Source organism: Cygnus olor, chromosome 13 (assembly GCF_009769625.2).
Source record: "Cygnus olor isolate bCygOlo1 chromosome 13, bCygOlo1.pri.v2, whole genome shotgun sequence".
NCBI lineage: Eukaryota > Metazoa > Chordata > Aves > Anseriformes > Anatidae > Cygnus > Cygnus olor.
The window spans coordinates 10542302-10609460 of record NC_049181.1 but is presented as its reverse complement, the minus strand read 5'-3'; the positions used below and the strand labels follow the sequence as shown (position 1 = coordinate 10609460).

The window sequence follows — 67159 nt, the reverse complement described above, 5'->3', positions numbered from 1 at the left end:
TACTCTTCTCCAGCTGTGCTGAATCAGAGCCATGCAGAACAGCTCTGGCTGCTGAGCTGAACAAGACATTCAAGGCTCTGCCACCTCCCTGTTGCCTTCAGGAGTTAAGAGGAATTTGGCTACTTGCTTTCTCTTCCCTTCACCCTAGTACCTTGTCAGGAAGTTCCTGACAAAGTCTGACGGTGCCAGAAAGAGATAAAGGAGGGAGTGTGACCAGGAAAGTTCAGTTCAATCTCAATTTCATTCTCATTCCCTTCGCCAAAGGGGTTGATGGTGTTCTGCACATCCAGAGGCATAGTCATGGTTATGTGTTTACACAGCCTTATCCTAGAGGGCTGGAGCTTGTAAGTCAGCTGTAATACAAGGTCTCACCTGAGTCAGCCCTCTGGCCTTCCCCTGGGATCCTGTAGGTGCTGAGGTTTCTCTTTGCAGACCATATATATGCAAGCCCGAAGGTTCCCAAAAGCAGAGCTCTGACACAGGCACAATGCCTTTGGAAAGGGTCAGGCACCAGCAGATGTGTCCTACAGCTGTGAGCAATGAAGGCTTGTTTTCCTCTCCAGCCTCAGTGGAAGCGCATTGCAGAAGCACCAGACTACTTCTGATGAGCATCTTTGATTACAGATGAGAGCTGCTGTGGGGTACAGCTGGCTTGCAGGACAAGAGGGAGCAAAGTTAAATGCAGCATATTTTGGGGCAGGGTTTAATCATTCTACTTCCACAAATCCTTTGACTTAAGGGCCCCTGCAGTTTAGCTCATGCCTGGGCATGGTGGCTGGAGTGCAGCAGATGTGGAAGCAAGGGGCGAGTTAACACAGAGAGCTGTAAAGGCTGTATTGATGGCAGCTACATCCACAGGTGATTTTTATTTTTGGCTGGCCAGATGATGGGCCCCTGGGCTCTGCCTTGTATCCACAGCCCCTCTGGGTCCGGCAACCAAGACTATTTCATCTGAACATGACCCCAAACTCCTCTAGCTCATCCCTTTGGCCAGTCTCTGGCGAAAGCCCTGATGCCCAGCACAGAAGACAAAAATGCAAAATGTTCCTGTTTGTGTACAAAGAGGTTGTACCATCGCCACCAAGGCCATGTCCAGAGGCCCATGGACCACAACTGAAGACTTCCAGGAGGATGATCTGCAGCCTGATGGTGTCCAGTGCGGCCAGCACCGCCCCGCGATCTGCCCCATCAATCCTTCAGTGCTCCCAGGGGAGCATGGACAAGAGGAAGGGTAGGGAAGAAGCTGGCCTGAGCACGCCACGTAGGTGTGGGAGGCAGTATCCGCCTTCTCACCTGCAGCTTTTGGGCACCTTGGTTGGCCTCGGGGAGCAGAAGCAGCAGGACATCTGATGTGTCCAAGGAGCTGGCGGGGACCGGGTACCTCGGAGCTCCCTCCCATGCTCCGGCCGGGTGCCAGGGGAGCGTGAGCGGGGACCGGCTTTGCTGACTCGGTCCCAGCTGTCGGGCCCGATGTGTCTCCAGTGGGGTCTGTCACGCTCCGCCACCGAGGCTTGTTTTTGCTGGCGGGCAGGAGCTCAGCAACGGACAGGCAACCAGAGAGAGGAAAGCGGGGAGAAGAGGGGGCAGATGAGATAAATAGGTACTGTGAGGATAATAAAGGAGGACAGCTGGCCTAGAAAGCTCAAAAGATAAATCGGCAAGAAAAAACTGAAGCTAATTCCGTAGTGCGAGGCTCCTGCTGAGCCCACAGGAGAGAGGCTCCCACTGTGCCTCCCTGCTGCCGAGCGGAACCGGCGGCCTGTGCCTGGCCATGGCTGGCAGCTGCTGAAGCCCTTCATGTCAGCATAGTTTGCAGCCAAGGAAAGCAGGTGGCTGCACGGCCTTCCCCACGAGCAGGGGACCTTCTCTGCAGGACGGAGGTGGCTGTTGGACAGGCAACACGCTCCCAGTGCAGACTCAGGGATCTGGGCTGTACCAAGCCTCTGCATGCCAGCAAACAAGGCCGAAGTGGGCTGCAGGGTCTTGTGGTTTCTGTACTCCAGTCCTTTCCTTACAGTGTCATTATCTGAGAGACTCAGCTCCTCCAAAGGAGGTAGGCAGGAGTCTTGGTACTACCTCAATGCAGCACTAAGCCCCACGAAGCCCTGGGGAGGCCAGAGATGAAGGCTTGCCACCCTCACCAGGGCTGGCGGGGCTGCATGAAGCACTGAAGCAGTTCACCATCAGTCACCCAAACAATTCGGGCTAAAGGATTTATTACCACTCAGGCCCCCTTATGCACCACGGCACCAGAGGCAGGCAACAGAGGCTATGGTGCCGAGGCAGCCATGTCAGTGTTCCCTAGGATCCCACAGGAGGGCCAGGGCCTGGGCAGGGAGGTAAGCCCACATCTCAGCTCAGTGATTTTCCTGTCCGGGTGAGGTCTGCTCATAAACACAGAGCACTGGCACTTTCACTGATGGCATCAGCAAGCTAGGTCATTTTGCAAGGTTCCAGACAAAGATGAGGGAAAGTTAGCGAGGAAACAACGGAGCGGGGAGCAGGCTGTGCTTCCCAGGTTGGTGGAAAAGGGGCAGGGGGGCTAACAAAGAAACTAGAGCCTTGCTTTAATTCCCTGCCAGCCACCACGTCCACAAGCCTTTCTCTCCCAGCACAGGAAAGGCTGCTCACACTTAATCCTCCCCACACGTATTCACACCCCTCCCCTCAGAGCCTGGAGCCTGACTTGGAGAAGTGAAAACAGCCACTGCAAAGTCAAAACTAAGTGGCAGCTTCCCATTTAACCAGCTCTAATTGCCAGCTGAGCAGACGGTTAATCTCCGTGCTGTGGTACGGGTGTTGCTGAGTCCCCGTAATTGCTTAAGAGCAGCCATTGAGGATGCCAGGAATCGGCCAATTATTCTGCCTAGTTTCTTTTCTTCTTTTTTTTTTTTTTTTGTTATTTTTTGTTATTTTTTCCCAGCGTTGTGAATTTGCAAAGAACTTTCTTTGCCCAAAAGCAGCCAGCGCAGGATCTCTCAGCAGTTCGGTAGGGATGAAGAGATTATATCTGGGCTGGCTATTCCTGTGTGGGCAGGAAATGGGGGCAGCAGTGGGGACCCCACTCTCACTCCCACCATGGGGAAGGGGGGGTCCACTGTGAAATCCTTCCATACTGTTACTCTGGAAGTGAAGGGGAGGGAAGGCAGCAGTCACAGAGGTGACTCCCTGAACAGAATTCATCCCAGCAAGCCACTGCTGGCCCTGAGTACAAATCACATCCAATTTCCAGTTCCTCAATGGCTCTATTGAGCAATAAATCAGCTCGGCGTCCAAGCTGGCTGAAGCACTCGAGTTTGCGCAGTTATCTTATTCAGCCCTGAGAAGCTAAAGCCTTCTTTCTTGCCAAGGCCAGCAGGCTGGGGAGAGTCAACCATCCAAATCCCTTCAGAGCTCACCAATAAAAAATAAAACAAAACAAAACAAGCCAAAAAAAAAAAAAAAAAAAGACAGAAAGCAAGTCCCTGAACTGCAGATCACCTGCACATCTCCATTTGTTCAGCTATTTTTCTCCACACCAGAAGAAATGCGTTTGCCAACCCCTTTCCCAGCAGCAGCAGCAGCAGCCAGTGTGACTTTCCTGTTTCTGCTGCGAGCAGAGTGGTACAGACACGTGGCACTCAGCTGCCCAGGGCACCCTTTGCCTGTCCCTGTACAGATGCAAAATTCAGAATCAAGTGATTTTCTCCAGATCCTACAAGGGTCTCAGAGTGAACTCCAGGCACGCATCCTAACCCAGCTGCAAGCCACAGCAACCACAGCAACTGCAGCTCCACCACCTTACATTGGTACGTGGCTCTCCATCTTGCAGCCCATCCCTCCTATTATTTCCACCCTTGAAGACACCAAGTGGAATCCATCACTGGCTTAGTGTAGGGAATCTCTTGGTGTCCTCTCTCAGCTGGGATGGGACTGGGGAGCTAACACTGACCCCCAGAACACAAATCCACCCCATCCGACTCAGGCAGGCTGGAAAGCTCCCTGAGAGCTGAAACAAGAGAGGATGTGGGATGTCAGCAAAGGAAAAAAACAGAGCAGAGCAGGAGAAAAGGTGACTTAAAATCCCCCAGTGCACCTTCAACTCAAGGAATGCCAGCTACAGTCCTAAAGCCGTTATCACAGCAAATCGAGGAAGGCACCTTCGGTAGCACGTCTGATCTCTATGCAACTTCAAAACATGCCCTACAGATGCTGCCAAACCTTCTAGGCAGAGATGGGGGGGGGTCCACCCTGCCAGGGCTGGGCTCTGCTCATACCCACCAGCCAGCCCCCCAGCAGGGGCTCTGGAGAGCACAGCTGCCCTGGGCATGGGTCTGAGTGACCAGGGCTCATGAGCAGCCACAAGCACATCTCCATCCTGCCTTGCATATGGATGCAGCAGAGACAGCATCAAATGATGGACCATGAGCACAACAGCAAGTGACAACCTTCCTACGGGAGGATTTTGTGCTTACCCAGCAAGGCCTCTGTTGTGTTGGAAAGTGACAGTCCTGGGGCTTCCCAGAAGCTCTCTGAGGACAGGAGAGAAACCAGGGGAACATGAGAGCAAAGGTCTGGAGGGCTCTCATCCCAAATAAAAGGCTTTCTTTACCCACAGCATGCCCCTAATCTCTGCATCCCCTCCTGGGCAGCCCTCTCCTCCCCCTGCATGTCCCTGGCACCCACCTTGCTCTGGGGCTGCTCACTTCAGCCTGCAGACATGATGCTGCAAGAGCCATAATCAGCCCTGAGACACCCCGTGCATCTAAGCCCAATGCAAGGAGGAGGGAAATCATACATTAAAGTAATGAAATAACAAAAAGGTGATTTTCCATCCAAAGTCAAATTGATCCTATCTGTTAAGACTCTCCCCTCATGGGGAAGAGCTGAGGGGAACCAGCCCAGGGCATGTGCTTGCCCTCCCTCCCCTCCAAACCACACAGCCTGGGGAGCAGTGACTTCTTTCTCCACCGCACACATTTACAAATCTCATGCTGACACAGGGACTAAGCACCCTTGCAGGTGAAGGTCCCAGCCCCACTAGTTACTCCGTGGTCTGTGCCATAGCCCCAGGAAATCTTCCACTTGACACCTCCCCTTGGCTTTAGAGAAACCAAGTCCTAACCTATGGGGTTGCTCAGGCTGGTGCTGGAGCAGGCTGTTCCCACAGGGTTGAAAGGATCACAGCGCTTTCATTTTGCACAAACACAAAGCTGAGCCCAGCACTAAGGCCTCCTCCTCCCCCTGCCTTGCCCAGCCCCGTGCCCACGCCACCTTGCTGCCACCCTCCTCCCTAGAGGCAGCTGCACTCCGACACCATCGCACCTGGGCAAATGGGGGGAGCCACACTGGGGCTGCAGCGGTGCTTCCACGAGCTGCCCCTGCCCTCCTGCTGCCTCTTCTTGCCAGTTGTCCAGCTGTGGATATCACATTTGGCTGTCCAGGGGGAGAACCACTAAGCCTTCTCACAGCTGCTCCTCGTGCAGAAACCTTTGCACAGGGCAGCGTTAAGGCAGGCGACCATATGCTCCAGCACGGGGGACAACGAGCCACTCGCTGCGATTAGCAGCGCTGTGATGAACCGTTGTCATGACTGATGGCACGAGGACTCTGGGGGAGTGGGGAAGGAGCAGATTTTCACAGCAGATAAGGCCTAATGAGCAGAGAAATAACCTCAGCGTGCTGTGGGAGATTTACAGAGCTCCGACAGACATGTCCAGCCTTGTGAGGAAGGAAACACTTCATTGCAAGCAATAGCTGGGGCAGAACAGCCGGGGCGCTGAGAAAGTGCTCTTTTCCCTCGGTTTGGGAGTGGGGGAAGAATCAAACCCTTACATGGAGGAATGAAAGTGAAGGAGGATGCTGCAGAGCAGGACAGGTGCGTTGGGAGCAGGATGGGGGCTCCAGATCTGGCCAGGCACTGCAGCCACCCTGCTGCAGGGAGAGCAAGAAAACCATGCAGATAAAACACATCCACACAGCACCCAGACTGCATTACAGAGTGGAAACCAAGGCACAGAGGGATACAAAGCCAAGCAGTGCCCTTGTGCTGGGGAAAAGGGAAACTTCAAACCTCAATATTGGCCTTTGCACCTTGCGAGCCCATTCTCAACAGGAATCTCCGTTGTCTAATACTGGCTCAAGAGCACGGCACAGCCGTCCCCACCGCCTCGGGGGAGCTTTGCCATGGGAACTGCTGCCGAGCCACCTTGGATTAGAAGTTACTACAGCTCCGCCAGGAAGCCTGCCCCGTGCTTTCTATTTTTAGCTGCAGGCAGACCTATTCATATCAGTCACTGCTGAAACACGGGTCTTTATGCACACATTTGGTGCAGTAATTCAGGGCCATGAAGTCAGTTCCTCGGCTTTGAACACAGCTCACCAAGATAAATAATAAACCTACCAGCCGAGTACTCCCCAGCCCAGGGGCGATGGAGGGGGGGGAGCAGGGCTGCACATCGCTGAAGGTGCTCCCGTCACACACATTTCTTCCACGGGATCACACCACTGCTTACGTGTGGAGTGAGGCACGGGTCTGAATGTGATTTACCAGCTCAGGGCCATAAACTGCAAGGGAAGCAGGAGAAATGGGATGAGAGACAGGAAGGGTCCTGAGGGAAGCATAAAGAGATTCACAAGGCTCCAAACTGGTGGTTGTTTTCCTGCTTTTTAATTATTTCATCTTAAAATGCTTTTAGAAGGGAAGTGCTTCATTTGTGCTTAACACAGGACAAGTGAAAAAGATGTCTCCTTTTACAGCTATTCACTGTAAAAATATGGAGAGCAAATCTCAGAGGTCCACAATAAGTCAAAGTTTCTTGAGTAAACCAAGGCAGGGAGAAGATGTACACGCTTGGTGCTGGAGCTCCCAGCCAGCCAGCCCTCGTTCTGATGATGCTTTATCATGCTCCCTCCTTTCACATGCACGATAGCACTTGCCAAATCTAGCCAGTAACATGATTTAAAAACTTAAGAAGCCTTCAGCAGTGAGACTGCACACCTCCTTCCCAGGAACACTGCCTCTGCCCACCATCACCCTGCCCTCTGCCAGTGGAGGGGCTGCAGAGCCCCCAAAAAACTGTGGCACCCACATTCCCCCACTGAGGGGGCACTCCCCAAAAACTGTCCCTATTTATTTCTCCCTGTGTAGCCTGCTGCTTCTGTACCTTCTTCACACCCTGGGGGGGACATCTCACCCTCTGAGCCCCTGGGCACATCGCCACGGGGAGGCAGTAACTGCAGCCCTGGCAGGAGCACCGCGTTAAGCAGCATGGCACCCCACGCCTCCCAGGGCAGAGCCCTCAAGTCAAGAAGCCTCTGAGTGAAAATCTACAGATATTCATAATTAGCATCCTTAATTCATAATTAACGTCCTGAAATTCTCAACAGGTCTAAAAGCCCCTGCAGAGCCAGGAGCCCCAGCGCCGGTGCAGAGCCATGCTCCTGCCTGGAGGAAATGCGAGAAGCCCTGTGAAGGGGCATGGGAAAACACTGACTCCGAATCCCCATATTTACGGTGCTGACTTCTCTGCAGCTGCCTTGCAGCTGGTGACAAGATGCTGGTTAGCAGCGTTTCTCCTTCTCTTCCCCAATTGTTTTCTGAGTGACAAACCAGAACATGTAAGTACTCCCATGAGCTCCTAACTATAACTCTGTACTTGGGGAGATTTAATCAAGAAATCTTCTGTCTGATTTGATTCAATTTTTGCAGAAAATATTACCTGGAGCTTGCTAGCTATTTTGGGGCTGAAACGGGCTTTCTTGTTACACTTTTACAAAGGAAACCTGAGCATGTTGCTCAGCCCAGAGAGAGCTCTTCACACTGCAGTGCCCTGGGAGGAGAAGAGCCTCAGCCAGAAACTGCCCATCACCCAGCCGACAGGTATTTGCCTGGTCCATCCCTGTGGATCCAACCCCACCACTTTCCACGTGAAGGAAATGCTGCCTAGAACAGCTCACCGGGACTCATCCTACCCGGCCACGCTGCCAGCTCGCTGCTGGCTGTAGCAGGCAAGAGCCCGAGGCACTTTGCTGCGGGGTCCTGCAGTCAGAGAGGCGGCAGGAGGGGGTCTCCTGCTTGCACAGCCAGCCCAGTCCCCACCGGGACCCTGGGTCACTCAGCATGGGAATTGCTGCCAGCAGCCCCAGCCCTGCTGACCCGAGGTGTGAGCAGAGCAGATGGGACAAACGGACAAACTCTCCTCCCGTCCGCGCGTTTTCCAGGAGGAGCACTGGCAAATAAATGGACAAAAAAGCCCCAAAGCAAAACAACAAGGAGTGTGAGCGTATTAAGTCTTTTTCCATCCCCGGTTTATGCTTCAGCTGCTACCTTGAGACCGGCACAGAAAACAACGTGCCGTTTGCTTCACACAGCTCCTGGGACCTGCGTGGCACACTTTCTGCTTGGGTACCTTCACTTCTGGAGGCCATTAGGCAGGGTAATTTCACCAGTTCCTGAGCAAATGCCTGGAGGGGTCTTTGCAAAGCCGGTTCAGCACAGCTGAAATATGGAGGAAATGTTCGTTTGAATCCTAAAGAGAAATGTAATGACTGCTTTGTAGTAAAGCGCATTAAAATCAGGCTCATTTTGGCTGATCGAGGCACGATCTCATCAGCACTCTCCAAGAAGAAATACTTCTGATCCAGCAAGTGAGCTTAACACCTTTACAGAAGAGTTTTCATCAACTGACAACACCCAATTTGGGAAGAATTAGCTCACAGCATCATTCAATCTCAGACTATAAAAACAAGTGCATTTAATCTTTTTTTTTTTTTCTTTTTGTTTTGTTTGTTTTCCGGAGAGGTACTTGCAGTTTGATGGGCCCGGCTCTGATGAGATGCCATCTGGCTGAACACCCCAGCAGAGGTTTGCCCTGCCAATTCACTTCGCTGGGGGCTGTGACCTGCTTGCCCACTGGCACGTTGGTGCAAACAACTGCTGGTGTAAGTGCTGCGTCCTGAGCAGGGCGGCCAGGAGTGAAATGAGACCTTGGTAACACTGCTCGGGGAGCTGGAATGAGCCCTTGGAAAGGCAGCAGCAAGGCCTTGGGGCACCTAAGCCCACCAACACACCACAGAGGGCAAAGACATAGAGCAACCTTTTGGGGGAACGAGAACCAGGGCAAAAAAATCATTGGTGCCACCAGATCATCAGTGCCACTATGAGGATCTAAGTGAGAAACTCAAGGGAATCACTGGGGGCTGAGGTGAGAAATAGCAGTGGGGTATTTGTACTGATGTCCCCAGAAGGATGGAGAGGCTACAGCCTGTCTCCTTCAGGTCATCTCCTTCATACCAAGCACTTGCAAAGGCTTCCCTCCTCTTGCCCCGTCTCATTTCAGACCACAGCACTGCTACCTGTGCTGAAAGAAAACATTGTAGGGAGGAGAGGGTAGCAGACAGTGTTAGAAGCTGGTTTTGCAACATGCAGACTTGTGAATACCCAACTGCATTTTGTTAGAGTCTGGTGGTCTTATTCATTAAAAGGACTTCCACCGAGACAAGCACGCAAAAGGTGTTTGTGGAGCGGGCCGATGTTATACAGCATGCGTCAGCAAAGGGAAGGAAGCGGCGAGCTGTCAGCCCTCCCCAGCGCTGCTGGATGCAGGCACAGCCTCAGCCTTGGCAGCTGCAAGCACTTGCCTGTGCTCATCTGTGGTTGTGTTCCTGTGTGGGATGGTAGAGATGTTAGGCTACCAAGGGATTATGTATTAGCAAGCATTTGCCCTGAAACATGCTTGTGCTCCTGCAGAAACATGTGCCGGCAGAGCAAGAAACAAACCCCAAGAAATGCAGCTCCCTCTGGCCGCGGGGTGGAGCACGGGGCTGGCTCCCGAGGGGCTCTCCCCGGTGCCGGGAGGCTGTCCCTGGGCAGAGCACCCCTGCGTGTGCCATCGGCACGGCAAGGAGCAGCTGGAGTGGGTGTACCTGTGGAGGAACCTGTTCAGATGGCAGGCACGGTGCCAGTATGTGACTTCGGGTGAAACTCAAAAACTCAGCTGGTCCCCTCCAGGAAGGAGGTTCCTTCACTGTCTGCCCCAGGCTGATCCTAAGCAAGCCCAATATTTGTCAGTGAGGAGCAAATGAGGAAAAAGGACTTGGCCCCTGGCTTCTGCCTCCTCTCCCAGGTACCAGTGCTGTGCCGCAGCCACCCACCATTTCGGTGACCCGACAGGAACGGGGTGCTGTTATAGGGATATATTCTGCTCCCACATGCTGCTCCAAACACAGCACTGCAGCTGATTTCCCCCCAGTGATTCCCGCCTGGTGTCCCCTGGTGTTTAGGGACATGGGCTGCTTCATCTACATGGGATTTCTTCATCCCCAGCACCGACAATCCTCTGATACTGCTTGGGTTTTGTTGTTGTTGCTGTTGTTTTCAAACTAATCAGAGCCTTGGTGTTGTTTCTCATATCAAAAGCTCCCAGTCAATCTGATTTTCAGAAAACATCGCGTGTCTGGGGAGAAACCTGTAAAATATGGAGCACGCTCTCCATTTGCATCCAAATGTTGAAAAACCTCGTTGCTCCTCTACGATACATCATATCAGTGCTACTCCTGCCATGAAATATTCATGGCCATTTATTATGATGTGCTTTATTATCCCTGTAAAACTCTCCAGTGATCAGCGTCTCTGTTTGCCCAGCCTCCAGCCTGGATCAGTGCTCCTGTCCCTCCCCCAGTGCCAGCAGGGGCTGAATTCATCCCCGTCCCCATCAGCGTTAAGGCCGGTCCTGCAGCGCGCCGGGGGCTCGGGGCATCCCAGGCTGCTTCCCTTCCTGTGGCATCAGGAGGGAGATCAGGACACGCTCTGCCTGCAGTAAGCTGAAGGAAAGGAATGAAATTAAAACCGAGATTGACATCCCGAGCCCAGTGTGACAGCACACGGAGCATGGAATTAAATGGCTTTGCAGCTCCTGCATGCATTGGGCCGGCAGTGGGGAGTGCAGCAGGTCTTGCTACCCCTACACCCACCATGTGATGCTAAAAAAATAAAAAATAAATGGAAAGCCTCCATCAGGACAGTTCTTGAATGTTTTATGGCAACTGCTAGACTCATTTTGTCATTATCTACTAGATGCTTTTCAAATGGGTGTCTCGCCGTTTCCTCCCACCTCCCTGCAGGGTCTGGTGCCGGGAGAGCGGCACTGAATTGCTCACACCCACCAAGCTGCCCCCCGCAATAAAGCAGAGGCAAAGGCTGAACCCAGAGGGAAGGTAGGAGAAAGACAGGGACAGTTTCTGGAGCAGACACAGTTTCTGATTCAGAGCAGTCCTTTATAGCAGGACACTTTATAAGAGTCCCATTCTGCAAACCTTTTATTCTTCCTGCAAGAGCTTGCTAGACCGGCCTTTTACGTGCAGAGGGGAGTAGAAAAGATCTACGAGGACGCTGAGAGCTCTGCTTTCATAGAGGCTGCAAAGCTGAATCTCAGTGGGGTGACCTTGATACAACCTCTCGCTTCAAGCACAGCAAACAGTTCTGCGTCGAACAAACTGCTGCAAGAGGACTCAGGCTCCTCGCTTGCCAACATCCTGGCACTGCTTTTCCCCAGAGCAGCGCCTTCCAAAAGCAAACTGCATCAGCCTCAGAAAAATAAATAAATCTACTTTCCACATCATTTCATCTTCTGATAACAGTAATGAACTCGGTCCAAGGCATTACTGGGAATTAATGACTGGCTGCCTCCTGACTCACCAGCTCTTCCCGTGCTCGCATAAATTCCGAGGAGCCGTTATGAACCACACATCAAAGAGGAAGCCGAAAATAAAGCAATTGTGCAAAGCCCTGGGATAGATATACAACATGCCAGTCCCACCTGGAAGCCTGGGAATTGAGATGGGCTCCGAGAGGCACGTGCTTGCTGGGCCCACATGGGGACGGGACCCCACCAGCAGCTGCTGGGCAGCTGGGGCTCCCATGCTACACATATCCAAGCTGCGTCACTTTTCCAAAATAAGTTGAAAGCAGCACACATCACCCTTAGAGAACTGCTCCTCTGGATAATTAAATTCACATTGCATGCTTTACCTCTAACCTTTCTTTGTGGCCAACTCTCCGGTTTCACCGTGCTCTTGTCTGAGAGATTAAAGAGCCTCCCAGAAGCTCCCCCTGGGTGTGGGTACTTCTGGACCATTATCACATCACCTCTAACCTGCTCTTAATAAAATAAAAGAGGATGCCTCATTACTGAAATTAAGCTTTGCAGCTTGTACCTGCTTGGCAATTAGAAAGCTGGGTACCTCCTGCACGCAGGGTCACTCCGACTTGTCCTTCCACCTCACACTGCTCTCTGCAGGGAGAAGAAGGGTTAACAAAATTGACAAATGCTTATTTAAATATCTAGATTTCTTGATCTCCCAGTTGCAAATGTAAATTTGGATGTCACTAGCTCCAGTAATTAGATTTAATGACTAAAGAGCATTCGGAGATTATGCAATTCATGAAGTTCTCCATCAGAAAGGACAGATTAGATCTGCTGCCCTTTTTGAAAAATATGAATTATTGCAATAATATGTGTGTTGAACATGTCTATCCTGGCTGCTTGTCTCAAGAAATTTAACAAAATTAATAAGTCATTTTGTTACCATTTTTTAAGTACAGTCCATGTGCAGGTTTTTATGTACCAGAGCATTCAGCTGGCTGGAGAGGCAGGCAGAGATATGGCTGATAATAGAGTAAGTTTTAATTTGGAAAAAAATATAGCTGTTACATTAAACCAAAAGGCTGAGCAGATCCAGTCCAGCCCACAGCCGCATTCGTTTACTGTTGGGGCTCACTTCTGCTGGAGTCACACATCCAAACTACTCAGGCTCCAAGGACAATCACTGTAAAATACAGCCCAGTGCAGGAAAGAGACTTGTCTCATGATAGATTATCCCCAGGCGGAACTAGCACGACGCTCCAGGTGCTTGAGAAGACAAGCCCTGAAAAACAATCCTGCACTAGAAATGTGTCCTTCTTCTCTGCCAGGCACCAGCCCTGCCCTTGGGACCCTCGGGGCAGAGTGGGACACCTGGGGGCTGGGGACAGCATTCATCCCACGTTGGGAGCCAGGCCACAGGTGCTGCAGAGGCATCTCTCGCTAGCCCAGTAGCTGTGTCCCTCCAGGTCTTTAATTAAGGCAGCTTGGGCTTCCCAAGCGGTGGGGTGTGAAAGCAGCACCTCATAAAAACGTCCCAGCCCCAATAACACTTCTAAATCAGCTTCTTGGGACGCAGCCGTAACAAGCCACATGGAGAAGCCACAGCAGCAAGGGGAAGGTTTTACTGGCTCTTAATTACGAGGTTTGGCACAAGTGTCTGCAGCTGGTGCTCTGGAAAACAGCGAGGAGGAGCGCTCCGGCACTGTGCCACCGCCTGCGGCAGCTCCCCATGCTCCTGCACCTTCCCCACTGCAGACCTGGAAGGAAGGGCAGAGGGCCCAGGTCCCCAAGAATTTGGGTGGGATGGACGCGCACCCGCCTTTGGGACAGACAGGCTCAGTTACACCACAGAGCACACGTCTCAGGCTCTGTGCACCAAACATATTTCGCACACAGCTACGTGTGTTGGCACGTCTAGGGCTGCATGCTACAGAGATGGGGACCGGAGGTGTCCCTGAGAAGCTGGATGAGACCCATCCCAGCACACTGCCATCCTGCTCTGCCTTTTTCCCTCCAGAATCTCACTCCTTCATCCCCAGGGTAACACATGGGCGCAGACACTGCAACACCAGCATCCCATTGTTAGCTCTCCAAAGACCCACGAGCCAGCAGCATCGGCCTTTTCTCTTTAGCAGACCTCTGATATTTTTCTGGTGGTGACCTGTGTATAATTAACTGAAACCTCCTGACAAGCCGGCTTCTCCCAGGTTCCTCGCTGAGACCCTCTGAGAAAGGCCCCGCAGGTCAGCAGACTAAAAGCTGCTGATGTGAACAAGTCCCCAGACGGCGAACCTCACGATTAAGAGCTCTTTAACCCAGCTGAATCCCTGCCTGCAGGATCAAAGGCTGCAGCTGGAAGGCTGGATACATTCAGAAAGACATGGTTAATTGTGAGAGCAATTAGCCTCTGCGAGAATTCACCAAGTACGTGACAGATTCTCTGTGCCTGTAAGTGTTTAAACCTCAGAGGAGATCTGTCCGAAAGGAAGCTGTGTTCAGCTGGGGTGGAAGGGCCTGATACAGAAATGGCCCACTTTGTGCAAGAAGCCAGAAGAGACGAACAGAATGGTCCTTTGAGCTGGAAAAATCTCTAAAATCTATGAAACTATTAATAGAGTGAGACATTTCCAGTGGGTTTGACAGCTAGATGACAAATCTGTGTTAAATTCCATAGGATCCAAAGAAACTCTACTCGGCCTCATTTTCTGATATCCTCCAAGGGGGTTCCCAAGAGGGGATTATAGTTTTCTATTTTTTAGCTTCAAAATGTTTTTTCTGAACTGGAAAACTTCTGCAGCTCCACTCCGCTTACCTCCCTCTGCTGCTCCATCCTCTCCTGTGTCCCGGAGAGTATGTGGGCGAACCCCCGGAGAGGCGGCAGCAGGGAGCTGTGGCAGCCCCTCCTACCCATGGCACAGTCCCCCCAGGATTTCGCCTTGGCCACTCTTTCATCAATCATTTTATTTTGTTCCTAAAGCCCCAGGAGCTCTGTTGTGCTGCCCACCAGCCATGGAGCCACCCACCATGTCAGCCCCCTGTGAGCACCTTCGGTTCCCCTTGCAGGCGGTGTTGCCCACCCCAGCCACCGACAGACCTGACCCCGTCTCTGCTTCTCCCCTCTTCTGCTCACCTCTGTGGTTTCTGCAAACCACCATCACTCCTCAAAGTCCAGATCAGTCAAATTTGGCTGGAGAAGGAGGTCTGAAGGACATCAACGTCCCACCTGTGTGATGAACATGGGTGGCTGGGCAGAGGGAGGAGAGACCCCACCTTGCACTTTCCCACCTCAGACCCATGGCACGACCACATTTGCAGACCCTGGAGAATCCCCCGGCTTGCACGTGTTCTGCTGCTCCCAGAATAGCTTGGTTTAGCATCCCTTTTAACTCTGCTGTGCAGCTTTATCCTCCCAAATTCAGCGGGGTGCTGCAGCTCTCGGTGTCTGCTGCTGGGGCCATGCTTCTCATGCTGCCTGCTCTCTCATCCGCCTCGAACAGTACAAGCAGTCGTGAGGCACAGTACATGATGCAAATGATTAAGAATTAATAACTGCTTCTTAGACCAATCATTTCAGCCAAGACTACTGAGAGTTTATTACTTTATATGTATGTTTTGAGCAAGGTGACAGATAATTGAAAATGTAGTATTACTCCCAGTTGTTCATCATCTTCAGTGAACTTACACACACACCCCCAAACATAAAAACCTCATTTCAGAATGCTGCATCCTCCCCTCACCTTCCTTTGCTGTGCTTGCTTAGCAGGGAAATTCTTCAGGGAAGTCTGACTTACAAGTTTGTGCTGTGCCAAGATAACAGCCAAAAAGCATCACAGGAACGAGACTGACAATGCCTTGTTTGCTGGCAAGGAGATTACACTCGTGTGCGATCGCACCTGCTCCTTCAGCAAGAGCTGGGAGGGGAAAGCAAAAACAAACCAAAACACCATCCCTGTATGAACAGGTATAGCCGTAAGTATAATAACACTAAAAATGAGAGTAAACCTGAAGCGTGGCAAGACTGGCAGGGCTGTCAGGGAAAAATGAACTATGGGTAAGTGAGGGAGGTGCCAGCCACTGCCTGGGCAAAGGAAACCACAGAGCAAACACTCGGAGGGACCCTTCAGAGGTAAGTGGGGTGCTGCGGGTCTGTCGGGGGTCACAGATCAAGAAACAGAGGTCTTGCCTGTGGGTATTTCTTCAGTGGGAAGCAGCAACTGAATATGGAAGAAATGAGTGAAAAGCTGGGAAGGTCCACCAATAATAACAACAACAACAATAATAACAATGTTCAGGATGTGAAAAGTAGAAGCAGACAGACTCTGAATCTCTGAATTCTGGTAGGACTTCCTGATGGGCATGAAAACAGTACCCTGTACTGTGGAAATCTGCTCCCTTATGAGGCTGCCAGTCCTCCGGAAAGCAAAGAGGTTAACAAAATAGAGGCAGGAGAGATTAAAAGGTTTTCTGCACTTTTGCATCATTTAAATGCGTGCAGGGGACTGCATTCTTCCAGCAGTCCCACTTGGCAGAAGGAAAATAAAAACCACTTGGAGGATTTAACCCAGCAGTCCCCAATTTAATGCGTATTTGTAATGTGAAGTTTGTATAAGGCTGTAGAAAGCCTGGGAAAAAAATACATAAACAGCAACCAATTTACTGGAAGAGGAGTAATTGGCAGAAGGATCCCAGGCTTGTTTCCCTTGGATGCCTTTTGAAGATTTCACTCTTCCTTCTCACAAAAGGGACTTCCCCTCGTGACCATCCTCCATGCTCAATTCAATGCGTCACATGGTGGGCAATGATGGCAAGGGGCTCTCTGCGGCACGGGGCAGGATTTCAAAAGCATGCTGGCAAGGAAGATGCAATCTGGTGCCTGAGGATCGGCAACATCTGAGAAATCTCCCAACAGCGTCAGGGCTCAGACGGGTCTGATCACTGCCTGGGAGAGCTCTCAGCACCTGCTGTTCTCTGTTCCCAGCCATCCTCATGATGCTCCAAAGCCTTTGGAGAAGAGGACCTCTGCTAGTCCTAGGGTTTTCCCCAGTGCCTTCTCTGTGCAGGTAGTCACCACCCAGAGGGGGCTGTCACTGCCCGTCTCCTCTTCCTCCCAGCGCTTGCGGATGGCAAAGCACGGAGCTGCCAGGCAGAAGCTTGCCTTGCCTACTAGTCAAGCCAGTGGTGCTGCCCTCTGGAAACCTTGCCTTCCTCCTGCAGGAGATGTGTTTTGTCAGAGTTTCTCTCCCTTATTTCATAGGATCAGTTCCTGCCCCAAGGAAGAGCAGAGAGGAGAGCTGAGCACCAAGACACGGTGGTCCAGAAGCAAGAAAATCACACACACACGCAGCTCTCATAGAGATTAGCATGCTCAGACTGCTAATAAGATGCTGGTTGTTCCTTGCTAACACATTGTCCCCTCTTGCCACTTGATTTCCTGGCCCTGACAGTCCCTGCAAGATGCCCAGGGCCCAGACGTGCTGTTCCCAGACCCTAAAAAGTGCAAACACCCTTCCTTTCCTCTCTTTCCCCCTTGTGCCTCCTTCTCGTGGCTCCTACACGGTACTGAGCAAAACCAGGAGTCTGCAGGAGGGGCCAGGCTGCAGCTGGTACAAATCAACGCAGCATCCCTGATTCAGAGTGACCGAGCATCTGATACAAATCCTCCCGCATCAACGACACGTTCCTGGGGACTACTGGCGCTGCAGAGGAGGAGGCTGCACAGAAGGACCCTACCGTCACATTCGATCTCTCATCCCTCTCCGTGCGACGCGTGCCCTGGAGCGCCAGCAGCAGCCAGCCTTGGCCACCGCTCCCAGCCACCTCAAGGACAGGGTCTGGTCGGGCAGAGGGAGAGGCAGATGTGGCACCCTGCCCTGGCAGAAGCACAGCACCCTGTCCCAAAGGCAGCAAGAGATCTGGGACCAAAGGAGCCTAGAGAAAACCACTGTGAAGACTGTGTCCCTCCATCCATTGCTGCGCTGTTTCCGTGTCCGTCTGCCTGTCTGCTCTCCCCCTGGGCCAGCCAGCGCTGAGCTTGCAGGGAAAATGTGTGAAATCTCATGTGTGCTGAGAGACACCTGTAATCCAGGGCTTTCCCCAGCAGATCGTCCTTGTCCTTCTCCTCCTGCAGAAAAAGGACGGGGATGGTGGAGGTCAGGCCTTTCAAGCCTGAGGACGGTAAATCCATGTAGCACTCACTCCGTTGTCCAGAGATTCATGGCTTTGTTCTCTGAAGGTCAGCTCCAATTGTTCTAGTCAATTAAGGATAATCTATGGCTTCTCCCTCTGCTCCCTCCCTGTCCGTATGCTCCTTGTCAGCAGGAGACCGTTGGTCAAAGGAAAGCCGGAGATGCTCAGAGAGCCGCAATGGGAGGAGCAGGAGGAGGCAGATAGCTCTTCGTCTCACGAGGGGCTCCCAGGGACCCCAGAAAGGCTGGGGGCTGACAGAGAGGAAAATCCCCAGTGATGTAAATGCCCAGGAACCATCTGCAGCCTGGGAACAGAAGAGGGCCCTTGTGGCTACACCACAAAGCAGTCCCTGCTGCAGCGGGTCGGTCTGCCCCTGTAGGGCAGGGACCAGGAACCGGGGCACATTTTCCATCCACGTTTTCCATGGCAGAAGGAGAAGGTGGAGGAGTTCCTCTCCTCCCGGCCCCTGGTTGTCCTTGTTTGCTTTGTTAGCCGGCTTTGTTTGTCTGTTTTGTTTCTGAGCAGCCCTCGGGGCTGTGTTTTGGAGAGAGGGTTTCATCAGGCAAAAGTAAGGTACAAAGATGAGTTAATGAGAACGATTATTCAGTGACAGCTGCTGCCGCTCACCTCCTAACAAGTGTAAGGCACAGCCTTGCAAAAACAAGTCTTTCTCTGATGATTGTGTGCAGGGGGATTAACTTAGGAAACTTTGCTTAAGACCTGCAGTGATCTTATTGGAAATCTAGTCAATGAGCAGACAACTACGGGGGAAAGAATACCTTGTTTGGAGTGCAGCTGCGGGGAGCAGAGGGAGCCTGAGGCTGGGCTAGAGGCAGGCCGGAGACGTGCGGTCCTTGCGCTGCCATCCCTGGTTTGCACACCTTCATCCCCAGCACATACAGCTGAAGGCGATGGCCCACCTGGGGCTCAGCAAGGCAGAGTCCATTTCCAGAAGCATTTTCTCCCTCAGCTGCTGTAGCTCACAGATCAAACCCTCTGTCTCACACCCAAACCTCCCATGCCACGAGCTCCCGCGACGAACACCGGCTGTTTCTCACCGCAGACACTCGCCTCGATGACTACAGTCAGCTCTGCTAATGATTATAGATGTGTTCATACCCGAGAACTACTCTTCATCAGCTTCTCCACACAAGCATGAAATTCCCAAGCCTGGCACATAACGCCTGCCATTTAGCGTCCCCATCAAGCCACAGGGGAAACAAATGGAGTGGAAAACTGGCCCAGGATCCGCGCTTTCCTTCCAAATAGGCACCCCCTGAATGCAGGACTCCTGTTTTCCTCCTGCCTTCCCCCTCCAGCCCCCTGCCCAAGGTGGGCGAGCGGCAGTGCCTGGCATGGGTGCCTCTACCTGTGCAGCCAAGGTGCTGTGCACAAAGCAGGATCTAGTCCCCGGGGTCTCTGCCCCGGCAGCCCTGGTGCCAGCCTCAGCTCCAGCCGGACCCAGTGTGGCAGCCCTGCTGCCCACCCAGACAGATGGCGAGCAAGCCCTGCCCCGTCTCCCAGGGCTGTTTGGCCACTACCGAGAGCTGCTCTGGCCAAGCCCAGTTTGGCTGGCAGGTGTCCGTGCCCCAAACAGAAACATTTTGGCAGGATGGGGAGGGAGAGGCCGTGAGCCGAGTGGATGAGACCGCGGTCTCCTTCCAGGCCAGGGAGGAAGGCTTCCCCCCACAGCTCCTGGGCCTTCCTCTCCTGGACACACCAACCCCAGTGCCCAGCAGCTCTTCCCTCCGCTGGCTCCCATCCCTGCTGCATTTCAGGCATCTGGCCCCACGCTCACCACCAGCGCTGGCCCTGCTCACTGGGCAGCATCCCCAAAATAGCAGCCAGAGCTCTCCGTGTTTTCCCCACCATTCCCTCTGTGAAGCCCTCCTGCTTGATTCATTCTTGTTCCACCTCCCCCGGCTGACCCCTCAGCTCCGGGGTCCGTTAGCAGTCAGTGCTAATCAGCTCCTGCCGCCGTCCCTTCCTCCTAACGCTCACACGGCAGCTGCTCCGTGTCAGCCCCATCACCAACGCTGATTTTACAAGGCTGGCTCTTAGGGGCCTGCAGGGGTCTTACGGCCACCTCTAAACACCAGTCTCTGCAAACCACCATCAGACTCCTCCCTTACACAAACCTGGAATACGTCCTTGGCCGTAAAACTCCCATACTCGTCCATACTGCTTTGCTTCCCAGAGAAAGGCAGGAGCAGGGTTATCATCCTCTCAGGGGATGAGAAAACCACTGTGGGCTCCTCCACAAACCCCAACCCAACCTTTATCAGCCCGCATGGAGGGCCAGAGGTCTGCAAAAATCAATGCTCTTAAAATGAAATAAGAAGCCTTGACAAACTTTTATTTGCCATCTCCGCTCACAGGCAATTAAAGGAGTAGAACAGAAGGTCTGATTTTATGTGTTTTTTTTTTTTCCTTTCTTTTTCCAGTTTGTAGCTCTTGTACCACAGAAATGCGTCTTGCATGATAACTATATACAGGAAGAACCCCCACAGCATAAGAAGCCCAATCAATACCACCGGGCAGCCGGAGCCAAAAACATGACAGAAACGAGCTGGGAACTGGAAGAAAGTAACAGATACCATTCAAACCCCCGGGGAGCGATGAAGGGCCAAAGCACGCCCTGCCTGGCTGAGCAGCCCCGGCAGGATGGGACTCATGAAATCGGTGCCTGGGAGAGGAGAACTCGTGGCCACCAGGCACCGTGTTGTGGGCAACCGTGTGGGCAACAGCAGGGGGGATGGCCCGGGCACTGCTCTTGCTCCTGCAGAGTTTGTGCTGTCATCGGAGAAATGAGAGGGAGGGAGCTGCCAGGTGACGGCGGGCGAGAGCAGAAACTGCACCTGGAAACGGGGGCAATCTCTGGGGACGGGGGTGGTGGGAGCCAGGGAGCAGGGGAGGCCCCCGCCGCCGCAGACAGAGCCCGGGCGCTGTGTGGGTGATGGCAGCGGCCCGCCCCAAAGAGGATATGGGAAGGATTTATGAGCACAGCTATAATGAAAGCCAGTTATCCGTGACCATCTTAAATCTTGTCAGGGGGAGGATGAGAGGGGCCATCTCTGGTGTGCAGACGGGAAGATTTAACGCTGTTGTTCCACAGCATGGGCACAGAACAAGCCCCCCGCACAGGCTGCTGCTCGCGCTCCCGGAGCTGCTCGGGGCCGAGCAGTGGGTGCTGAGCTCCTGCTGAGCTCCCCCAGCCCTCACTAACTGTGGCATTGCCAGCCCGCTGTGCTGCTGCTCGTCCCGGCCCCGGGAAGGAGGAAAGCTCCTGTCCCTTCCCTGCCCCACAACCAGCTCCGCGGGGCTGCAGAGGGCCAGATCCCAAGAAAGTCCTCTCCTCACCAGCACAAGGTGCACGAAGCAGCTGCCCCCTCGGCATCACACGCACATCGGGAGCAAAACCAGCACCGGGGTGCACACACCCCACACGGACCATCCCCGCTGCCCCAGCCCAGTCCTTGCAGCCTCACCAGCTCCAGCCAGGGGATGGTGTTTCAGCCGGGGACACCAGGGCACAAGGGGACAGGGGAAGAGCAGCACGGCCAGCGCAGCCCCCGTGTGCCCAGCGTCTGGCGCAGGAGCTGCCCGCATCCCCCTCTGCCTAGCAGCCGAGCCGTGCTCTCCCTGCAGGGAAGGAAATCAGGTAAGCCATGTCTACGAGCACATATGGAGGGGCTGGGACGCTGCCCAAGCTTCAGCTCAAAAAAAAAGTGCACATCTTATGGTACAAATATTTTGGTTTGCCTCCTCCTCTCCAGCCCACAAGCTCCAGCACAGAAACCACAACAGCAGCCCTCAGCGCAGCCGTCTTGGCACTCGCTTCCCTCCGATCCCCACAGCCACCACCGTTTGCCGTGACAAAAGCCTGTGCAGTCTCACCTGGATGTGTGATATCACCCCAGCCCTGTGCGTGACCCCCAGCTGCCTGCACAGACCCACACGCCTGCAGAGAGATGCTCCTGGCAGCGTGGGTGGATGGGGGGCACCTTCTGGCCCCAGGAAGGTGCTCCTTGCCCTAAGGACCATGGCAATTTTCAGAACTAGGGCCAAGGAGAAAGCAGGCTGCCTTGCAGCTCGTGGAGCTGTTTGGCTCCTTTCATTCCCCCCCCAGCAGAAAAGAGCCGGGCCCACTCCCTTTCCTGTTAAGAGGCTAAAAACTAACGCTTGCTCTGCAATGAACCAGCCGCGCTCTGCCATGGCAGGTGCAGCACCCACGCCGCGATGCGCGAGCAGTGCAGGGAGGACGGGGGCTGTCTTCGCGAACAATCAGAGCATCTGCGGCTGTGTCCTGCCATGGCTGAGTGTGACGAGGCACGGGATGCCACCTCCCAGCACTTGCTCCTCCGTGGCAGCCACAAAAATTTCTCTAAAGGCTCAGGGAGGTGGGATAGGAATTTGGTGGTTTGGGAATATATTAATTTGATTCCAATGGGAAGGAGAGGACTTCCCGCAGGGGTTTTCTCCACTGATTCCTCTTGGAAAAAGAGAAAGAGAAGGACCACGTCTAATGAAAAATATATATATTAAAAGCAATTTTTCACCAGCTTAATGGTTCTTTATTCTTGAGCCAGCTGAGGACCGAGGTGGGCTTTGTTGTGAATGCGCCCAGGTGGCGCCTCCCTCTATGTACACCCCAAAGCCACACACCCAGTGCAAAACCTGAGCTGGAGCCCTGCACTTACCTGGGCAAACATTTGTTTTGTGCTCTAATAGCAAGGCAGATGCGCTATTCCCCTGTGTAAACATCCACTCTCCAGACATAAGCACTTCCGAGCTGTGCAACGCTCCTCTGTTCAAACAGACACTTTCTAGGTGAAATCTGCTGCATTCTCCTGTGTCAACAGAGCCTGCTTGGGGCTGTCCCGGTCTCCTCTAGCCCACCTGTTTTCTTGGATGGGAACACTCCAAGGGCGGCTGTTCATCCATGCAAAGACATCCTCTGTACGGGCATCCTGTAGGGTGCCCTGCTCCTTGCACCCTCTCAGCATATGGGGCTGCAAAACAGTAGGGAGGTGAGCAGCGTGGATATAAAAGAAAAGAAAAAAAAAAAAAGGGTTAAAATACATACTGGGTAGATATTTTTTACATATGCAACAGATTGCAGAGGTGGCATCACACAAGGTCCCAGCTGCTGTTGTTTTGCCCTGGAAAACTTTTTGATCGTGGCTTTTGCCCCAGTCTAAGGTCTATGTCAGGACCTGGACCTGGGATGTGCAGCGGTGTGTGGGTGAGTCGTTCAGCCTACCCTGGATGCTCGTTTGGACTGCTCAGATGTTCTGCGGCTGCCTGCAAGGGGCTGGGGCAGGATTCGTGTTCCTGTTGAGATGTAAATGCACAGAATATTGAATGAGTCCCCATAAAGGTTCAGCACTGGGAAGGAGAAGGCTCCTACACTTGCTATAGCACCTAACCCACCCATGCCACAGGATGGGGCCACTGCTCTCTCTATATACGTAGGGAAACTGAGGCAGGAAAGGTGACATGAATTGCCCTAGGTCACTCTCACTGCGGTGGCTCAGCCAGAGGGCTGCCCGCTTTAAGGAGGGTAACAAGGAGCAGAGAAGGGCTGCTTGGGGGCCAGGGAATGGAGGGCACACGGTATGGAAGGACTACAGAACAGAGCTCGCTTAGCCTGGACGAAGCAAACAGGCAGTGACATGATTTTTTTTTCTCTATAAATACATCTGGAGGGTAAACATCAGGGAGGGGAAAAAGCTATTTAAGCTGAAGGACAACAGTGGCGCAAGAAAACATCCATATTAATGTTTAAAGGAGCAAAAGAGCAGGTTATGGAGAGAAGGGAGGGAGGGGGACACGGCCTGAAGTAGGAGCAGAGGAGATGCAGGCTGTGCCCGCCGCATCCTGCCTGAGGGGGATGCCACCGAGCTGGGGTCCACACGTTCCCCACGGGACAAGGTTACATGGCAAGGCAAAGTTAGACAGTCTTCGGCACCAGGTGGGCAGAAGGAGGGGGTGGCTGCTGTCCTGCTCCCCAGGAGAGTGTCTGATCCCTCCTGCCCTCATCCCCCCAGGTTTCCCAGATGCACTGGCAGGCTCTGCGGAGAGCCAGGAGACCCCGGGGTCGTGCAGGGACCCCACGGTTTCACCCACCAGCACGGCAGCCCCAGCAGATCCCTTGCGCCCCGCTGCCCGCTTGGCTTAGAGCACGGAGCCAGACATTGCTTCCTCACCCCACTCCCAGCAGCGAGCCGGGATTTCCATAACTGTCAAAAACAAGCCTTTGTTATTAGCCCTGTGAATTATTTAGCCTATCATAATTAATGCAGGACTGTTAGCGACCGTGGCAAAGCTCCTCGGCTCGCCTGCCTGCAAACACCGCTCCACTTCTGCTTACCATTTCAGCATTAAATATGCATCAGGACTGATAAACGGCTCCGGATCGCCGCGAGCCCGCTGGACAAAGTGCCCTGAGCACCGACACCTCCCTGGGAAAGGGCCACGCCGGGGGCATTTCCAGGCAGGGCAGGCTCACCCGCTCCATGCCCTCACCCCCAGACGGAGACACCCTCCAGCCCCACTGGGCTGCCCCGGGTGCATGAAGAGAGAGCTGGAGTTCAGTTCCCTTCAGTCGTTTCATGGGGTTTAAACAAATGCCCGGAGAGAAGGAGGGAGATGGGGAGTGTGTCACCTAATTAACGAGAGGAAATGAATAGCTGCTCTGGAGCTGCTGAGCTCTTTCGCTCCTCTGCCAGACCAGCCCTTAGGAAAAGAAATGAAGCAATGCCAGAGCGTGAGGCTGCCTCAGACTCGGATGTTTCCTTTAGGTAGAGAGCCATGCCCAAAAATACCTGGGGAGCAGGGTCCCATGCAGACAGGTATTATAGGATCCCTCCAGGACTCCCTGCCAAGCTCACCGGCCATTAGATTGGTGACAAATAACCAAATCCAGACAATTCCAGGCTTAGTGCAACAAATGAACCTGCCAGAGATGGCCGCCTGGGAGCCCTTACTGCCCACCCACCAAACTCCCCTCCCGCGAGCATCCCTCTGTCCTGCGGTGTCCTGCGGGACCCCCACGACCCGAGTGCGCCGTGCTGCTCATTCTCTGCCTTCCTTCTGTCCCTGCTGGCTGTTTTGCAGCCCAGCTCCACGAGATCCCTCCGAGCAGCTTTTCGGGGGGCAGTTAGGACCATGGCAGCATCCCAGCATGGAAAAGATCATTTCGGCAGGTGCGACGGGCTGGCGCTGAGACGGCGGTCTGAAAGGGGGGCTGCTGGAGCTGCTCCTGTCCTGCCACTCCAGGGGGTTAAAATAGGGAGAGAAAATAGGAAGCATTAGCCCTGTATTGTGTGGGCTAATCCCGGCCCGGCAGTGAAGTGCACTTAGAGTGACCCTTCTCAAAGCCTCGACTCTCTCGTTCGATATTTCTCTGATTTGAGGATCTTTCCGGCTGCAACATCTATTTCTCTGTCAACAGCCCTCGGTGCATCTCGCTTGCTATCTTTAGTCTCGGTTTATCGATCCCTCATTCCTATCTATCCATCTAATTCTTTTGTGCTTATTTCTGCCTGCCACTCCATTTACCGCAGTACACCTGTGCTGTTTTACAACGGGCAGCTCACGTCAGCTGCCGGGCAGGGGCTGGGAGCTGAGCAGCGCGCTGGATGCTCAGCTTTTCGTGGAGAAGAAACCCCCTCGGCAGACACCGCCGCATCCCCCTGACTGTGCCCGGGCAGGGGATAAGCACAGATCAGGCAGCAGCGGCGACGTCGGACCCTCTGCCCTGCTGTGGCACGCCTTATCGGAGGAGATTAGTCAGAGCCTTGATCCTAATGCCGTCTCCGAATCCGAAAGGCAAACCATACCCTTGCAGATAAGGGCATCCTTGACAGCAGCAGCAGCTCTCAGCGCTGCCTGGATCTGGGCGTAGCAGGGCACAGCAGGCAGCAGGGAAAGGTGGATGAAAGGGGAGAAGAAGGGCTGAGAGAAGGGGGAGGATGGAGGTGTGCCTGCTGAACTGCTCTCGTTTTATTTTCACCTTCCGTATCTGGAAAGGTGAACTGGGAAAAAGGGGGGCCAAGAGCAAAGCCCTGTCGCTTACCCCGGCTCGTTAAATCATTGCCATTAATGCAGGCTGTGGTCCGCAAGTGGAATGGGGGGAAGGAGAAGGGTTTCACGAAGATTCATGCCTCCAACAAAAACTGTTCCCACGTTTTAGCCCCAGCACCTCTGAGCACCGAGGAAGCAGCCCTGCCATGCAGAGCCCCGGCATGTGCCAACGTCCCCACAAACTGTGGTTTTGAGGGCTTCTTGAGCTGACCGAATTGTTTTACATTCTGCTGTGGTCCTACAGGGACCATGCCTGGTTTATGATCACCAAAGTCCAGGGCTTTAGGGGCAGGACAATTTAGGGACCCAAACACTCACCCACGCTCCAGAGAGAACAGCAGCAGAGAAATGGGGAGCAGGGCAGTAATTCAGCCTTAATTAGCCTCATCAAATATTTATCTGGTAATTTCCCTGAATTTACAGAGAAAATTAACATCAATACGATTCATTGACTCTTCGAAGATCCCACAGCACAAAGCCCATCCCCTCCAAAAAGGGAGACCAGGCCGAGCATGGAGAACTTGGGCAACGGGAGGTCCAAGGCATTGGGATTTGCTCCAGCAAAGCCTCCAGAGATGCTGGGCTCATCCAGCAAGTGGGGTTCCCCTCCCCTGCACCCCAGGTTTTTGGGGACGTGGAGCTGGGAGGGCATGGTGGCATGAGCAGAAACCAACACCCAATGTCCCTCTCTGGAGCAAGAGGAAAGCTCAGCGGGCCGATGCACAGCAGCACAGCAGCTTGCGTAGCTCACTGGAGCTCTTGAAGGTCCTGGCCAGAGCTGGGTTTGGAGGCTGTGGCTGAGAGAAAAGGGTTTGCAACCCAGCACTGCTGGGAGGGCTGGGAAATGCCACCCCTGGGTTTTACAGCTCGGGTTCAGAGCAATTTGAGATGATCACATTCCCAAATGCCACGTAGAACTTCCTCTCAAAAACTCAGGATCCCAGATCCACCCAAGGTTTTACCACGAAAAGGCTGAAAAAAAGATTGGGGAAGGGAAAAGGAATAAAAGCCAAGCGCTTTGTGCAAACGGGTCCCTAAGCCTGAGCTCTCACAGAAAGCACTTGCTTTGCCCTTCGTGTCTGACAGAAAGCAATCAAGCCAAGGCCAGCTCGCAGGGAACCTTTGCCATTGCTTTGCAGTAGAGAGATTTCCATAAACTGCTGGTTGGTTTGTTTTTTGGTGTGTTTTTTTTTTATTATTCGCCCATAAGACATTTTCCCTCAATTTGTCTTTCACAAAAGGTCACTTTTAAAGACAGCAGCCCACTGGCGCCCATCACTCAGAGGCTCTGACAAGCCAAAGGAACTGTCAGACCACATTTTGCCTCCCAGCTACATTCAAGGTTTTGCATTCAATGTTTTTTTATTATTATTCTCCTAATGGAGTTTCCCCTCCAAGGCCGCTGCACTATTGGAAACCCAAGAGCATCAGCACCAGGCAGGACTTCACACGGGAGAAGCCTTACAATTAAATTTATTCCCAGGGAGAAGCTACAGCAGCTGGCCGCAGTGGGAAATCTCAAAGCAGGCATTCTCCAGGTAGCAGGACACAGGTGCTCAGGAGAGCATCCAGACAGTGGTGAGGTTTGCAGGGACCACATGGGGCTGAATAGGAAGAAGATTTGTGGTGTCCCACATGTAGGCAGGGGAGAGATTTGGGAAACAGTTGGACTCTGGAAGCCTTTTCTGGAGAAGGGAAGGTCTCCGTGTCCCTGCTGGCTGGGGACAAGGTCTCCTTGTCCCTGTTATGTGTCACCTTATGTGCAGGGTCCTCCATCCTCAAGCACTGCGGACAAACTCCTCAAGAACTTGTTCTGCTCCTGCCAGCACCTTCTGGAGGACGGCACCAGAGCAGGGACCACAACTGATGCGGCCCAGACCCAACCATGCACGTGGCGCGTTAGCTGCAAGCACGTTATCATCATTAAGAGCAACCACGCTTCCCTGCCAGTGAGGGAGCTGCGAGGTGGGCACGAGCAGACACCACCCAGACTCATGAGCCCACTGAGGGCAGCTGCTGACAGCCCCCTGCGGAGGGAAGCGTGGGGCACTCGGGGCTCCCGGGGTCCCAGAGCCAGCGAGGAGAGGCTGCCGTGTCAGCTCGGGTTTGCTGCCTGCCCCCTGATTTCCCTTGGCCTCAGCAGGAGGAGGGCAGGCACAGCCCCCCGGCCCTGCCCCACCAGCCCTCGCCCCACAGCACAGCTCTGGGCAGGAGGGTGGCACGGGGACACTTGCCTGGGACAGCCATCAGCCAGCGAGCAGGGAGCAGGGGGAAGGGATATTGCTGCAAGGCAGGGTAAGAGGACAGCAATCACCAGAGCAGTGCTCCAGGTGGCTGAGCCACGTCCCTAATGCAGCCCAGATCAGAGGCAGCAGAGGGAGGCTTTAAAAATCTGCTAGGGATGAGCCTGCCCACAGAAAAGCGCCTCTGTCCCCATGCAGACAGCAGCAGTGTCACTGGTTCAGATCAGCTCCTGTGAGCATTACACCACGCTGAGCCCCTGGAGCAGCAGGGCCCTTTGGTCCCATACACAGCGATCAGCAGGATCCTTTTTTGGGGTGGAGGATTGGTCCCATACACAGCGATCAGCAGGATCCTTTTTTGGGGTGGAGAACATCCCCTGTGGCTGCTGGGGCTTCCCACCTGCAGACACCACGGCTCCAGTCGCAGCATTATCCCAGCTATGAGCAGGAATTGAAGGACGCTGCGGGGCCAGAAGCGGGCTCCCCCAGCTCCTCTGCCGTCCGCCAGCCCTTCCTGCCACCCCCCAGCCCCTGTCCCCAGACCTTGGCAGCCGCCTGCCCCCCCTGGGGCTAGCAGCAGCGCCTGCCTGCAGCCCGCCCCGGGGAACCGTTCACCACAACACGCTGGCTTTTAATTTGCTTACCCAAGCAATAAAGCGGAAATGAGGAATGGCAGCTAATTAAAAGTATCGATTCATGTGGCATTCAAAGCTACCCGAGAGGGCCAGGAGGGATGAGGAGCCCGCGAGCAGAAGAGGGGACAAGAGGGCTGCAGCGCCCCGCAGGCTGCCCCCTTGCTCCCTGTGACTGTTTGCCATGGGGAACACTCCTGTCCTCCAGCAGTCCTGCTCTGTGAGGCAATTCTCCAAAACACCAGGTCTTTTCTTCACCAGAGAAGCCCCCAGCATTGCCGTTACATCAGCTCCGTACCAACACTCACCAAGCCCAGCGTGCCCCGTGTATTTATAAGATTAGCTAATGAAAGGCAGGCAAAAATCCTGAAATGGGGGAAAGGCAGAGCTGGGCAGCGGCACGGCTCGCTCAAGGGTTACCGTGTGCAGTCCTCTCTGACCTTCACGTCTGCGAATTCAGCCAAAGGCACCGGTACAGTGACTGGGGAGAAGCTGCTGGGAGGACGAGGAGGTGCCTGGGGGCGGCAGGTCCGGCCAGGGCCCAGTCCAGCAGGTTCGTTAGGAGGGGAAGGTGCTCACAGCAACGTGGGGGCTGAGGCTGCCCGTGTGTGGAGAGCAGGGTGCCTGCTGGGTCCTCGCTTCTCAACAGATTTTGTGTCTTAATTACAAGACAAGCGGAGTGCCTTGACAGCTCTCTGCCAGTGACAGCTATGAATAGACTCGGAAACACCTGCAGTCACCCATGAGGTGAGAAACAGCCGCGCTCTTGCTCCTCGTTACCCATGCCAGCACCTCCCCACCCCTCCATCCTGTGCAGCTACCAACAGCTGGCCTCACACGGTGGGAAAAGAGCCAACAACCAGGACTGGAAGCTCCTGGCCCCTCTAATCCCACACACCGAGCGGATGCCTCCACGGCCAAGCTCACAGAGCAGGGTACCCAAGTGCAGCACCACCACCCGAGGACTCAGGAGGGTGATCCTGCAGGCAAGGACTTCTCCTTGGATATGCTCTAACAGCTCCTCTGAGAAGCGCTGGGGTTCCTCCAGAACTTCCTACCTGGGGAACCTTCTTTTCCCCAGCCAGCAGCCTGCGGTGGGCCGAGGGGAGGAGTGTGTCGGGGAGTCATCCCGGGGCTTTCCCTCCGCCCGGGTGCCTTCACCTCCTGCTCACCCTGAGCTGCTGTCATGGCAACACAGACTCCGATTCGGGGAGGAACGGGTACTTCTGCTTGTTTAACCGAGGAGGCGGCAGCACCCTGGTGTTTGAGCAGGGGAGAAAGCACGACAGAGCTGGGGCTCCTGCCACCCACACAAGGGCTGCGGTGGTCAGCCCCTTCATCCCTGCTCCTCTCAGCTAGGCAACATGACCAGGGGAATCACGATGCTGTGCCCACCTCACACTGAGACCCTGCGTGAAGGCACGGGTGATGGAGGGCTTGAACTCCACAGGACAAAACTGGAGCTGAGCACCCTCCAGTCTGTGTGGCACGCTGGGTGCTCAGCACCAGCCTTCCCCTCCAAAGGGCAGACCCATCCTCAGTGAATCAAGACTCACCAAAACATCTCAGGAAGTTTTGTCTCTTTTAAAAGCCTGCAGACACCCACCAGGGGCTGCAAACACTGCACCCATTGCCCAGCACCACCAGAGACCCTTGGGCTGAGCTCACAGCTTCAGGAGGCTCCGGTTCAGCTGAGCCCCTGGCAGACACAGCTCTTCATGAGCAGCTTGAGAAAGGCAAAAAGCAGGTGGACGGGAGGCAGGAGTCGTCACTGTTTTGTCCTGCCAAGATGGCTCCATTTCCCTCAGCTCTGAAATGTGTACTTACATTTCCCGGAGGCCCATGAGAGAGCTTTTTCTGGGTATCATCCAGTGATGATTGCTTTCCTAGAAATGGTGCTCAGAGAGGAGGAGGGAAGCCCAGTACCACACAGAGTATTTACGGTTGATTCACCCCAAAATCCCAGTCCTTTTCCTGCCTCTCTGGTAGAGGCAGGCTAGGGCTGAAGATACACCCTCCTTTGGGAGCAGGTTTGCAGAAAACTGCAGCAGAAGGCAGGGGGCTCCCCTGGCCCGATGGCACTGGAAGGGGCAGCTGCCTGGCGAGGCACCCCCACTTCCCCTCAAGTCTGCCTTCTCTGGAGGCAAAACTGCAAAATTTGCTCCATATTTGATGTCTTCCACCCACAGCACACAGCTGAGAAAGCTTCCATTGTAAAGGGGATTATTTTTTGCAATGAGAGAGATCTAGAAAAAAAAATGTGTTGATAATATAAAGCCAAAGCAGCTTAACGCACCGTGGTGCAGGGGCAAATCTCTGCAGGGAGCAGACCCTTGCACCCTCAGCTTGTCCCTCCAGGTGCCAGCCCGCAGGAGCAGCCTTTGGCAGCTTCTGTTCCCCATCTCCCGGAGAGCCTTACGCAGCAGAGGCTCGTACTGAAGCCACCTGTAAAATGGGCAGCCCCAGGGCTGCATCTGCTGTGCCCCCTGTCCACTGTGCTGGGAATTCAGGCAGCCCAGAAGCGCAGCTGTGCCACTGTGTGCTTCTCGCCAGCATCTGCCTGTCCTGCTCACTGGAAAAATCATGGAGCTGCTGCTAATTTCATTAGCAGGCCCATCAAGCGGTTCATCAATCTATGATTCCCTGGCTTGCCGCCACGAGGAAAACAAGCGGGATCTGCTCCGCATTTGCAAAGCCGTCCTCTGGGGTAATTGGTCTGAAGGCTTCGACTTTCCCGAGTGGATTATTATCTCGGGTTAAACCTGGGGAAGGAAGAGGTTTTTTGCCCCTTATTTATTTTTTTTTCTCTCCCCCCCACCCCCCCAAGAAGAAGCCGGGATATCCCCCGAGCTGCCAGCAGCTCCCCAAGCAGGGGGCAGGAGCTGGGCACCGAGGATGGGCAGGAGCTGGGCACCCAGCCGGGGCTGGCTGCACCCCCCCAGCAAACCCTCCTCCCCTGCAGCTGAGGAGCAAAACCCCGAGCTTTTGAGCCCGCAGCCGGTGGCAGGGCAATGCCTGGGAGCTGCTGCCGCCGGGCTCGGCCGGTTCCGCGGCTCACAGCTCCCTCTCCCGGCCCCGTGCCGGCATCCTCAGGCTGCAGCCCGCGGCCAGCCCGGCAGCGCCGGGACACGGCACTGGGAGCAGCCGGGGTCCCGGGGGTCGAGAGAGGAAAAAGGCAGAGCAGGAGCCGGTTCGTCTCCACCCCAACCCGCCTGGGTACCAACTAGACGGAAAAGCCTAACACTTCGGTGACGGGCAGCAGAGGAGTTTTGATCTCGCTCCGCCTTCTAACGTTGGTAATTTAACCTTCCCTCGCCCAGCGATCCCAAAAGCAAGGACGTTTCATTTTAAACAGAAAATCCTCATCCATAACGAAGAAAGGCGGTCTCATTTTGAGGGAAAAGAAAGGCCAAAGCAAACACTCTTGGTTTTCCACCATGAGCCTTTCTGGGCTGATATGCTCCCACACCACCCCCTCGTTTTAGCCAAACTATGGGCCGAGTTTGGCCCAGAGCACAAATTTCGCCCAGATTCCCTTCTCCATTGAACTTCCTCCTCCTTGTAAACCAGCCCACCCCACGGACCCGGTGGGCAGGAGCAGGAGGCCCCAGAGGTGTGCATGCAGTCACGGTGAGCTGCGTGGCAGAAGCAAGCAGGGAGGTTGCATCCCCTGGTCCCAGCACCTGCACGGCACCCCTTAGGCGTGGGCATGGGTAGCATTAGTGCTAAGGATGCTGTGCAAGGGGGCTTGCAGGGATTCGGTGGCCCTTCCTGCACTGCACTCTTGCCAACAAGTTGCTTGCATCACGGAGCCCGCGGGGCTTTGCCTGGCAGAGCTTTGACAGTGGCTGTGCTGGTGCCAGGTTTTTGCCCTTACAGGCATGTCCCCATGACTCTGCCGTTCACGTCTCCTACTTTCAGCAACTGGCCTGCAAGGCCCCAAAACTCCCACCGAGTTCAAGAAAACCTCCTGCCTAAGAAAATAAATGTGTTCTGCGCTCTTTCCGAGCTACTAATGGTAAAGCAAATACGGGCACAGTTGGGTCCCATCACTGCTTTGTTCCTAAAGAACGAGTCCGTTCAGCCAAACCCTTCCTGGCACATCTAGCCATCATTAGAGAGATGAGAGAGACAGTTACTGTCTTCCTTCTGCACACGGCATGACAGACATTGTCGTTCAGCGAGGAGAGGTCTCTACCTGCGTATTGTACTTGTCATCTGAGTCCTCCACAGTCCAAAAGGAAATCACTCCACCTCTGCAGCAGGAGGGCTCAGGAATGCTGTCCCCCAGGAAAGTGTGGTGCAGGGTACCCAGCTGCTCGTGCCGGGGCAATTTGACAGCTCAAGCACCGAATATAGCAGAAGGGAGAAGAGTGGTGGGCAGGAGAGCAGCTGCCTGCCCTTCCAGCTGGATATCCAGCCTCGGAGTAGGAGGTGGAGATGACCTATGGAGTCACAGTGACCCAGACAAGCTTCCTCATTTGCAGACATAAGAGGCACAGATTGGGCTTTCTTAGCTAAGTTTGGGTATCCTGCGGGTATGGAGTCACTTAGTGCGGACCGGGTGTCTGCAGGCACTCAGTGGAGACGCTGTATTTACATGAAGTAAGCTATAAAAGCCAGACTTAAAATGCCTTTGTAAATATTTGGCCTGTGATTTGGTCTCTCTCGGTTGGGTGCTTTGTTATCTGCAAGGAATGCAGCATCTAGACCGCCTCCCCTGCCCTGGTGCAGATACGGAGGTGGCACGTGGCAGGTTGTGTGCGCCGAGACTCTGCATCTCCCTGACACACAGGTACATCCGGGTACCCCTCCAGCAAGGGTCACGTCCCACCTCCTGCTAAGGCAAATGGTAAGAGGGAATTGAGTCGGGCAGAGACCATTTGCTAAGCGGGGAGGAATCGTTAGCAGTGGCATTAGCCATTCCCCTCTTTGTACTGATCCAAGCCCAAGGTCTCGCATTGAGGTGATGAGAACAGAGACAGGCCTGAGGAGGAGCGAGGACAGACACCTGATTTGGAGCCATCTTCTGAGCTGCCACTGAGGCAGTGGCAGCAGCAGTGCTAAGGACCTGAGGGAAGTCCAGGCAAGGCAGCCAGAGGCGCTGCCGTGTGAAATAACACATCTCACACAGGGCAAGACATCACCTAGCTGGCCTCTGCGCCCCCGCACTGCATCCCACCAGGTGTAGCTTCTTCCGTAGCCTAAGGCAGACTGTCTGAGCTATCTGAGAAGAAGTCCTCCAGATCCTGCTGCCTCAGCTGGGACTCTAGAACAGTGATGCGTTGCTTGAGCTTCATCTGGGCTTCATTGTACTCTGTCAGAAGGCGGCCGAAGCGGGTGTGAAGCGTGTCCAGGTTCAAGGCCAGCCTGTCCAGCTTCTCTTCCACGCTCTTCCCTTCCATGCTTGCCTCTGCAGCTGACTCGTCCAGCAACCCTTCCTTGGTCAGGATCTCCCGGCCCCGCTCCTCCAAGACCTTTTTGGCATCAGGATACTCTGTGACTGCTTCCATCAGGTCTTCCTTTGACAGGCAGAAAAGATCAGAGTAGCCCAAGCTACGGATGTTGGCCGTGCGCCTGTTGCCCATTTTGCTCCCTTTAATGTTGAGGATGCTGATCTCGCCAAAGCAGCCTCCCGCAGTGAGCAAAGCATATTGTGTTGTTCCATCATCCGCCACCACAGCCAGCTTCCCCTCCTTGATGATGTACATCTCTTTCCCAATATCTCCTTTACGGCAAATGTAATCCCCAGGGCTGAACACCTGAGGGCGAAGCTTCAGCACCAGCTCCACCAGTAGACCTGCCTCACAGTCCTGGAAAATCCTCACCTTCTTCAGTGTCTCCAGGTGAACGTTGATGGCAATCTCTGCCCTTAACTTATCAGGAAGATTCTTGAGGACTTCCCGTTCGTCTACAGCCTTCTTGTTTGTCCACAGGTAGTCAAACCACTTGATGACTTTAGTTTCCATGTCTTTGCTCACCTTGCGGAACTGCATGTAGTGTTTTATGGCATCAATTTTTGCCTGGAACTCTGCCCTGGTGGCGTTCATATTGGATATCATGGATCCCACATTCCCCACGATGGTGGCGAAGATGAGGACACCAATGAGGAAATCGAAGATCACAAAAAGGTATTCTTCATCACGCACAGGGGGCGGGGTTTCTCCAATGGTGGTCAAAGTCAACGTAGACCAGTAGAGACAGTAGACGTACTCCCGGGTGAGATACCCATATTCAGGGTCTGTGACATTGGGATAGACCCAGCTGTCCTCCCCAAAGCCTATGGCCTTGGAGATGGCATAATAAATGCAGGCATTCCAGTGGATGATGACCAGGATGTAAAGAACCAAGTTGCTGATGCGGAAGATGTTGGGGTAGCTGGTTCTGGTCTCCGTCCTGTCAAAGAACTCAAACATGCGGGAGAAGTGCAGCAGCCTGTTGAATCGCAGTTCAGGACGATGCAACCCAACAGCAAAGTAGGCCAGGTCTGTGGGCAGGATGGAGAGAACATCCAGCTTGAACTGTAAGGTGTGGATGTAGTTATCCCGTAACTTCTTCAGGTCCTTAACCAGGAGGCCCTGTTCCAAGAAGCCTAACAGAGAAGCAAATAATAGAATGATCTTGGCTTATGTTCAACTCTTCTACTGGCTTTGTAAGTGCTTCTGATAAATATTTCAGGATATGCCACGCATATTTGTGCATGTATACAGTTATCCAAACATTACCAGTTGCACCTGATCTACTCTGTTTACAAGCTTTTGCTATCACGCAAGCTCCTCATTTGGCAAAAGCCATGTAAAGCTATCACTTAAGGATTTACTCTGTTGCCATGAAGTAATAGGGACACAAAGGTTTCCTTCCTCCGGTCATGAATTACCGCTATTCTGGACAGAAAGCACAGCCACCTGCCCCATTCCAAGAACATTAAATTCTACCATTTTTCCATGTAGATAATTCATTAGCTGAACTTGTGCAAAATCAGAGATACAGACCTTCGACTATGCCCGAATACTAATAGTAATGTGGGTAATTTTGTACAATTATTCAAAGGTGAAGTTGAAAGCTAGGATGATTAATCTTTCATTCTGAAACTTACTCCATTTCTCAGATCCCTTAATTAGATTATTTCTCTGGGGACTGCTTCATACAAGCAAGAGCCAAGGTAGACAAAACCCTCCTTCTAACGGAGCTGTAGATTAGGTCCCTCCCTTGCAGCTCACCTCCACCTTTAGGGCACTAAAGCAAAGCAATCGCAGGCCAGGAGGCTCCTGCTGCTTACCTGTGCGCATGCGGATCACTATGTCCCCTATGTAGATGCAGTCTGAGACGTAGTCCAACACCAGCCAGAGGACAATGTAGGTCTTCTGTAGGTCACTGAAGCAAGCCCTGAAGGAGGACCATATAATGGGGCGGTGAGACCAGTAAGTCTCTGTTACAGCCGAGTATAGGCTGATTCTGGGGCTGCTAACTCTGCAACAGAGCTTGGCCACTTGCCCCTCTACTCAGAGAAGATAAAACCATCTTCTCTGAAGAATTTGCCATCCCTTGACCTGCATAAAGCAATGTCTTGAAACCACATCCCAAAAGCTCTGCAAGCAACTTCACCCCGAGATGACAGTCCTTTCCAGCCAGGTCCAGATGAGGGATGCTCTGCGTTTACATGCTGCAGTCACTGTGAGACTGAAGGTCCCTTTCCTTTAGGCACCCCCAGCTCCCCCCCAACACCAGTTGTCTGATTCTTGCTTGAGCCACAACAGCCAGCTGAATAGGAGGATTAGAAGAGACAGGAACCCTACAACCTCCGAGCTCACCTGGCCACCAGCAAGCACCAGTTATAGAGGACAGGAACGGCGATGACAGCCAGCCAGCGGTAATACCAGTCCCCCGCAGGGTCTACCACAAAGATCTGCCATTTCTTCCTGGAAGCAGAGAGAAGGCAGAGCTGTCAACGTGTGAATAAAGGGTTAAACATAGAAAACAGGTTTGGAAGGAACCATCTGAGTCATCTCCTTCATCCTTTGCACTAGACTGGATCAAACCTAGCTGCAGCTTGAGTGACAGTCTGTAAGCTAAAACCAAACCCAGGAGTGCTGAGCAAAAACGTCCAGCACTGTTTAAGTTCCTCTATCCCCAAAACAGTGCTTATTAACATACCAGAAGAGAAACTGTAGCGTGGCAAGACAAAGCAGGTGGCCTACGTGCACCACAGAGGCAGAGCCAGACAGGTGTATGAAAGAGGGTGACCAGAAAACTTCTTCTTAGATGGCATCGCCTCTCCCAAACGAGGCATGGATTGGTGCCAGACAGATCTGAGAGAAGAAGATTAATTAGAGCAGGAAGGAAAACATGCTGCAGCTCAGCGGGAGCACCAGGAGGGGCTGCCCAAGCCCCAGAGCGGTGGCCGGCATCAGAGGGCTGCCATCGCCACACCGCCTGCCTGCAGTCAGTGCTCAGTCCGGGGTCCAGCCTTTGAACTGCTCCCAAGCATCTGATCCTGCTCGTCTTGGGGCTCTGAGATAAGCAGCATGTGCTCCCATGGCCAGATCTCACCGGAGGAGCAGGGGAACAGCAACTCTGCAGCTTGGCTGATAGGCTTGGCTGCTGCCACCTGCCAGGGCAAAACGCCTTCTCCCTTTCCATCCTCCCCTCACTTCCAGCTTTTGAACACGTAAAACTCCCTCCAGCGCTAGGAAGAACAGCCCGCTTGCCAACACATTCCCCGCGCTCACCTCACTGCTTCCAACAGCTTCAAAAGCAAAACCTCTGCCTTGAAGCCTCCCTCCCCAGCGGCACCCAGACTGCCCGCAGCGTGGGGACCTGCACTCAGAGCAGAGCCAGCGGCGCTGCTTCACGTTCACCCCGGGCACAGCCACAGACAAGCAGGTGGTTCAACCTTCCCATTGCAAGTGAGGAGAAAATGGCAGTGTTTTGCTCAGATAAGGGTTGATGTTTTTTGAGACAGGGACACCTTGCTCGCTGGGACGTACAGCACCTGACACCAGGCAGTACTGTTGTAACACCGCACCACAAGCACTAATAACCTCAATAACAGTGTTAGTCAGGTTGGTAATTTCAGCTTTAAATCACCAGTGCTGGAGTCACTGACATTATGCCGATGCATGCTCTGGCAGCAGGGCTGGGGCTGGAAAACCCCAGACTAGCTCAAGACTAGCCCAGAAAGGGGGATAACCACCCTGAAGGCTCTGCACCCCGTTCTGCAGCCTTGGGGGCTCCCCATGCCATGAACAGCAGCTCCATGCTCAGCGTTACCAGGCCTGGGGCTCTTCTCACCCACTGTTCTGAGGACTGGGAAAGCAGCAGAAGTTGCTACCATCTCCCCAGGAGCTCATCCCGGTGAGCCATGGTGTTCTCCTTTCAGAAGTTTGTAGGGCAGCACTAAATAACACAAACCCCAGTGCAGGGATTTTCATCCTATCCCTTAGATGAAGCCAGGCTGGCAGACCAGTGGCATTTACTGGCCGTAAGGCGACAGCACTTGGCTCTGCTCTTGCTTCCCCCACAGATACATCCTCAGCTCAGACAACACAGCTCCTCACGAGGAGCCCACCGGCAGGGAGCTGCCCTCTGATGGCACACTCAGTGCCTCTCCGATAATTAACAAGCTCCCCTTAACCCTGCAGGGCAGAGCACTTTTTTGTCCACGACTAGTAAAAACCCAGATACAAGGCTCAGATATTTTCCTCCTATAGAAAACAATCATTTCTTGGTGCTTTAATTACCAAGTGTAATGGTAGGGTCCAGGCTAGTCCATGAGCTTTGCCCTTTAATTAGCCAGCAGAAGAAAAGCCGGGTTATTGCTTTTCACCAGGAGCGTGAGCCGAGGAGATGAAAGGGCTGGATTTGAAAGAGCCTTTTCAGAAAGCTGCCGTCACAGTGTCTGCCCTTGGAGGTGGTGGAAACAGGCAGCAAACACACTCCCTTCATCTCCCTTCCTCCTGAGATGATGAATGAGGCTGGAAAAGCCCACAGGTTTGTGCTCGCTGGGGTCTCCTGGGGGGTGACCCCACCTTCCTCGGCTTCTCCCCAGCTCCACGTGTGCACAGGCTGCAGGCACACCTTTTTAGGGACCCAGGGGTGGGTTCAAATGCCAGTCCTGGTGCTGAATTGCTCCAAGGTCGGGCAGGGCAGGGGGGACCCTTCCCACGGCTGCTGCCCTACCTGCCCCCGTTTACCATCACTGCTGGGAGACCCCGAGCACCATGCATGGTCACAGGGAAGGGAGCCTACTTTTTGCTTTTCTCTTCGGTCTCCTCATCCTCTGGATCGCTGCTGGCGTCTGCAGCCACCATCTGGAGCTCCGGGCCCTGGAAGCGCTCAAGGAAGGGGTCAGGCCTCTGCTGCTCCTCGTGCAAGCTCTTGCTGGCCCAGTCCCTCAGCACCAGCACCAGCCGGACTATCCTGGACAGGGGGAGAGGCAGAATCAGGAGGTGTCCATGGAGCAAGGAGAAAGCAAAAGCCTGTGAGCAAGGAAAGGGGCTACGGCTGAGCAGGCCTTACGTGCCTAAACATCATCTTTCTGCACCTTGCAGTGATGGTGTGGGCCCAAGAATACAGGAATATAGTAAGGCAGCCCAGGTCCCACCCTGGCAGAGTCCCACAGCTTCTCCCTGAGTCCTGCCACCACTCCCGTGGGGACACAAGGAACGTGTGGGTGACAGGGGCAGAGCTGGGCTGCCGGTAAGGGAAAGGAGCCCCCAGACATGGTCCTCTCCATGGGCACCGGGGCATGCAGCAGCACTTCACAGATGGTCCTTGCAACCCTAAGTCCTACGCAGCAGGAGGGGATCCCGACCCCACACACCCCCAGTGGGTCGAAGCCAGGCACAAAGGGCTCAGGCTCAGCCAAGAGCCCATGCAGCAGCTCTCCAGTTTCCTCCCTGCGTTGCACAGGACCCGTCCCCGCACCCAGGCACCCAGCCCAGCTGCACACACAGGTACCTGGCCAGAGCTCGCCTGCCTTGGAAAGCGGGGGCAGCCGGCTGCTCCCCCCCTGCAGCGGGAACCCCTCTCTGCAGCTCCGAGGAGGCCTCATCCTGGGTGGAGCAGGTCCTGCAGTGGGGAGAAGGGAGGGTCACGGCCATACTGCACGTCCCACTGCCTGCCCACGGCCACGCAGGATGAACCAGAGGACGCAGGCAGCCGAGGTTCGCCATCGCAGCCTTGCCCATGCCCCCAGACCCACGCCAGGTCTCGGCACACCCCGAGCTGGCCCTGCCCCGCCAGCTGTGACCGTCCTGACCTGCCGGTGCTGAGCTCTGTCCCCTCCTCGTCGGGCCCTGCTGCGGCTGGGGCGGGCGGGCAGGGGCTGAGGGCGGCCGGGGAGCGGTGCAGGCCGTTACTCTTGGCCGTCATCCTCCCCGCGAGGAGACCGCGGGCACACGCCTGCGCCGGGGACCTGGAAGAGCAGAGAGCAGCCAGGAGTGCAGGGAACACCGGCCTGAGGTCCCAGCTCTGCCCGTGGCCCCCGAAAGGTGCTCTCCCCATCACCAGGGATACTCGGTCATCGCCAGGGCAACAGCACCCACAGCGAGCCCTGCCGTGGGCCTGCAGCTCTCCCGCAGCACTGCTCCCACCGCCTGCCCCATGGCGAGGACACGGGGGTGAGCAGGGAGGTAAGGGCCAGGCCAGCCCCGTGGGGAGATGTCAGGCGGCAGCACGAGGCAGGCGGTGTGTGTACAAGGCCATATGCACCTGAACAGCAGCCTTTCTTCTGTCCAGTGCCCACCCCTGCACTGGAAATTAAGGTTTGCTCTTTAAAAAAAAAAAAATAACAACAACAATAATAAAGCACCTTGCTGAGGTTCCTGCTGGCAAGTGCTACCATCTGGTTTCAGAGAGCATCAGAGAAACTCAACGTTTACACGCAGAGGCTGCTGTGGAGCCGTGAAGTCTGGGAGCTGATTTCTCTAAGAAGTGCGAGATGCCCTGCGGGGCTTGTCTGGCCCCAGCATCACACGCACCCCTCGCACCCGCCGCCTGACGCCCGCTTAGTACACAGACATGCACGTATGGGAAATTCCCAGCCCTGCCTCGGGGAGGAAGAGGATAAACCCCCCCCCGGGGGCACAGCTAGCCCTCCGTGCCCCGCAGTAGGGGTGAGGCAGGCTCCTGGGGGCAGCACGCCACTGCTCCCGCATGGCGTGCCCACGGGCGATGCTCTGCGTGGGTGCAGGCAATGCCTTGCACGCCCCAGCCCACGTCCCCTCTGCGCTCACACAGCCACACACACGCAGCACGCTGCTGGCAGCCCGCACGCACAGAGCTGCCTGCAGCCCGAGCCACCTCCCCGGGGGGGCAGAGCCACCACCAAGACCCCAATGCCGTCCACTTACGAGCCTGGCGTCCTCTGAAGCTTCGCTGCCGCCTCGCGTGGGCTAGCAGGGCTGGACGGGGAGCATCCTCCCCCAGGAGCCTCCCAGGCTGTCCCCAGTGCCACCCGTGCTCCTGCCCTTCTCCCCGGCCCAAGCAAGGGACCCGGCAGGAGAGTCCCCGCGGTGCCCAGGGAAGGTGACAGCGGGTGCGCGTCTCCTCGCTACGGCACGCACCCGGCCCCTGAGCTCCCTCGATGCCCTGAGCAGCTCACTGCACGTCAGAGGAGTTGGTTGCAGTGGCTGCGAGCCCAGGGATGAAAGGGGAGGAGGGACACGCTGCTCAGGGCTGCTCCGCTTCCCTGCGTACCCCCTTCTCCCCCGCCACCCCGCTACCTCTTGTGCTCAGGGAGCAGGGGTCATGTTTGCTGCTCAGGAGTCCTGGAGAAGGGAGCTGCAGAGTTTGATAACGATCATGAAGCGCGCCTTTCACCGGTCTCTGCTCTCTTATGTTGTTCACAAAGCCGTTTTGATAACCAGGCAGCAGAAAATTTGCATCCCCAAAGCCATAAAGGAGTTAATTTTTACCCTCTTCCACTTGCATCCTGCCATAGGCACGGGATTTGTGCACCCCAAGCAGGGCTGATCTGAAAGCACCAGCAGCCGGAGTCCCTTCACTACCAAAAGTTTACCTTTACTTTCTTCAAAGCCTTAATTTCCACACACAGGAAAGAAAAAAACGACAGGGAACTTCAGCTTCGGTCAGGGCTGCCGGCAGCGTTGGGCAGGAGGGACACATCTCCTTGCTCTTGTCCCCATGCCACAGACCCAGGCACTGGCAGCAGCACGTCCCCCTTCCCACCTCTCCTTTTGCTCCCTACCTGCAACCACCTCCAGAAACAACACGGAAACTCCGGGAGCCACTTTGCTTCTGCCCCTTTGGCGCACGCCACGCACCTCCCTCGAGCGCTACATTGCACAAGATGCTTCTTTTTGTACGCACATTGTTGTGGCAGCCACCCTAGGGGACACCCGGCCCTGCCACACGTGCCCACCCTGGAGGGAGAGGAAATAAATAAAAGCATCGCCCCCGGGGCAGGGCTGCAGGTGGGCAGCAGGGAGCTGCTTTGCAGCTCCAGATCCCCAGCTCGTCCTCCTCCCAGCCCCAAAACAGCTGCCCCCGGGCTGCCCAGCCGGCGACGTCTGATTAAACAAGCTCGCGTGGCTCAGACAGCCGGCACCAGGTCAGAGTCCTGCTGGCAAAGGAACGAACCTCACCCATCCCCACCCATCCAGATACAGGGATCAGGCTCCACAATGGCACAAGAGACACATCCAGCACACAGAGTTTATTAAAACACGCATTTTATGGGTTAGTGGTTCCAGATTTAAACCAAGACACACACCTTATGCAGAAGTCATCTTCTATCCCCTCCAGCCCACCAATAATTACCCTCCGGGAACACACACAGTTTGATCACCTCCTACTTCCAGTCAGACCACATCCCTGAGCTGCAAGCCACAGGAACCAGCTCAGCACCAGTAAATCCCAGCGCTCTCCTCAGCCCAGACATCAGCCACAGGTTCAGACCTGCAATTACTTGTGGGGCACTTATTTATTAGTGAACGTCCACCTGCCGGATTTATGCTCACAGATGCTTGATGCAGTTGCAGGCAGGAAACACCTAAGCACCCAGGTCTGTAAATAAGCTATCGGGACATGCGGGTGACCTGCAGATCCAGCTACGATCGTTTATAGGTGGCACAGAGGCCCTGTTGCCAAGACCTGCCCCAAGCACACAGGCGCAGCTCCAGCAGATGTGCTGCATGAACCACCGAGAGTCTCAAATTCCCCCCGAAGCCAGGTGTTCCTGGACTCCAAGGAAAGCAAGAAGCAGCAGAGCTGTTGAACAGCGCTTGTTTTTAGCTAAAGAGCATCTGGGCCGAGACTTCCCCTCACCTGTCTTGTTGCATCCTTGCTGAAATTGCAGCTCGGCAGCAGACCTGGGAGTGATCCTGCCCTCTGGCACCAGCAACCCAACAAACACCTACTTGCTGCCCGAACGGGCACTTTTCCACGGCCCAGCTGTGCTTGCGCTGTTGTTACGAGGTGTTATAATCCAGAGAGTCACCGTGGGGAGTTTCCCATTTCAATCTCTCTGGGAAAAGGCCAAGCTTCTGGATAAGCCCAGAGCTCAGCAGTGCTGACAGTCACTTTGGACCTGAACATTTGCAAACCCGCTGCTGGGCGGCCTCCAGCGTGCTGAGAGCCCAGGAGATGGCACAGCAGGGGCTGCAGGGATGGGAGTGCCCAGCTCCCCCACGTCCATCCCTCCTATCTACTCCTACACTCCTTGTCTCACCCCACCACCCCCTGACACCCATCTCCAGCTGCTGCGGCACAAGGTCCGGCCTCAGGGTTTCACTTCTCCCACTGCTGATGCTGAAGAGTGGCACCTTGTCATCAGGGCCCGAAGGACACGGGTCCTCCAGGGCCTACAGTGCAAAAAGCAGGTCAAGTTCAGAAGAAACACACGGCTTTACTGTTTGCAAGTAGGTGAGCAAGGATCCTCCCCTGCTCCCGGTGGGCCGGGGCACAGAAAGTCATCTCCTCAGCCAGAGCCACGTGTTGACGAGGCAGGCGGAGATCAGCACGGAGTAGATGAGGGCCTCCTTCTGCTGCCAGGCGTTGCACTGCTCCTCCAGCACGCGCAGCCTCCCCGAGATCCTCGTCAGCTGCAAGGAAAGCAGCGGGGCCATCAGCAGCCCTGCGGTACGGCACAAGAGGCTGGCGCAGGGACAGCGACGGAGGGAAGGAGAAATGGGGGGCTGCCACCCCCTTCAGGTCCTCCCGCGTGGCAGGATTAGCAGCCCTACCTCAGCCTACGAGGGGATGCTTCAGGAAAAGGTCCTTCCCATCGGAAGAGTACCTGAACCATTCCCTGAAGGCAGGTTGGGGGGGGTCTGGCCATCTCCTGCAGCCCCTCAGGGGAGGAGCTTGGTGGGTCAACACACGCCAGCTCTCCCTGCTTCTCCGTGGGAGGCATCACCCAGGGCTGGCTTGGCAACGCCAGCAAATCGAGCCTGAGCAACAGATCCCTGGAGCGCCCTCATCCACCCTCTTGTGGCTCTCCCAGAAAACACCCGCAGCCCTCCACCTCCTCTCTCACCTGCTTTCTCATTGCTGCCATCTCAGCCGTGCCGACCTCCTCCAGGGAGCTTTCCGGGGCTGGGCCAGCCTCCTGGGAGCTGGGGGAGAAAAACAGAGATGCAAACGCTGCTCGAGAGGTGCAATTATCTTCCTGCACACGTGGCACTGCCCCGGGGAGCCGAGCCATGCAGGCAGCGCATGCGTGCCCAGGTCGTGCCAGCTGAATGCAGCTTCAGGAGAGAGGAAACGGCACTTGCACAGCATCTCCTGATTTCTTCTTACCCCCATCATGCATTTTTACACCCCTCCACCACGCACCCCGGGGTGATCACAACAAAACACACAGCACATGCTACAGCAGCCAAGAGTAAAAACACGTGCTTATGTTTCTTTAGAGGCCCAACAGAGAGAAAACACGGTATTTACCCAGCATCCATTTTCTACAGCCAGAGGAACTCACTGAGGATTGGATAAATCAGAGTTAGAGCAAGACAGGCAAACACAGACCACATGGCCAACGCCAAACTGGAGGGATGGTATCATTTACGTCAGCGGGTGGGGAGCCGGCTGGTGGGAAGCAGCCACCAGCTGGGGGTACCTATCTGAACACGTGTGTCAGCGAGCAGAGAAGGGTCCTGTGTTTGCTGAGACAAGGATTTGCCCTCTCCCATGACTCCCCCGCAAGAAAGCGTTGCCTTCTGCCCTCATAGCAAATCTTACTGGAAATGTAAATACGCATCCCAGCCGTGCAACACCTCCTTCCGCCCCTGCGAACACGGGGGCCACCCCTGGGACACGCAGCTGCACCGGCAGAGGCTACGGATGAGCACCCCTGGAGACACAACCTTGCTCCAGGGCCCACAGCACCGAGCCACAGAATAAAGTCGATGCACGGGGAAACGTCCGACTTGCCACGTTCAGTCTGTTGTTGCTGCCGTCATAGGCTAGCGTTACATGAGCTCGTCTGTAAACCAAGCGTCCCCCACAGGCACTCGCTGATACACTATGGGTTACCAGGCGTCAAACACCACTCCTCTGGGGACCTCAGGAAGGGGGGAATTTACTCCTGTTTGCAACCTGATACTGATCTCACCGAAGAGAAGACAGAAAAGCACGCAGAGATTAAAGGAACCTGCCTGAAAATACATTTATGAGATAATGCCTCCACATAACGTAGCCATGGTATAATATGAAAGCCACAACAGAAAGAAAATCCAATCTCCCGCAGCACAAAGCCATTAAAACTGGACACATTCTGCAGCTTTTAACTGAAAAATCCCAGTTGACACAGGTGACCACCCTTCACAGTAGAGACTAGAAATTACCTCCCGACGACTCGTACCCTTCAAGAGGTCACTGTCATGGAAATATTCCAGTCTCCAGCCAAGGCCAGAGTTGTGGGTTTTTTTACATAAAAAATTCAGCATAAGCAAGTCAGCTCAATCACTTTTTACTGCTGTTGCTGGGGGTACGAAAGAGACACTGTATGCATTTGAAACGATGCAAAGCACCAAGAAGAGGTGTTCCACGGCGCCTGGCTTCAAATGGGAGATCGAGAGCTGGGGAGAGGCTCAGGGCTCACCCCGCTGTGTTACAGCGGCTCCACAAGTTACCTCCTGCCGTGGCACCATGGCTAAACCTCCTCCACGGCTGACAGGAGGAGGGAGAAGGTGCTATGCGGCCACTAACCCGATCAGATAGCATGGCCAGACTTTGTCAAAAAAGCCACGTTTGAAGATGTCCCTGCTTTTCAGTGTGTGCTGGCTATCCCCTGGCAATGCCCGCAGCTCCAGCTGGGGAGGGAAGGAACGATGCGCCAGAGTGGTGCGGGTGATGGATGCTCCCTCTCCTCCCCGTCTGCCTGGAGGTTTTGCTCAAGGAGAACCGGTGCTGTGCGTCTGCGGGAGAGGGTGTCGTGGTGACAGGATCTGGGATTGGGCCGTTTGTCCCGGATTTTGATCCCCTTCCCACACTTCTCTCCGTCGAGCATGCAGAAAAAGTACCACCGAAGAGCAGCTGAGACCCAGCAGCGTCACGGGCGATGTTAGGTCACTTGGGGCAACCAGAGGAATGGTATTAAGGCAAGCGGGAGGTGCCAGCCCAGCTGGGTTAGCAGGGTGCACCCAGCCCGACCGCACCGGGCACCCAAAGCCGAAAGAACAGGCAAGGAGAAGAGACCGGGGCAGCTGTGCGGGAGCATCCCGCCCGCATGGCTCCCATGAGGGTTACGAAGCTCAGGCCTGGCTGCTGCCTCCGCCAGGCAAAGGCAGGTCCTTGCAGAGCGGCAGGGACGAGCCGAAGTCACCTGGATGGCGTCGCGTCTTGCAGGGAGCCCTGGACACGGTGGAAGAGCACCTGGCCCAGGAGGTACATGGTCTGGAAGATGTTCTGCACGGAGTAGATTCTGCCCGTCTCGGCGAGGAGGGGGAGCGGGGCGCTGCGAGTGGGCAGGGGGCACACGTCCGGCCTGGGGTGCACAAAAACCGCGCCGGTTACTTCCTCGCCTCGTACGGCAAAAGCAAGGGCTGACGGGGCCCTTCGTCCCTACGGCTGCTCCAAGCATCTCAGGGCAACGCCAGCGGCACCCAGACCTCCACGTCAGCAGGTGGGAGAAGCCCCTCCAGCAGCCCAGGCGCAGAGGCAGTCTCTCGACTCCTCCAAAGCCAGCCACGGCTGCACGATAAGCAGACCTTCACCATCGCACCTCTCCTGCCTCCCCCGGACAGACCTTGACTTCTTGACGACTCTGCTCTGGTTTAAGCTAAAGAATTTTCTCCACTGAATCCAGAGCCCAAGACCACGAAGAAAGGACCAACTTAAACCCCTTCCTGCTCACAAGGTATGCTCAAAGAGCTGAAAAACAAGTATGCTCTTAGCCCACCCTGGCTGTAAGGCACTGCAAGCTTCAGCAGTCCACGCAGAAACTCAGTTAAGCCCTGGCACCAGTGTTGGAGCAGGAGAGCAAGTCAGGAGGCACTGGGAGGAAGATGGGAAGAGCTGGAGAGACTGGGACCAGCCAAAGCAGGGGCAGCACCATCCTGGTGGCCCAATGGCCAGGCAAGGACCAAGAGCGCTGCCCCGAGCTGCAAGTGGGGTCACGCTGTCCTGCGTGTCTCAGAGGGCAGCACATCACCCCGGGGACCAGCACAGCTGCCTTCCAATGCTGCCTGGCATGAACCTCTCCCTACCAACACCAGAGGCCGCTTTCCTCTTAACGTCCTCTTAACGGGACCAGCCCTGATCTGGATCCGCCACACCTCGGGGCACCAACAGGGAACACCAAACCAAAGCACCACGGACCCCAGGAGACGCTGCCCCTGCCCACCCCAAACTGCTCTGGGTTCGTGCTCACCGCTCGTGGTGCTGGCCCGGGCTGTGCAAGGCCAGCTGGGTGTAGTCACTCGGAATCCTCTCCCGCCGTGACCTGCCGCTGTTGTGGCCCTGTGGGCATCAAACACAGCTGCGTTAGGGCAAAGCGTGCACAGGGCGAGCCCAGCCCCATGCCCTGGGCAGTCTGCAGGGTGAGGACCCCACCAGCACGAGGGAAATGCTCAGTGGCACTGCACAAGCCCCAGCCCGGCTAGATGATGCTGGAGCAGATGGGAAGATGTGCCTGGAGCAGGACAGGGTCAGCAAAGAAGGTGTATTCTGGAGAGAAAGACCTGAACGTGATACATCCAGGAATGGCTCCTGAATTTTAGGGAGGTGAAAGCACTTGAGAAGGCAGAGCAGCAGCTCCAGCATTCAAAACATGCCTTTCTCTACTCAAGTCAGAGGCATCTCTTTGAATTAGTTTCCCACTAGGTCAAAATCTGCTTTCAGCTCCAACACCACAACCCTTTCTGCTGCAGAAACAGCTCCATCTTATACTTCATCCAGGAGAAACAGTGATTGAAAAGGGATTTCAAAAGTACCAGAAGGAGGTTGCAGGGGACTGCACCTACTTCAGCCCATCTCCTGCTCATAAAATGCAGTAGAAGATCTGGCTGAACTGATGACCCAGTGTGGGACTGTGTACTGATTATGGGGTAGAAACAGGTCCCACTACACCATTGCTGCTAGCACCCTCTGTGGGGAGGAGGTAGCACGCTGGAAAATGGCTCTGGCTTGGGCTGGTAACAGACCTCCAGAGAAAAACAACCGCTGGGATGCCCCCCACCACCACGACAGGCAAGCCCGGCTGCTCTCGACACAGTACCAGTCGTCTGCGCTTCTGGGAGCTCGGTCTGCCAGCTACGTGCTGAAAAGGGATCTCCCCTGGGGCGGCGGGCTGAGCTGAGGAGTCTGCGGACGCGTGCCACACAACAGAGGGGACCTTCCTTTGCTGCTCCAGCAGGATGGGCCTCAGACCGGCATCTGATATTTCTACAGAGAGGAGAGAGGGAAGCGTTAAACAAACCTGAACATACCCCATTGTCCCCAGGACAGGGGGGAGGAGGGATCCTCCCATGTTGGAGAGCCAACTCACTGTCCAGAGTTAACAGATGCACATCAAAAGCACATCCCGCAGACACGAGTAGTGGGACAGCCTGGAGAGGTGAGAACCGAAAAGCCACACCGCTCCAGGAAAGCAAGTTTGGGGAAATGTTTTTCAAAGCAGGGCCATATATCTCTGCATCTCAAAGCAGGGAGTTTACCAAAGACCAAGAGGGAACTGTAAGAGATGCGGAGGGAGGGCTTTAAAAACAATCCTGCCCCCTAAAATATTAAAGAGCCTCACCAAACTTCAGCCGCCCCAAAAGACAACCTGGGACATTACCTGCAAGAGAGATCCTCTCAGGGATGTGCATCCGAAAGGAAGGAGGAAGATCCTCGGCTGCGGGCTCCTCGTCCACAGGGCTGTAGCTGTCTGCCACCTTCAGCCTGCTGGGGACCTGCATCCTTTGATTGATGGCTTCGGTGAAGAGCAGGTCACAGCGGGCTCGGTCCAGTCCCCAGAACGGCCACATCTTTTTCGTTTTCCTCAGATTGCCGCCGGCGCCTGCCCACGGCCATGCAGGATGAACCAGAGGGGCCTGGGGTTTCACACAGGGAGAAAGAAAGCAGCAGACTGAGAGAAAGCGGTAGCAAGCGGGTCTTCAAAACTGGCACCTGCACGGGGACAAGGCTCGTGCTGTAAGGCAGTTAAACACAGGCAGAAACAGCAATAAAGACAGCTCCTATGGGCTTTCCATCCAGAAGTAAAGTTTTTCGGAGACCTAGGAATACATTTTTGTGTTCACACACCTTAGAGGAAAAGCGAGGTTTTCTAAAAACAAAACACATGCTTTGGTGATAAAATTCCAGGTCACCACCGGAAAAACTGAGGACTAAACTGACTCCACACACGCTTCCACCACCGGATCCCCTAGGGCTATATCCCATTCCCACACATCTCCTCTACTGCCCGGACAACCAGAAGCTGAATAGGATGTGCCTGAAGCAGAGCTGTCGGACACCAGCCGCCCTCCATGAGGGAAAGGAAAAGCACAGCCCCATGCCGCAGACGGGCCCCCCCTTTGCTTCTAGGGTGAAATCTCCACCGCAGAAGGGGCTGCCTGCCCCCTGCACAGCCCAGGCAGCTGGGGGAAGGGAAGTTTTTCATCTTCAAAGCCTGGAGGGGGAGAACAGGAGGCGGCAAGGAGCTGGAGCGTGCAAGGGCCCTGCCTTCTTTGACCACGTCGGGGTCTATTTTTAGCACCCAGGTCTCTGCATTTCCAGCCCACCAGGCCGCTCACACCAGCCGGCAGCGGCCACGGCCACCCAGTGCTGCCTCCTCTCCTGCCCTCGTCCCAGCGCCCTGCTACCTCCTGGAGCCCTGTGGACCGCAGGAGACACGGCCCCGATCCCCGATCCCATCCCACGGCCCCAGCAGCCAGGCCCCGTAACTCCAGGCCCACGAGGGCGGCAGAACCGGCTCCGTGCCTGCAACAATCAGCACTTCCAGCGATCACCTCCCTCTGTTCTCTCCTCCTCCATCGTTAAAAAGCTTTTTTAATTAAAGAGACAGAAAGTTGTCTGGCGTCATCCGCGGCAGTTTCCGTCCCTGCAAGCCGGCTCTGCCCGGAGAGGCACCATGGGACGTGGTTTTGGGGGCACAGCAGCCCCCAGCCTCGTGGGAGCTGGCTGCCCCACACCGGGAGGGGGGCGTTAATCCTGGGGCTGTCCCTAAAGGCACCGATCCCACAGGAGAAACCTGCACGGGGCGCCCGGCCCCTTGGCCAGCTGCTGCAGCTCCAGGAGCACAGGGAGGGGAGGGAGAAGCAGGCTCTGAGCGTCCAAGCCCCTAGGACCATAAAAAAACAAATAAACAAATAAAAGCTGTCAAAACCCGTCAGAATAAAGCGCTCAAACGGCCGGATTTCCTCCTTTGACTTTCTCCGGGGCTGTTTGCACCTCCTGCCAAGCAGCCCCGAGCCCGTCCCGGCCTCCGCGCTGCCTGTGCAGCGAGGGGCGGCTTCGGGCGGAGCCGAGCACGGCCCCCCCGGGGGGGGGGGAAACCCGCAGCCTCCCGGCCCCCCTGCCCAGCCCAGGCGCCCCTCCGGCAGGGCTGCCCCGGGGGGGGGGGGGGTCAGCAGCCCCCTGCTGGAGGCCGGAGAGGCCTCGCCTCCCGTTCCCTGCCCCGCCGAGGGGCTGTGGAGGCCGCCCCCCCCCCCGCGCCCGCCTCCTCCCGCCCGTTCCGCTGCGTGCGGGGGGCAGCTCGGGGCGGAGCTGGGAGGGGGGGGGGGGGGGCACTTTTATTATTATTATTATTTTATTTTTTAGCCGTTTAAGCGATTTCCCAACCTGGAAGCAGCAGCTCTTCCTGCCCGGGCGGCCGGCGGGAGGCGACGGCAGGCGGGACAAAGCCCTCCCCCCTTGGCAGCCTGCCGGGGCGCGCTTAAAGCCGCCGCCGGGCGCTGCTCGGGCGCCGCCTTCCCCGCGACAGGCGACAGGCGACAGGCGACAGCCCCGCTGGGCCGCAGGCCTGCTCCCCGGGCACCGAGGGAGGCCCTGCTGCTGGCACCTTTGGGCCGCTGTGCGGTGGGCAGGAAGATGGCAGCCCTGGGGGCTCCCCCGCGGGCGTTACCCAAAGCTTCTGCCCTGGTCCCATGTAGCGACCCCGGGGGGCGAGCTCAAAACCTGGGGGGACCAAAGCGAACCCAGGAGCCACACCGGCTCCCTCCCGTCCCCGTGCACGCAGCACAGGGGGGTCTGCGGGCCAACAACCCCGCACATCCTCCCACAGGGCTCGGCCCACCTCGCTGTGGGACCCCAAGCCAGCCCCAGCACGTCCCCAGAGCCCCCCGGTTCCTGTGGGGAAGCCGCGGAGGCTGCGGCCGCCCGGCACCGAGCTGTGCCCGAGCTAATCTCTTCTGCCTCTCAGTGGAGTCTGCAGCGACAAAACGATCCGTTTGGGATGAGCGGCGGTCTTAAACGCTTCTGAATGGGGACGGAGCGCAAGGCCCGACCATCAAAATCCAGTTTTGAAAGGGCTTAAAATAAATCCCACGCTGCCCTAGTCTTGCTATTTAAAGGGGATTATCTAAGAGGTTTAGGAGCGCGCAGAGGTACATCGAGACGAGCCGGGTGCCCGAACCCCCCCCTAGCCTTTGGGAAATCCCTCCGCACTTCACCTCCCTCCCGGGGCCCGCAGGACGCCCTCCATCTCCCCAGAGCTGCACCCCCTGCCCGGGGAAGCCCCTGCCCGAAGTGGGGTGCCGTTCCCAGCCCCATGGCTGCACACCCCGGTCTCCAACCCGTGCCCACCCTGCAGAGGACCTGGTTGGGGCTGTGCTGCAGGGTGCGTGCGGGGGCCTTGGTGCCACCACCCCACAGCCGCCTCCATCGCCCCGCAGAGCTCAGCCCCGAGACGCAAGCCCAACTGCACCCAGCCAGACACCCCTGTCCCGGTTTGGGGAAAAAGTCACCCTGTGCCACTCAGACAGTGAGGGTTTTTTAATAAATACCTTTTTGCACAGAAATATACCAAGTTTTACAGAATACAAACCGCAAGGATAACGACCGCACATCGAAGACAGAGGATCCGAGAGTGCCCCTCTGTCTCCCTCTGGTCTTTTCCAGCTCTGACCCTGGCGTTCGTGCCAGGTCTTCCCATAGCCCCCACACACTAAGGCCGAAAGGCAGAGTGAAGGCTGGGGAAGGGACGAGGTGCCGGCAGCCGCAGCCCCCATGGGCCTGTATCCTGCCCCAGAAACGGCCACGTTGGGCTGAGGGACCTGCTGCGAGACATCGCTGGGACCGAGCGGGACACGGGCGGCCCACGGACGTACAGCGGCCTTTTGGTGCTGGTGGAGACTGGTGCTGGGGTAAACCCCGCGGGGTGGCAGTGCTGGGAGCTTCTGGGCTAGTCTGGGGGGCTGGGGAGCAGAACCCCCTTCGCAGCCCATCAGACATTACTGGGAAATTAGAGACATTACTGGACAGCCCTGTTGTGTGGACCCCAAAAGCGGCTGCCTAGGAATAGGGGACACGCTGCTCCCACAGCAAAGCACGTGGCTGTGCCCTGCCCGGGCACTGGGACCACCGAGGGGTCAGGCACGGCAGGGTTCAGCCCTGCTCCTGTCCCACCAGCATCCCCGGCTGTGGCACGATCAGTCGGTTCTCAGCCCTGCAGCCGCCTCTCCCAGCACGCCCTCCACACCGCGGCCACGGCCACCCCGTGCTCTGCCCACCAGAGCAGCCTGGAGGACAGTGGGGTCTCAATTCCCCCGCCTGCTCTGGAGGACAAGAGCCCCAGAGAGAGGGCCAGAGAGGACAGAGAGGTTCGGGGCAGGCAGAGGGGAGGTTTGGCACGTCCGCAGCCTCTTTGTGCCTGCATCCCTCCTCTGGGGCAGGCACCAGACAGGTCGCCTCCAGGACGAAGGAGCATCCCCACTGCTTAAAGTCCTGCGAGCACCTCTGGTGGTTCCAAAGTGACTTACATCACATGCAGGACCACCACGAGCCTTGCTCCCTTTCCAAAGGGATCTAGGAGATCACAAAACACCTCCCTGATGGCTCCCTCCCCCTTCTCCCAACAGCAACCATCACTGCAGGCACCGCAGGATGCTGTGGGCTCCCTGCTCCCACCAGGCAGCAAACACACACGAGGGAGGCACTTTCTCCCCAGTCACAACTGGGGGCACAGGCAGAAATCAGCACCGCCCCTCCTGCATCCCCGGCTCCTAACGAGAGCACCAAGCAGCAAAACAGGACCCGGTGAGGACTGCGGTCTCAGCACATCACAAACCAGCCCTGCTGACTTGGGCATGGAAAGGACCGACCCCAACACCAGCCCCGCACGTGCCTCGGGTCCAGGAGCTGGTGTGCGCACAGGGTAAGGCTGAGCAGAGCCCCAGGGAGGCAGTGAGGCTGTTTTAATCGTGGGAAATGTTATGTCCGAGGGCAAGTGAGGAAATCGAATGCACCGTGGGGAGACCCCCGCGTTGAGCCAGGAACAAGCTGCTGCTCTGCTCTGGCTGCTGCAGCACTTCTGTGAGCGGGGAGCGAGGGGAAGGAGATGGCTGGTAAACTCCGGAGCCATCCCCACATCCCATCCTCACCCTGCTTGGGGACAGCTGGTTTTGGTAAGGAGGGTAAGGCTACTGTGTGATGGCACCAAGTGATGGTACAAGTGAGATGGGGAGCCAACTGGCACCTGAAGGGGGTTCCGGGCACGGCAAGGGGTGGGGGGTGAGTGAGCGTGAGTGTGTGAAGAGGCAACAGGGACACGGACCCGCTATTTGGCCGCAGTGGGGGCAGCAGCCACGATCTCTTCATATTTTGGCGGTGGGTCGTTGTAGGAGATGCTGGTCTCTTCACTGCTGCTGCTCTCTGGGTGCCCCGTCACCTCCTCGTAGGAAGGCGGAGGGGTGGCACTGGATAGTCTGGAGAGGACAGAGACCGAATGCTCTGGCGGACAGAGGGTGCCGTCCTGCTGAGGGGTGCCTCCTGCTCTGCCGTCTCCAGCCCCCCGGTTGCTCGCTTCTCGCTGATTTTCCCCCTGGCTTTGCGACCGCTCCCGGTACACCATGACCCTGGGGAGGCTGCGTCCCGTTCGGCTGGCCAGGTAGCGGTTCTGGGCATAGGAAGGGCGGTGGCGGGTGGCCTTCTGCAGCTGGCACCTCCAGATGATGAAGAGGGCGATGACTATCAGCAGGGCCACTCCCAAGAGGGGCACCACCACGTACATAGCGTCTGAGCGCTCTGTGTTGTGCCCGGGGTCCTTGACAGAGTAGACGGAGTTGGTGTAGCCCTTCCAGAACTCCATCTGCGGCAGGAACGGAGAAGGAACCATCGTGTGCTTGCACATGGGGCAAGCAGCCCCCGACCATCCCCAGGCCCACAAAAGAGGCAGAGGTTTTTTGGCTGCCTTGCAGCACCCTCACCGGGGCTGCGAGCCACTCTGCCAACGTCTGAGCCGACGGTGGGAACCAGGTGTAAGTGCCTCACGCACCCACCGAGGAGCAGGGCGGGACAAACTCACCGTCTTCTCCTTGTTCTCGAACACTTCCTTGACCTCCTCATAGCTGCAGACCTCCTCGATGCACTCCCGCTCGATGGTGCCCTGCCGAATCTCCTCCAGGAAGCCGTTGGCTCGGGGAAAGCGCTTCAGGACCGAGCGGGCATTCCTGGCCCCCAGGAACACTGCAAGACACAAGGCGCAGACGCTGAACAGAGGCAAGCCCACGCCTGGCCTCTGCCCAGCCAGGCTTCCCCGCCTGCGGGGCCGCAGCACAGGATTTAGGTGGATCAGGCACCCCAAACGCCACCCAGCCCCGAGCTGCAGCTCAGGGTGCCCGCGGAGACAGGGCACAGCCAGAGGGGAGCCCCTGGGGGGCTGCCCAGAGACACGCGGCACCAGCAGCGTCCTTCCACCAGGGCAGAGCTGGGGAGGCACACGGGCACCCCACAGCAGCAGAGCCCCCTGGCATTGCTGCGACGCCCTTGCTGGAGCACAGCTGGGAAGGGAAACGGACCCAGGGCCAGGGCAAGCAGAGCTGCCAGCAAAGGGACACTGAGCCCCCAGGCAACCGGACAGAGCCCCCAGGCGGCAAGCTGCTTGGGCAGATTTGAGGGAGCCTTCTAGCGTTCCCCAGGGACTGCAGGAGAAGCGTCCAACCTCCCCAAATCCCCAAGAGCTTAGCATTGCCTCTCAGAAGAGGCAGGCCGGAGGCCAAGCAGATCTTCAGCAAAGCAATACCCCAGGCCCAGGAGCCGGCCACCACGGCCAGGCCTAAGCAATGACTTGGGGACGGTGCCTGCCCACCCAAAGCTCAGGCTTTGGGACGAGCGGGTCCTCCCGCACTTCCAGGAGGGCTCCGGGAGGCGCAGGACCAGGCGCCCAGGGCAGACAGCCCGCTGGAAGCTGGCACGCACGCTGCAGTTGCTGTGGGGCCGTACAAGTTCAAGGTTTGCCCCCGTACAGGCCCCAGAGAAAGCAGCGTGTCTTCTCCCATGCCCAACAAGGGCAAGCAACCTCCGCACCCAGGGACAGCACGGGGATCACGAGCCAGACGCTGAACGGGCCTGAGCAACCTCTCCTCACGCCCGGCATCACCTTCTCAGCCCTACTGCATTTGGGTGCGGAGGCCTCGCGAACCTCCCTCCGCTCCCACAGCCCGGGAGGCTCCGGCTTGCCCACGTCAGCCTGAGAGACGTCCCACAGAGCACACGCTCAGAAAGCCGGGCAGGGCCAGCGTTTGGCTGCCTGCAAGAGACGGCCCTTCCGCAGGCTCTGCCCCCGCGTTCTGCAGGAGGGAGGCCTCCGTGGGGTGCGGGGAGCAAGCGCCTACAGGACCCGCGGCAGCGCGGGGAAGGCGGGTGAGCTGCTGCCCAGAAAGCAGCGGTGCACGCAGACCCTTGCAGGACGCGACCATCCCACGCGCGCTTTTTTGTAAGGCAGCGCTTCCCTCACGCGGCCGACCACGCGCAGCTGCGGGCTGGCAGCGACCTCACCGCCTCCTCGGAGGCCACCGGATCGGTTCAGGCGGCTGGTCCGCTGCAGCCTGTTTGCCTCCTTCCCCCTCGGGCTCAGCCGGAGGGACCGACCCGCACCGCGGCAACTGCGGCAGGAGGAGGCGGCGAGGGGCCAGCTGGAGCCTCCCGTCAGAGCAGCTCGGCCGTAACACGGAAATCCTCCCTCTGTGAGGAGCTCGCCAAAGGATCAAACGTAACGCTCATTAGCGGCCTCTCGCCAGAGAGACCGACAGGTTTCCTTCTGCTTCATCTTCCCTTCATCCTGCTTCTAGAACAAGGCAGCAAGGCGGTTGTGAGAAAACTTGTAAATGTCGAGGCAGGGACAGAGTAAGCAACTACTACAGCGCTGTGCCATGCCGTGCTTGGAGATGCCGTGCTCTCTTTGTGCTGTGTAGGTGCGTTCTCTCCCCTGTGATTTATTAATGGCTTGCTTCAGTGAGAGCTTGCAGAGGGCTGAGCCACTGAGGTGTGAACGAAGAACAGCATGAATGACGTGAGTCAGAGACTCTCCCTTCAGAATCGACTTTATTACGCCTTTTTTTTTTTTTTCTAAATAACAAGGACAACCAAAAAAAGCATCTCCAAGCGGAACAGAAGGCATCTCGCAGGAGGGCAGGGATCAGCTTGCCTTGGCTTTCCCAGCCAAGGAGCGCTGTCCTGGCTGAAGAGCGAGCAGGTTGGCAGGCCGGCCTTCTCTTGAGCCTCTCCAGAAACAGATGAAATTTTACAAAGATGGTATCCGTTCTGCAATCATCCCATCTTTCAGTGGAGAAGCCTGGCCTCACCTCCTTCAGCCTCTTTCCGGCTTCCTCGGCACACCTTGGAGCAACGAGCTTGGCTGCGGATCTCACTTGCAGGCTCTCCAGCCCCGCAGAAACCAGTCGCTTGAGCCCTTCCCTGCTTCGCTGAACTGGCCGCTACGACAGAGATAAAAACAGACACACAGACGGGCAGGTATCAGGAGCAACGTCCCAGCTGAAAGCACGCTGCGATGGAGGCATGTGCCTCTTCCCACAGCCAACCTCCCTCAGGGACCTAGAAATGACAGGAGAGCAGAAACTGTCATTGCTCCCTCCTCTCTTTTACGAGGAAAGCGCTAATAGTTCCCACAGGCCTGGGGAGCAGAGCAGGAAAACGGCAGAGAGAGCCCAGCAGTGGCTGTACTGACTCCTCATGCCTCTCCAAGCCTCCCCACACCCATGGGAGCACCGGTGCTCAGGAAAGATTGGAGCTTTAGGCAGGGGGAGCGGGAGCTCGCTGCCATCCCCGCTAGGTTTCCTAAGGAACTGCTGGCCCCTGGCGGCCCGCAGGCTGGGCCATGCCTCTACCCACAGCTCGGCTGCCCTGCCCTGGGGACACCCCCAGAGCTGCTTCCCTGCAGAAGGACACAGGGGCTGCAGCCCTGGCTCGGTGGGAACGTGCTGACCACCGCGTAGCACTCCTGCAAGTGACAGCCCTCCAGGTCAGCACGAAAGGGACCGCTCGGCGGGGGGCACTGCCACCGCTAGGGACACCTCCCAGGGACAGCAAGTGCTCCTAAGCCGGCACCCAGGCTCTGGGAGGGAGAAAGGGCAGCAGGGCAGGGAGCCAGCCGGGTACCCTCCTCGTTAGGGCAAGGTCAAAACTGCCTTTTAAAAGCACTGCTTAGGGCATAACCTGCCTGACGATCTCTGCTGCCTTCCCCACCTAGCACAGCGCAGACAACAAAAGCAGACGTACCTGTCATCCCGGAGTCCTCCTCCTCCTGCCCAGCCTGGACGCGGCCTCCGCCTTCACAGCCGGCTCCGGTGACACCCCGAGCGGACCCCGAGATCCCAGCCAGATCTCCGGCATCCCCCCGTTCACAACGGCCGTCCTCCTCGAGCTCCCACCGCAGCGCCGCGCGCGGCCTCCGCGCAGGCTGCCCAGAAGAGCGAGGAGGGCGGGTTGAGCGCAGCCCTTCCCAGACCACGCGCCGCTTTCCTCCCTGCGCCCTCGCTAGTCTCAGCCCAGCTTTCTCCAGGCCAGTCCCTGCGGCCACCAGCCCCAGGCGGCCACAGCTGCCAGGCACGGGCTCCTTCGGACGCCGAGACGCAGCGCGCCCCAGCTGCACGAGCTCCTGCTGGGAGCGCAGAGCGACGGTGCCCCTGGCCACGAGGGCTTCAGGACAGCACGGCACAAGTCATGGGCCACCTCCCTGGGGCACCGAAAAGCCTCGGGGAGGGCTGCCTTGCACAACAAGCCTAATGGGAGTAAAGAAACGCTGCAGCACGCAGGCACTCCTGGAGAGGTCAGCCCTCCAGCACCTCCTCTCAACTCCCACCTTGCGCAGAGAGAGGCACAAGGCAGGCGGGACCTCAGACCATGTTCAGGGATAACAGTCACGGCATCTGAGCCCCCAGGAAAGCACAGGCACCCCTTCCTTGTGAGGTGACTGCAAAACACTCCCCTTCTCCCCTCCAGCACCACTGCCACCTCTCCACCTGGAGCGGGGAACACTTACTTGCCATGCTGCCTCACTCGGCTACGGGGAGCTCCCACCTACCTGCAGGGAAAAAAAAAAGAAACAAACAACAGGAGCGTCACTGACAGCTTAAATTTCAGCCCAGCAGCCCCTGAAGCCCAAGCCCTCCACCACCCAGGGCCAGATTCATGCAGCACGATATCTGCAGGACCCGCGACAGCTGCCAGCCAAGCGCTACCTCCTCCGAGAGCCAGGGAACCCCCCCCTCCCCACCCCCGTTTGATGTGGCCTCCGGCCGAGGGCAAAGTAAAACAGGCCCAACCTGCAACCTTGTCAAGCTCCCGACTTTATTGGGGTGCACAGAATTACGGACGCTCGGAAAGCGCCGAGGGCGCTCCGAGAAAAGGAGGCTCCAGAGCAGCCAGCACAGGACGACGAGCGAAAGGGAGAGCCTCCCATTCACGGGACCGAGGCACACCCGACGAGGACGCGCGGCTGGGAAGCGAGCAGCGACGCTCTGCCGAGCGCAGAAAGCACGTCTGGCACCAGAGCCTTCCCGTGCCTGGCACGCCTGCTGCCAGCAGCCGCCTGGGGCGGCCCCTGCGGTATCTGTGCCGCGCCAGGACCCTGCCCCAGAGGCTGACCGAGCTCCCCGGGAAGGGAGGGGAGGGGAGGGGAGGGGAAGGGAAGGGAAGGGAAGGGAGGGGAGGGGAAGGGAAGGGAGGGGAAGGGAGGGGAAGGGAGGGGAAGGGAGGGGAGGGGAGGGGATGAGAGGGGAGGGAAGGGAAGGGAAGGGAAGGGAGGGGAGGGGAAGGGAGGGGAGGGGGAAGAAGGGGATGGGGAAGGGAGGGGAAGGGGAGGGGAGGGGAGGGGAAGGGGAATCCCTGCAGCTTCGGGAGACGAGGTGACCCGAGGCTCGGACGCTGCCGGCAACAGGCTGGTGCTCTTCCCTCCCCGGGGGCTCGACGGGCGCAGGTTCAGCAGCCACCCCCGCTCCGCAGCCGCTCCGCAGCCCCGCCAGGCCCCGCTTCCGCGGCTCCTTCCCGCAACCCGCAGCGGGCGCGGCCGGGCCGCGTTCCCCGCCGCCGGAACGGCGGCTGCGCGGCGGGGGGGAAGGGCCTCGCCTCTGCCGAGGGCCGGCCGGGCTGGGGGCAGCGCGGCAAAAGGGCTCCCCGGGCTCCCGGGGCGTCGGCCGTTACGGCAGCCCCGGCACCTCGGAGCCGACACCGCGCTCCGCGAGCGGGGAGAGAAAGCTGCGCGGCACCGCAGCGCGCCGCTACCCGCCCGCAGGAGGAACCCCCGCTTGGTTTCGGGCTTTGGGTTCTCACCGCGCTCGGCGTCCCCCGGCCCGGCCCGGCCGAGCCCATCCCCTCGCACCTCTGTGAGGAACCCGCAGCTCCCGCCCCGTACCTCATGGCGGCCCCGCCGCCGCCGCCGCCGGGCAGGAGGGATGCGGACCCGGGCCCCGCCCCCTCGCCGCCCCCCCGCCCAATCGCGTCCGCCCGCACCGCCCCCTCCTCCTCCTCCCGCCCCTGCCATAGGTGGGCGGGCGGAGGGGGTGGGACTTGCTGCCGCCGAGGACGCCGGGAGGTGTAGTCCCGCGGCGGGGCTGCGGCGCGGGCCGCAGGCGGCGCTGCGGGGCCGCGGCAGGGGCTGGGTGCGGGCGGCCCGGCCGGGGGGCGTCCGCCCGCGGGGGGCAGGCGGGGCCCCGCACGCTTTATTTATCCGCAAGGCGGCTCCAGCCCCCCCGCGGAGCCTGGCAGCACCCGGTCGGGGCGCCGGGCTCCCGCCTGCCCCTGCAGCAGGGCGGCCTCTGTGGTGCCCGCGGCCTCTGTGGTGCCCCCGGCCTCTGTGGTGCTCCCGGCCCCCGGCCCCACGCCGCTCACGGCCTCTCCTCCGTCCCCATGCCACGTACGCCGCCCTCACACCGGCCTGGCCGAGCCGGCTGCTGGCAGCAAGGAGCCGGCCCCCGTGGCAGGCACAGCACCCCCAGTTTTGCCCTCCCCTTCCTCAGCGTCCTCCTCAGCGTCCTCCTCCTCATTGTCCTCTTCATCCTCCTCCTCCTCCTCCTCCTCCTCCTCGCTGCCCGAGTCGTCGTAAAGGCAGAGCGTGGCCTGCACGGGGAAGTTCCGCAGCAGCCTCTCCCCCACGCCGTACAGATAGTCGAAGGACTTGGACCTGGGCCACAGGAGCCTGCGGGGGGAGACGGGCGGTGAAGGCCTCCCCCCGCCGCCCTCGGGCACGGCAGGGGCACGGCGGCGGGGCCGTACCTGACCGGGTGGTGGAAAAGCGCCAGCGCCTTGCTGGGGTTGCCGTCCCTTGACGCTTCTGCCACATCGCGAGGCTGGGCCTGAGGAGACAGAGCCGGGGTGGGAGCTGCCCCGGGGCTCCTGCTGCCCCCTCCTGCTGCCGTGGCGCTCCGGCAGGGCGGGTGGCAGCAGGGGCGTTTCTCCCATTTCTCGCCCATCGGCGCAGGATTACACCTTGCAGACCCCACGGCCCCTGCGCAGAGTCCCTGAGGGGCACGACTCCTCCCAACCCTGCTTTTCCTCGCTCCTCTGCCGTGAGGATTTAGGCCCCTGCGCCCCCGCGAAGGAAGCTGGCATCTAAACCCCAGACGAGGGCCTTTTGCCAGAGTAATCTCCCCCGCTGTGCCCAGGCGTCCCGCTAACCCCCTGAGGAATGCCCGCCGGGCCGGGAACAGGCGTCCCTTTGAGGCCCCCACAGAGCAGCTGTGTTCGCCGTGGCTGGCACTGCCCCGGCGAGGCGATGTGCTGGGGGACGTGGGCGCTGAGGGTGGCCCCTTCTCACCCCCCTCTCCCCACAGACACAGCCACCCCCGCGCAGGCTCCAGCTAGTGCTGGCATGGGGCAGAAGGGATGTCAGGGTGCGGGCACCCTCGGGGGACATAGGGGTGAAGGAGTGAGGGGGCCAAAGGCTGGTTTTCTGCCAAACGTGGACCCCCAACCCTGCCGGTGGGAAAAGGGGAGCCCCAGCAGGGAGCCCAAAACTCACAGTGTCCGTCCGTTCCCGCTGCCGCCCGGTCGCCGCCTCCTCCTCCTCTCGGGGCAGCCACGGTCTCCAGAGAGGCAGGGGCCTGGGTGAGGACAGCGGGTTGGTCACGGTGGCCGCGCTGGCTCTGCACCCCCGGTGCTGGGGTTCCCCACCCGAGCCAGGAGCAGCGCAGCCTTCGCCCGAACCCAGCCGGAGCCCACCCGCCCCGACCCCCAGCCACGCAGCACCCGAGGTACCTTCCCCTCTGCTCCAGCCCCGGGGCCGGGCGAGCACCATGAGGCACCGGGAGGCAGCGGGGAGGCAGGCGGCAGGCAGCAGCTTCCATGTGGGCAGCGGTGTCCCCCCTCCGAGGCTGCGGGCCCTCGGCGAGGACGCCTTTATAGCCCTGCCCCGGCCAGGGACTCGCAAATTCTTCAGGGCAGGGGAGCGCGGGGCTGGGGGCAGCAGTCCCCGGGGTGTGAAATTTGTCCCAGTTGTGTAAACAGAGGGTTGGGGGGGACTGGGAGCGGGGTGCTGGGATCTCCGGTGGAAAAGCAAAACACAGAAGGGAAAAGTTAGACACCGTTTGTGAGAAAATCACCAGGGGCACCAGGGGGGCAACGGAGGAGGGCAGAGACAATTAACGAGGATGATTAAGTGCTCTTTGTAGCCATTTGCATAAGGGAGAGGGGATTTGGGAAGGGCTCAGGAGCGCTGGGGCATCACGGTGGCGTGCGACCGGCATGGTGGGGGCAGCGTGACGGGCTGCAGCGGTGCTGAGCACAGAGCAACCGGGAGCGGGGTGAAGGGATGCTCAGGAGGGGACAGGGGGAAGATGGATGGCAGGGGATGAAACGGTCCTGCCCAGGTTTGTACCCCTCCGGCACCACCACATGTCCTGACCCCCTGTAACGCCCCCGCCCGGGCGCTCAAGGCGAGGTGCTGCCGGCGGTCAGGTCGCCTCCCGGTCCTGGGAGAGTTTCACTTTGGGACAAGGAAAGAAAATAGCAAATGGTCGCTGCTGTAGCTCTGCCAGCGTCCAAACACCGGCCGGACCCGGCCTGGCTCCGAGCGCAATTTGTCACCGGGGGCCCTCCCTGCCCCTCTCCATCTGCGGCAGCCGGGGAGCGGGAGGGGGCACGGCGCGAGCGCAGCCCTCATCGCCGTCCCCATTTGCTCCTCATTTGGGCCGGGAGCCTTGTGACAACAAACCCCGCCGAGGACGAGCAGGGCCGGGGAGTTCAACCTGCCAGCAGCGGGCACGCAGCCCGGCACGGCTCAGACTCGGGCACAAGATGAGAACAGCGCTGCCACCCGTCGCTGGGGGTGCTGGGGCGCCGCGGGACACCTCGCCTCCTGCCCGCTGCGCCGCCCCACGCCCGCTCGGGCTCCAGCCGCTCTCCTCTTGCCACGCCAGCTCCCAGGGGCTGCTGAGCCCCGCAGGCGGCGACGGCCCCGATGTGCCCCCCGCCAGCCGGGCATCGCCGCCAAAGGTGAAGGTTCCCAGGAGCCCGCGGAGACGCAGGGCGAGGGAGGAATTTGGTTTTATTTCTGCAGCTGCTCCTCCTCCTCGCTCTGCTCCCTTCGCTCCCCCCCGCGCCACGAGCCCCCCGCAGCCTGGCATCCCAAGCCACTTAGGCAAACGCCCACCCTGAGAATTAGTAGAAAACAAGCAAAACAAGGCAGCCCAGCTCCCCAATCCTTCCTGATGCCGAAAGGGTTTAATTCTGATCTACAATAAGCTTCTGATCCGGGCTGAGATTTGCAGATGGATTTTGCAAAGCCGCCGCGAACGGTTCGCAGTCCCTGATCCCCGGATCCCCGGCCGCTCGCCCTGCCCCGCCGAGCCTCCTCCGGTCCCGCACGCCTGCAGCCACCCTCGGCCCCGCACCGCATCTCCGGCCGCCTCTGTAAGTACGGAGCCCTCGCCTGCCTCAGTTTGCCGGCCCCCGAGGGCCCCGGCTGCTAATTTAGCAGCAGCAGCCCTAAGATCGAGCAGAGGGGCTGGTTAGTGCCTGGGAAAGGAGACACAAGTCAGGGAACTTTGGTAGCAGACATCTGAGGTGCTGCAGGGGCTGCACCCTCAGCCGGCAACTTTCCCAGGGCGGGAGGCCAGTGGCCGGGCGGCACCGTGTGGTTTGGCGTTTCGCAAGAACCGCACCAGGGGGAATTTTGAAACAAGGTGAAGGGAAAACAAACCCGCGCCTGCCAAACCCCCGCTGCCCGCTCCGAGGCGGGGACGGAGGCAGCAGAGGGGCAGAAACTCCCACCGCGGCACCAGCACCCCCGTGGGGAGCACAGGCTGCGCCCCACTGCAGGACGGGTCACCCCTGCTGTGCCCGATGCGTTTCTGTCCTCTGCGGGCCTCTGGGCTCTCCTGGGGACACAGGTGTCACCGGCACCTGCCATTCCTCCCTGTCACCGTGCCATGGAAAAGCTGGCAGCCAAAGTTCGGCCTCTGCGGGCCTCAAGAGAGCCCTGCGCTCCAGCGGGGCTGGGACAAGAGGATGCCCAGGCAGCAGCAGGAGCCTTAAGTGAGCCCCGACGGGAACAGGAGCAACCCCCTTCCTCTGGCGGGGAAGCCTCGGGGGGGGTCACCTCCCAAATCGCCACCGCCAGGTCCCAAACACACAGCACACAGCTGCAGCTTTTTGGCGTTTTCCCTCCGGACAGCGGAAGATAAGGATTAGCTGAGCTTACAAAAGCAGCTCGAGGCGCGCGTAGCAGCAGAGAAGTATTTCCATCCCATACAACACGGGGGGCAGGGAGAGGCAGCTGGGGAGGCTCGCACCGGGACACGCTGCTCCCCCTGCCCTTGCACCTCCTGGTCCCGTGGGAGATGGCCCCGCGGGGCCGGGCGGGCTCCCCATCCCTGCCCACGGCCGCGGCACCGGGGCGAGCTTTGGCGTCCTGCCCGGGCAGCGCTGCTGTGCCTCTGAAGCTTGCCTGGGAAGATAACAGAGGCGAAAGGGTGCTTGGCGCGTCTCCGCAGGCTCGGGTCAATCGTTAATCGGGGAGGGATTGCTCTCCACTCTTGCAGGTAACCTCTCCTCCCCCCTGCTCCCACCCACGCGCGGGGCCCGCACAAAACTGGCGCCCAGGGGAGCAGGGCGAAGGCACGGCACGGGGAGAGCAGCCGCCAGCAGGGCCATGGGAAGGTAAGCGTGCGGCAGGCAGAGGCGACGCCCGGCCCCACCATGGTGTCCGTGGGGCTCCAGCTGGTGGGCTACGCCATCGCCTTCCTGGGCTACGTGGGCACGCTGACGACCACGCTGCTGCCCAGCTGGAAGATCAGCTCCTACATCGGCTCCAGCATCGTGACGGCCGTGAGCTTCACCAAGGGGCTGTGGATGGAGTGCGCCACGTACAGCACGGGCATCACGCAGTGCGACATCTACAGCTCCATGCTCAACCTGCCCTCCGACGTGCAGGCGGCCCAGGCCCTGATGGTGAGCTCCTGCGCCGTCTCCTCCCTCGCCTGCCTCCTGGCCGTGGCCGGCATGCGGTGCACCGTCTTCAGCCAGGGCTCGCCGGGCAAGGACCGCGTGGCGGTGGCGGGTGGCGTGGCCTTCGTCCTCGGGGGGCTGCTCTGCTTCATCCCGCTGGTGTGGAACATCCACGTGGTGCTGCGGGACTTCTACAACCCCATCCTCCCCGACAGCACCAAGTACGAGATGGGGGAGGCTCTTTACTTGGGCATCATCTCCTCCTTGCTCTCCCTCGTCGGCGGCTTCATCCTCTGCGCCTCCTGCCCTTCGCGGGACTCGCCGGTCACCTACTCGAACGCCTACCCGTCCCGGCTGCTGGCGAGCAAGAGCCCCCGGCCCTCCGTCAGCCCGACGCAGAAGACCAAGAGCGAGTTCAACTCCTACAACCTGACGGGATACGTGTAGCGGCGGCGGGGCCCCTGCCTGCCTCCTCTCCCAGCTCCCCCGAACGCCTGGGCTGGCAGCGAGGGAAGGCGGCGAGAGGAGAGGACGCGGCGGCGCCTCCCCTGCTCAGCCCTCTCCTTCATGCGTGCGTGCTTGGGGGTTTGACTCTCTGACTCTGGTCACCTCGGCTGCTCGGAAACCCCAGCTGGCAGTGAAGGACCCCGAATCTGGCTTCTGTTCCCACCTCGGTGCCGCCAGCCCGCAGGAGCTGCCCCCGTGGGCCGGCTGGAAGCGCACCCACGGCTGCAGCCCCCAGCCCCAGCAGGGACAGCCACCCCGCGCCCCCAGGGCTCAGCCGCTGGCCACGGAGGGGTTGTGGGGGGATCAGGGCACCCCCAGGGGCCCTGAATCACTGCGGGAGGCGGGTGGGGGTGCAGTGCTGATTACAAACTGATGTCGCAATAAATCTGTGTTTGTAGCTAGGCTGCGACTGAGCTTTCCTCCGGCACCAGGGGGCCAGGAGCCCCCCCAGTGTCTCATTTGGCAGGGCAGGCTGCGGTGGGGCTGTGCTGGCCTGCCTGGCGTCCGTCACGCACAGGGAGCCCCATCCCTAGCCCTGGGTCTTATAGGAGACAAATAAAACACAGCGGGGTCTCGCAGGCGGGTTCTGAGCCCGGGGGTCCTTGCAGGGGCTGGTTTGGGATGGGGAGGCAGGGCCGAGCCCTCTCCACGCAGCCCTTGGGCACTGTGCAGCTGCAGCCCCACAGCTGGCGAGGGTCCGGGTGCGGGCTGCCGGCGGCGCCGAGCGGAGCCACGTGTGCCAGGGCAGGGGAGATGCAGGGGAGGGTGCGGGCAGCCCATCGCGGAGGAACGAGTGCGTTTTAACTCCCGTGCCGGCTCCGATGCCCGTCGGTCCTGCATCCCACTGCCAGAGGCGCGATAACCCCTGCCCCCACGGGGGTTTCAGTTCACCTGCCAGCCCCTCATAAAACAATTTAGATCAGGTCCCGGCGAGGAGGGCACCAGGTTCCCCACTGAGACGTCACCATTAACCTTGCGCCAGTGAAACCGTGTTTACCCGCGGGGCTAACACAGTGCCGATAACAGCGTGAGTCACGCTTTCTCCCCTTCTCCCTGAGGAAGATGCTCACTGTCAGGGACCACGGTGACTTCAGGGCGCAGGCCATTCCCCCGCTTCCCCACGGCCCGGGCACAGAGCACGTGCCCAGCTGAGCTGCTCGGTGCTGCCCTGGGGAAGGAGACCCGGGGTCACAGGGGCCGGGGGTGCAAAATGAGCAAGAGCTGCGGCTCCGGACGGTGCCTCAAATGAAGAAGGGGGGCAATAAAGTATTAACGTGCCCTTATCTTCTGAAGCAATAGAGGCACTATAAACGCCCAGCACACAAGCCTGCAGCCACACCTGGGCCACGGGCTGCAACCTCCCGGGTCAGTCGCAAGAAATGTGGTTTTCAAGCACGTCACTCTTTCCTAACTTCCTCCTCAGAAGGACACTCGCTCGGCCCCAAGCCTTCTGCAGGCAGCCCCCGCTGCTGCCCCTGCTCCCGAGCAGCACAGAGGTCCCCCCTGCCTTGGGGACAGATGCAGGTGATGCCGCCTTCCCCGGGCATCCCGCAGCACACGAAGCACTTACTAAAAG

General features: G+C 57.6%; 5 protein-coding genes across 16 annotated transcripts; 1 reads left to right on the top strand and 4 right to left on the bottom strand.

Moving 5' to 3' along the window:
* Nucleotides 1-33950: 33950 nt before the first annotated feature.
* Nucleotides 33951-41345, bottom strand: CNGA2 (cyclic nucleotide gated channel subunit alpha 2). The gene is made up of 7 exons (XM_040572436.1): nt 40586-41345; nt 40034-40189; nt 39733-39843; nt 39022-39192; nt 36585-36692; nt 36053-36159; nt 33951-35365 (listed from the first exon to the last, which is right to left on the bottom strand). The coding sequence occupies exons 2-7, from the start codon at nt 40144-40146 to the stop codon at nt 33978-33980; spliced, it is 1998 nt and encodes a 665-aa protein (XP_040428370.1). The 5' UTR covers nt 40147-40189; nt 40586-41345; the 3' UTR covers nt 33951-33977.
* Nucleotides 41346-42436: 1091 nt separating this feature from the next.
* On the bottom strand, nt 42437-51147 carry FATE1 (fetal and adult testis expressed 1). Of its 6 annotated transcripts, none has more exons than XM_040572427.1 (7): nt 51019-51146; nt 49013-49268; nt 48452-48618; nt 47606-47694; nt 46559-46720; nt 44273-44351; nt 42437-43838 (listed from the first exon to the last, which is right to left on the bottom strand). In XM_040572427.1, exons 2-7 carry the CDS (start codon nt 49200-49202, stop codon nt 43707-43709), a joined length of 819 nt encoding a protein of 272 aa, XP_040428361.1. In that variant the 5' UTR covers nt 49203-49268; nt 51019-51146; the 3' UTR covers nt 42437-43706. The 6 variants fall into 6 exon arrangements, with proteins under 6 accessions (XP_040428361.1, XP_040428364.1, XP_040428362.1 ...); XM_040572430.1 differs by having other exon boundaries at nt 49013-49366; nt 51019-51046; XM_040572428.1 differs by lacking the exon at nt 51019-51146 and adding an exon at nt 50158-50709.
* Nucleotides 51148-52157: 1010 nt separating this feature from the next.
* Nucleotides 52158-60119, bottom strand: PRRG3 (proline rich and Gla domain 3). Of its 6 annotated transcripts, none has more exons than XM_040572434.1 (4): nt 60047-60111; nt 58676-58717; nt 54701-54861; nt 52158-54484 (listed from the first exon to the last, which is right to left on the bottom strand). In XM_040572434.1, exons 2-4 carry the CDS (start codon nt 58680-58682, stop codon nt 53954-53956), a joined length of 699 nt encoding a protein of 232 aa, XP_040428368.1. In that variant the 5' UTR covers nt 58683-58717; nt 60047-60111; the 3' UTR covers nt 52158-53953. The 6 variants fall into 6 exon arrangements, 2 of the variants coding, with proteins under 2 accessions (XP_040428368.1, XP_040428369.1); XM_040572435.1 differs by lacking the exon at nt 60047-60111 and adding an exon at nt 58959-59347; XR_005823974.1 differs by lacking the exons at nt 52158-54484; nt 54701-54861 and adding exons at nt 56702-57110; nt 57913-58093 and having other exon boundaries at nt 60047-60119.
* Nucleotides 60120-60333: 214 nt separating this feature from the next.
* On the bottom strand, nt 60334-61767 carry RIPPLY1 (ripply transcriptional repressor 1). Its single transcript, XM_040572748.1, has 2 exons — nt 60907-61767; nt 60334-60829 (listed from the first exon to the last, which is right to left on the bottom strand). Exons 1-2 carry the CDS (start codon nt 61101-61103, stop codon nt 60559-60561), a joined length of 468 nt encoding a protein of 155 aa, XP_040428682.1. The 5' UTR covers nt 61104-61767; the 3' UTR covers nt 60334-60558.
* A 1362-nt stretch (nt 61768-63129) lies between these two features.
* On the top strand, nt 63130-66047 carry CLDN2 (claudin 2). Of its 2 annotated transcripts, none has more exons than XM_040572746.1 (2): nt 63130-63540; nt 64671-66003. In XM_040572746.1, the coding sequence occupies exon 2, from the start codon at nt 64828-64830 to the stop codon at nt 65521-65523; it is 696 nt and encodes a 231-aa protein (XP_040428680.1). In that variant the 5' UTR covers nt 63130-63540; nt 64671-64827; the 3' UTR covers nt 65524-66003. The 2 variants fall into 2 exon arrangements, with proteins under 2 accessions (XP_040428680.1, XP_040428681.1); XM_040572747.1 differs by lacking the exon at nt 63130-63540 and having other exon boundaries at nt 63857-65079; nt 65292-66047.
* The last annotated feature ends 1112 nt before the right edge of the window (nt 66048-67159 follow it).

Excerpts from the sequence above, each read along its gene's own strand:
- CNGA2 (XM_040572436.1), bottom strand. The coding sequence starts at position 40,146 with ATGACGGCCAAGAGTAACGGCCTGCACCGCTCCCCGGCCGCCCTCAGC. Across the intron at positions 39,844-40,033 it reads ACAGAGCTCAGCACCGGCAG|GACCTGCTCCACCCAGGATG; the intron begins GTCAGGACGGTC and ends TCCCCACTGCAG. Across the intron at positions 36,693-39,021 it reads ACCGAAGAGAAAAGCAAAAA|GAAGAAATGGCAGATCTTTG; the intron begins GTAGGCTCCCTT and ends CTCTGCTTCCAG.
- FATE1 (XM_040572427.1), bottom strand. The coding sequence starts at position 49,202 with ATGTGGCCGTTCTGGGGACTGGACCGAGCCCGCTGTGACCTGCTCTTC. Across the intron at positions 48,619-49,012 it reads TGAGAGGATCTCTCTTGCAG|AAATATCAGATGCCGGTCTG; the intron begins GTAATGTCCCAG and ends TCCTCTCTGTAG. Across the intron at positions 44,352-46,558 it reads CAAGACGCGACGCCATCCAG|CTCCCAGGAGGCTGGCCCAG; the intron begins GTGACTTCGGCT and ends TTTCTCCCCCAG.
- PRRG3 (XM_040572434.1), bottom strand. Across the intron at positions 54,485-54,700 it reads TCGAGAACAAGGAGAAGACG|ATGGAGTTCTGGAAGGGCTA; the intron begins GTGAGTTTGTCC and ends TTCCTGCCGCAG.
- RIPPLY1 (XM_040572748.1), bottom strand. The coding sequence starts at position 61,103 with ATGGGCGAGAAATGGGAGAAACGCCCCTGCTGCCACCCGCCCTGCCGG. Across the intron at positions 60,830-60,906 it reads CTTTTCCACCACCCGGTCAG|GCTCCTGTGGCCCAGGTCCA; the intron begins GTACGGCCCCGC and ends CTCCCCCCGCAG.
- CLDN2 (XM_040572746.1), top strand. The coding sequence starts at position 64,828 with ATGGTGTCCGTGGGGCTCCAGCTGGTGGGCTACGCCATCGCCTTCCTG.